This window comes from Lepisosteus oculatus, chromosome 16 (assembly GCF_040954835.1).
Source record: "Lepisosteus oculatus isolate fLepOcu1 chromosome 16, fLepOcu1.hap2, whole genome shotgun sequence".
Classification (NCBI taxonomy): Eukaryota; Metazoa; Chordata; class Actinopteri; order Semionotiformes; family Lepisosteidae; genus Lepisosteus; species Lepisosteus oculatus.
This window is the reverse complement of record NC_090711.1, coordinates 2861202-2924073: the sequence shown is the minus strand read 5'-3', so window position 1 is coordinate 2924073 and position 62872 is coordinate 2861202. Positions and strand designations below refer to the sequence as shown.

Here is a 62872-nt window from a genome sequence, read left to right as displayed (position 1 = left end):
TTTTCAGCATCTGTTCTGACTGCTTTACAGTCATGTCTGCCCTAAATTAAAGTCCCGTTCATCTTAATTCGGATTTAGATGAGCCGGCAGGCAGAGAATGAATGGCAGGGAGATATGAACTTCGTACAGAAAAGTACATTGCGGTTTGCGATTCATGATGCCTCGGTCGACCACCCGGGTGTATAGTGTAATAGTTTCAGCAGACGACTTTGCGCTCGTGGGCTTCAGCGGCCAGATGTGGACCAGCTGTTTGCAGGCGGTCACGTGCCCTTTGCCTCCAGGCCCTGCGTGTTCTGTAGTCCACCTGCCGCGCGTCCGTAAGGCCCGATTACACACCGCACGGTCGTCTTACAGGTACCGCTGCCGAGCCCTAACAGCAAACACCTGGCGAGGGCAGGCAGGCCTTTCTCAAATCTGTGGAATCAGCTACAAGCAAACCGGTATATTTCCGTTTCTGAATATGCAGATCTACGTCTTAATTTACGCATGAGCAAAATCTTAAGGCCCTCTGTAATTCACAAGGAGTCAGGTTTTCGTTTTCTGTTTTGGAATTGGTTATTAACTCAACTTTCCATAAACCGTAACAGGAACATTAAGACTGGAAGCTGCGTTATGGTGTCCATTAAACGACACGTCGCAACGTGTACGTGTGTACGATATGATAAACAGAGGACTAGTTTGGTGCGAGGAAGTGACGTCTCGTAAATATCAGTGTTAAACGTGCGTGAGCAAAGCAAAGTGCCGTTCTCCTAACCTGTCACTAGGGGACGCCCTCTCCCTTCTGTTCCTCTGATGTCGCATTGCGGGGACGGGACGCGATTGGACGCCTCTTTCAGCACCTACACTTTCGGACAGTGTCCGAAGCGACATCACAGAAATGCCCAAAGCTTTGTCCTTCCCTTGACTCTGATGTAGTGTCGCCTAAGCCTTTCCGGTTTCAAACGTTCTGTAGGAAAAGCGCCACAACTTTTAAGTGGTCCCGAAGACCACTGATGCGACACCTGCAGAAAGGAGAGTTTCCTTCATGCACAGATGGTGACAGGGCAGGGCAGGACAGTCTCGGTTTGTGTATATCTATTGGCACAAGCGCTTGGCTAAGGAGAATCCCTAACTCGAACAGTGCAGCTGCAAAAAAGTCTTGCTGGATTTGATAACGGCGGCGTCAGGGACTGTTCTGCGATGCGTCATGAATAATAGGCGTTTGCGCCTGTCATTGTTAACGCCGTTATTTTATCTTGAAGAGCAAAACACTTGTTCTGGTGGTGCACAGTTTTGGCAGGAAAATTCGATTAATATTGCTTTCGTTTTGTTTTGACCATAAAAAGAATGATAACCTGTTTTAAGATAAGAATGCAATGCGCACCGGTTGCCTTAAAATAGACAAAAGTATTGTGCATTAACACGCATACCAAAATAGGAGGAACAGTGCAGAACATGTGTGATCTTGCGGTGAGGTGTCCTTTTATCCCTCAGCCCTGAACCCCGCGTGTCGGCGACCAGATCTGGTTGATAGGGACTCTTATCCGCGAGTGGGCAAGATGTCGGGACATTTTTAGTATGTGCTTTCAATCTTTTAATCAGGAGGCTCCCAATTCAGATACTGCTACAGTCGCGTTAAAAAGCGCCAGCGCTGGATTTAAATATTCTTAGCGAGGAGATTGTTCAACAGAAAATCTAAAAAAAAAAAAAGAAAGGTCTATAAAAATTCATTTCGTATTCATACGGAGTCTCGTTCGTGAAAGGCCACAGATATTGTTCCCAATTCAATGGCACATAATTAACTTGATCTGTGACGTGATTATTTAATCATTGAAAAATGACACCGGTGGCAAAGAAAAAAAACCCCACCATAATAATAATAATAATGTTTCACGAATGCATTGTGAAAGATGATCTGGCGTTTCGCGCCGCCATCCATTAAATAGCTGATAAGATCTGAATCGCCGCTCCTGAAAATCCATTTTATTCGGGGCTATTAATAAGCGGACAGCGCGTCTCCGGCGAGCGCGTTCATTCCCAGGCGTGCAGAATCTGGGGGGGTACTGGGGTGTAAATATTTGCCATAGGTGAACGAAAAGAGCTTAACATTCCTCTTTTCTTTCAGGGTATTTCTCTTGAATTATTTGAAGTACATTGCCGTTGAAATGTAGAGGCCGGGTAGCTGTGTTTTTAGTGAGGACTGCACGTGTTGTCTTTCGTTCGACGATTCTCTAATCCTTGATCTGGGCCATACCTGGGGTTTGTATTTCAGATCTGGAAGTTCGTGCATCCTGTTCTGTTTACCTCTTCTCGCTGGGATCCGTTCGTTAAACACGCGGCGTGATGAGCCTGTACGTTAAAGAAAATGATTTACACGAATGACAGGTCAGGAAATTGAGCCTCGTCGAAAATGAATGGGCCTATTTACGAAGTCGGTTTCAGATCGAATTTCCTGCCGTTGAAGTTCACGGCGCTTCGGGTTGGTAATTCTGGGTTTGTCATTGAAGAAGCGCTCGTGTGATTTCCAGCGGCTCGGCACTGCAAGATACTGAGCGCTGGTTTTAATCGCCTTTCAAGACCGTGAACAAGACCCGCCGAGAAACTGGAACAAGTCGGTAAACTAATTCTGTAAGAGGCAATAGACAACGTGAATCCAGTCGACTTAATTGCTGTTGATCACCATATAAACTCAAATGGCGTTTGGTGATCTGTGCAATTAATCTTTTTAGGATATTCTCAGCGATTGGTGTCTCTTTATAGCTCGTAGTCCCGTTTTTCTGTAAACAGGGAATCTGTGTAAAAACATCGTTTTAATTTAAACTGAAAAAAACACAACGAGCTGTTTCAGTTATTTATTCTTCAATATATTATTTTTTTCCACGATAAATGTTTAGATTTTTTTTATTTTTGTGATATACATTCCATCTTTTGAGACCACAATAACACCACACATACGTTTTTAATAACATTTCCACAGGACCCGTTGAATTGCACAGAATGAAAAATGTCTTTATGCTTGCTTGCTTCTTTTTTAAAAACAAAACTCCACCTCTTTTAACCATTTGCGATCCAAAACATTTGAATTCGGAAACCGAAAGGTTTCCAGACCGTATTCGTAGAGGGAAAAATAAAATGCATTTATATTTTTTTTAAAGAAAAACAAACAAAACAAAAACGGTCTGGAAAGAGTACTTTCCAGGGAAAATAAGGAAATATTGTCCCAGTCTCCCTCCGGTCTGTCCCTACTGAGCGTGCGGTGTAAGGAGATCATTTATGCTGTTCAGCGCGAATCCCGAGTATGGAGACTCGTCCGTCTCTGCGCACCTGGACTGCAGTCACTTTCAGAGAGGAATTTCAGAATCGGGGCTTGTGCTTGAGTCTCATCCTAGATTATTATTCAGTTTACAGAAGACGGAGACGGGAAGGGAGGGGGGTTAATTAGGTCTATTCATTAGGCCGTAAAGCGACGTCGTCTTTGTAGAGAGAATTTTGTGAGTTTCCAGTTTCTGTACTTCTATCGAAATTGACTCTTTTCGGGCGTTCAGGCAACCTCAGAAATCGCCTGTTATTATCTGAATGCTAAAGCTATTTTTGTTTGTTTGTTTGTTTTTATAGCTAAAGAATACGCGTTCTCAATTGTGAATTATTTAAGGTTGTGCCGGGAATCGATTGTGTATTCAAGATATTAAATTCCACCGTTTTGGATTCTGCGATTCGCTGTGAGGTTTTAGATTAATGCCGGAGAATAGAGGGTGCTTCATTTTAAAGGATTTGAAACCTTCGTCGTCTACTTTGCAGCTCGCATTTCACTACACTGTGGTGCAGTTGATCATCTTATTTGCATAAATAATTTGCCTCGATGCGCAGCTTTAAAATAAATGAGTTTTTGTCTCTCTCTCCCCCTCTCCTCGTGTTTACAGCGGATGCCGCGACTGCTGTGGCACCGCGAGTGTATTTATTTGCCCGCCCATATCGGATATCTTGCGGTGCGCCCGGAGCGTATCGGCCCGAGGTTATCGCCGGGACGGAAGACGCCAGGCACGAGGCAACATAACTTCCGCCCTTCCTGCGTTTCCCTCCCGCCCACCCCCCCCAAAAAAATCTGTTCGACGCGGACACAGAAACTCTGGTTCTGTTCGTGTCCCGTCCCGTCGGTGAGTCCACATTGTTTGGTACACCCGCGCAGAATCGCCCGTCGGGGGACGTCGGCGTTCCTGCGGGGAAAAGGAGGGACTTCTCGAGATTAAACACCTAAGGATGAAAGAAAGGGGAAAACCGAACTCGTGTGGCGAAGACGACGCGACACCCATTTTTCCGTTTCGGTATGCAAGTCGGAATGAGCGAAATGCTGCGTGTTTTATTTTGTTGTTGTTGTTGTTGTTGTTGATTTGCTCTGTAAACCTACACTCTTGAGAGTGAGAGAGAGATATGTGTCGTTTTTTTTTTTTTCGTTTGCCTTTTGCCTGCCCAGACTCCTCGACACGTTTGGTTGCGGGTGAGTGTCGGTATCAGTGAGTGAATTTGTGCGGAGGTGTGTGTGTGTGTGCGTGCGTGTCCAGTCTTATTTTATTTTGTTGTTGTTGTTGTTGTTGTTTTTTAGTCTTCGATGTTGTATCTGAAAGCCTCGATGAGGCCCTCCAGGGAGTGGATGAAACCGGAAATGCTGCATATGCCTCCTATTACAAATATGGCGACGTCGAAGAACACGTGGTGCCACAGCAGCTTCCGCCAGAGCAGCTTGAGGTGGAAGAGGCTGGGCAGCAGGAAGCACAGGCCGGCGCCGGTCAGGCTGCCCGTCAGGCCCATGAGCAGGGCGAAGTGGGGCACGTAGATGGCCATCAGCAGGGTGAAGACCACCAGGGCGCAGCGCAGGCCGAGGCCCCAGGACTTCAGCCGCCCATCGCCCCCGTAGCAGTCGGGGAACACGGCCCGCGCCCCGTCCTGGAACAGGGACTTCTCCAGCACCTCCACGGCCGCGAAGAAGGGCAGCGGGTAGGACAGCAGCGCCTTGGCCACCAGGAAGATGTTGACCACCGCCCGGATGGTGGAGGGCAGGTTGTCTGTGATGACCTCCTTGGTGGTGTCTGCCCAGGTGAGGTAGGCCACCAGGGCGAAGAGCCCCTTCAGGATGCAGGCGGCGATGTGGGTCCAGTTCATCATGCAGTGGAACTCGCTGGGCTTGTGCATGTTGCCCTCCAGGGAGGGCAGGAAGATCTGCGAGGTGTAGCTGAAGACGATGATGCCGATGGAGATGGGGAACTTCTTGACGTCGATGTAGAACTTGACCTTGTCCCAGGCCCAGTCGCGCGCCCGGGACAGGCAGTAGGCGATGACCAGGATGTTGATGACGAAGTGGGCCAGGGTGCACAGCAGGCTGAACTTGGACACGGCCTTCAGGTTTTTGAGGAAGGCGCAGGGCAGCAGCGCCGCCGTGGCGATGATGGACCAGGACTTCTGGGACACCGGCAGGTTCGGGAAGCTGTTGTACATCAGGTTGCCACTCACCACCACGTACAGGATGCACGTCATCACCAGCTCGATGATCTGCGCCACGTTCACGACCCGCCCGCCCAGCGTGGGGAAGCGTGGGGCGCAGCAGGCGTTGGCGATGTCCACGTAGGAGTCCCTGACGCGCACCAGCTCCCCGTCCTCGTTCTCCTCGTACAGGCAGGCGATGAGGATCTTGCCGGTGTAGCAGCACACCACGGCGGCGAAGATGATGAGGAAGAGGCCGAGGTACCCGCCGTGGAGGATGGCGTAGGGCAGCCCCAGGACGAACATCCCCTGCGGACGGAAAACACAGCCGCTGTGGAAAGCGCCGCGCCCACGAGAGGAGCCCCGCAGCCCGCGAGCCCGGCAGCGGCGACGATTTTATTCGCGTGATTTTGTATTTTTAGATTTGAGGATCTAGGAAATTGCATGAAACAAACCGAAGCGCGCCCCGAAATCGGAGCCAGCGGGGTACAGTTCGCTGTTCCGGCTGTTTAGGGAGCATTGGAAAGGAACAACGTCACGTAAGCACACCGTTCCCACAGATGTTCAATCCGCTCAAAAGCTCCCGTTTACCCCGCACCCAGAGCATTTCCGAGATCAAAATACTGACGAGGCACACGCGCTCCCTTGTCCAGACCGCACATCTCTGGCGCGAGAGAAACTCTTAAATAACTAAATCTCTCGATTTTTTTTTTGTAAGTCTTCCTTCCTTTCCGTGGACTGGAATATACAGGCGGCCTCTTGTAAAACATTTCACAAAGTTTCCCCCCACACCTAGCGCCAGGCCGAAAGCTTGGATTTCTAAACGTTCCCCACGACACTCTTCTGTGCAGTTCGAGTGGGGAGCTGCGTCAGCACCACGCCCGGGCTGCAAAGGAACAGGTGCCGGGTTTCTTCCCCGCTGGAAAGAGAAGAAAATAAAACACAACGTTTCGGCGTGGGAGCCTTTTCTTCTCTTTCCAGCAGGGAAGAAACCCGTACTCGCTCCACTATTCTGTCCGTGCGTGTGAAACATGAATGACGCATTCGAGCCTGTCGAGGGAGAGTTAGTGAATGAAGTCTGACGGGATGGAAGAGCGCTTGCTGTATTCCCCTTGACTTTGAACACACCCGCCTGCCCTCCTCGGCCTTTCTGGCACTCCGGGGTGGGGGGGGGGGGTTGGGGGCTGGGGTGACGTGACGTAACATTTGCCTCCACGCGGATCCGTGACAGTTATTTTAATTGTGCGTGATGGAATGGGGCTCTGGATGAGGAAAGGGTATTTGTGCGTGTGTGTGTGCGTGGGGCCGTGTCGGAAAGAGCCCACTGACTGTCAAGAGCTACAGGACCTAGTCTGTTCAACTGCGTGTGTTGGGATACTTCGCCGCGCCCGGCCCGGTTGGAAACATACTGTTCCACCCACCAGGTGCGCACCCAGGCGCGGCAGACGTGTGCTCTGTGGCCTCTGCGGGCCGAGACACGCATGGTCTCTAGCTAGACCACAACCTGCTTCCACACAGCGATCAGCTGTAGGGAATGGAGAGAAATTATTAAAAGCCCAGACCCGTCAATCCAAAGCTTTTAGACGCTCGGTGTGCGGTATACCCGGGATTTTCGTTAAATCGTTTTCCCGTTGCGGCGTGAAACGCTGTGTTTTGCTTAAACGATTTGCAGTTTTTGAATTCAGGGAAATTTAACGACCTTTATTTTTCTTAAAGGTATGAAATATATAGACTATATTGCATGGCAAAATGTCCATTAAATATCGTTATTGCAGAGCAGTTCGGAGTGAATTGTCCTGCGTGACCTTGCAGAGGGACGCCGACGAGATCGTTAGTGTTTCTTCTCAAGAATCGTTTTGTGTATTTAAAAAAAATACATATTTATATTTTTTTCTGTACGTTTCCCTTTTTGAAAGGGTATTTACCTATTTAAAAAGTCGTCCACGATTTTGTTACATTACATTTCAATAGTATAAATGGAAATGCACGTATCAGAATTATTATAGCAGTTGAATAATTACATAATTACTGAGACGCTCCTGAAGAACTGTAGGCACCGATAGCGTTGAAATGTACCAACAGTGATGTATACTACCGTTGAAATATACTGTTGGCGCCGCATTGATCTCGGGAGAGCGCGCGGGCTGGGTGTTAAGATTATAACAAGTGCAGGAAACAAAAAAAATAATATTTTAAGCAGCGAGACGAGTCGTTTTATGTGAAGGAAGGGGAAGAACGGATCGCGCCGTCAGCTCCCGAGCAGAAGAAGGATTCCGTCACGAAATCCACCGTGTATCGGCGCAGGGTCGCGCTGGGCTCCGGCACCGCCGGCTCTGCGGTCTCCAGGGATACGACATCTGCCGGCGCTGCGCACATTTCGTTAGGAATGTCAGAGCACCGTCCCCCCAGCATCGCGACCGACCCTGCCCTCGCAAAACAAGGCGGCATTCGTTAAGAAAACCAACACACACACACACACAGACGAAACAAGCCCGCCACCGACCCGTTTCTAATGTCGCAACGGCGTTTTTTAAAAGGGAGTCGAAGATACGTTGTGTTTTGTCGTGGTGTCAGGATTTCGCCCCACGTCGGTTCACTTCAGTACGCCCCCCGCCAACTCTCCGAAACGGAGCACGGCTGTTACGTGCCCTTAGCCTCTCCGCTTCTTCCCTGACACCGCGCTGGGGTAAGCGACTACCTGCGCGGTAACCCCCAGCGCCCCCGAAAAGCCGACGTCGTCCCAGTGGGCGCTGGAGGTGTCCCCCGGTTCCGACCCAGAGAGGGAGGGGGGGGGGTGGGGACCGCGACCCGTTCTGCGCCTTTACCTGGATGGCGTTGGTGACGTTCCAGCCCGCCTCCCACGCCGTGATCTTCGGCTTGTCCTGGGCCGCCAGCTCGGCGCACAACCCCCCGTCTTTCGAGGCCGAGGGCGGCGGGCCCGTGCCGTCCCTCTGGTAGTGGCTGTCCCCTTCCGCCGCCGGCTCCCCGCCCGCCTCCCCGCCGGCCTCGTCCGTCTTGAGGATGTCCATCTGCAGCCCCTGCCGGTGCTCGTAGTCCAGGTCGTCGCAGGCGACGAACCCCAGAGCCTCCTCGTCCGTGGCCGCCTGAAACCCCATCCGGGCGAACATGCCGCTCACCTTCGCCTGCGACTTGTTGGTCACCGAGGTGGCGGCGTTGGAAAGCTTGTTGGAGATCTTACTTCGGATTAAGGTTGCCATCGTTCCCTTTTCTCAACTTGACTAAACCTCTGTTTTGTTTTTTTTTTGTTGTTGTTGTTGTCAATATGCGTTTACGGTCTTTGGAAGTTTTGTCACACGGAATCGGCGGCTGTCCTGGGTGGGATCTTGAGGAGAAAAGCAGAAGGAAAAACGCAAGTCGCGCAGAAACTCCAGGAGAGCCCGGGCGGTGAGTGAGATCGATCGGCTGTTATCTCCAGTTCCTGTTCAAAGTGCGCCGGCTGCTCCGGAGAATCGCCGGGTTCATGTCACCTTCAGACCCCGGCTCTCGGTCCCCGCATCCCCTGTCCTGGCCTCCGAGATGAACCCCAACGCCACAAGCACACAGGCGAGCAAACGAACTGATCGATCGATTGAAAACTGTTTTTTTTTTGGGGGGGGGCGGTGGTTTGGGGGGGAGAAGCCTGGCGTAGGCAAAGCTTTGGAACGATCAATCGGGTCCCGCTGGGATCTTTTTTCTTTTCTTTAACGGTCTCTCTCGGTTTTTATTTTTGTCAATTTTGTTTGTTTTTTAAAAAAAAAACAAACAAACCCCCTCGTCCCTCTCGCTCTCGGATGCAGCGCTCGCCCACAGTGACTGTGCCTCGGCCGTCAGCGATGCCAATGCGCAGCCGAGGCGCCGGGGGGCGGCGAGGGGGAGAGACGTGTCATCCGCAGCTCGCCAATACACGGCGGCCCCGGCTTCCCAGCCAAACGCGTCTCGTCTCCGCGGTGCGCGTAGCTCCGAGCGCGGAGTGGAGGGGAGAGATTTGCTGCATTTCTGGGGGAGGCGCTTGGTGTACCCCCCATCAAAGTCACCACCAACACACCTTGTCCTAACACCCAATGACATTCCGATGCCTCCAGTGTTCCTGGCGTTACCTGTCTATATAAAGAGAGGAAGGGGCGTTGGATCAGCTTTTTGGACCGGGTTCAATGCCTTTTCATGCCCGTTGTACCCACCAGGCTGGCGCGTTTTAAAACTGTTTGACCGAACTGCTGTTTTTGTTTTTTTAAATAAAAACCAGACTTTTTTTTTTAATTTTTCATAATTTTATTAAGGGGTGAATTCATAATAAGACATTTGCCGAGTTAGTCATATCCATTTTTTCCCCCCGTTCTTAAAAGATCCGAGCAGTGTTGGAGAACGTGCTAGTCGCGCGTTTTTACTCGTTTTAGTTGATGCCGGGAGATGACAGAAATGGAAACTTGCTTTTGCGATCACCGAAGATGATAAAACAAACAAACCGTTGTATGCTGTTTCTCCGGTTTGCGAGAGGACACTAGGAGTTGAACTACTTTTTTTTTTCTTCAGAATGAGCCTGTTGTTGTTGTGTTTTTTTTTAAAGAAAGGGGTTTAAAACGTCACTGCCTTGTTAGTCTTTTTCCCACTCGCCTCGGAAATGCATCGCTGCCGCCAGAAAAACAGAAAAAAAATGTTTCCTTCACACTAGTCTGTATGAAAAGAATAATTTCTACTTTTCTGTGGAAAAATAGTAAAATACTGTACGCGGTGCCCATGTACTAAACACTGAACAATTTTACGCCAGACTTTGTGTTTCTGAACACTACACTGCACAAAGAAAACGATAGAAATTCCTGACACTTAAAACACTATCAAGTCTGCGCCGATTTTTTTTATATATATTGAATAATGGTAACACAAACTTTGTTTTATAACCCAATTTGATGCGAGCCCAGTGCAGAGCCTGTATGTTCAGCACTCAAAATATCCTCGCACGCGTGCGAAGCAGACGCGCGCGCCGGCATCAATTATCTGCAATTAACTCGGGCGCGACGGAGGCTCTCTGCAGCCTCTCTCTGCCCTGCACGAATCTGGGCGTTTTTTTTATTTTTGCCGATGTCGAAGGCACATGGGGAAATTGGAAGGGGGGCAGTTACTTTTTGAAACCTGTAAAAAAAAAAAAATGCGGGCAACCATAATACTGTCAATCTGTCACACCTGAAGAAGGCTCCACGGCCGAAACCTTGTGTTTTCTTTCTTCTTTTTTTTTCAGCATGGAATAAACCTCTTACTTGTTCCTATTTAACAATTTGCCAAGCAAAAAGCGAACGACGAGTTACTAAAAATAATAATAATAATAATAAACGGGGAGAGGAGAACTAAATCGTATATTACGCACATACTCATGTTTCTGATACAGATATTAATTTTATTTTTCCGTGGAATTTTAAAAACTGTTTTTTTAATTGTTTGGGGGTTTATTCTTGTTTTTTTACGAGTATTAAAACGAATCGACCATCAGTTTTTTTAAAAAAATGCAATCTTATAGCCATCGCCTCTCCAGCTCCTGATTCCATTTAGAATGGAGCAGAGTAGCGGGCTGGATTTCTTTTTTAGACCGGTGTTGACACTAACAGTCACAGACAGCGACTGTTTTAAGGAATCGGGCAGGCCTACGTGTGTGGGAACGAGCACTATCATCGGGAACAAGAACCGTTGATTGATTTTAGTTGATTTTTCGTTGCATTAACCGCTCCTCACACACGCGTTACTGGCAAAAAATAAATAACAAATAGTGCTTCGGGAATAATTTTGTGTTAGCGACGGGCATATTTTAAATGACAAAAATAGAAACGCTTGTAGGATATCTTACAAATGGCCACAAATCAGTTCTTCATCTACAGTGCTGCTTCTCATAATGAAGGGAAGTACATCTGCAGCTTCGTTTTTATTCTTGAATAGGCTACATCTGAATGCGCGTCAGTTGTTTTAGGTTTTGGTTAAAAAAATCAACTAAAATGTTGCTTTTACTGTATTAAAAAAAAACATTTTTCTGGTACGGTTTCGGCAAGGCCGCGTCTGGAGAGCGTTCTTTCGATTCGGTTTAAAAAATGCAAAGGATTTGGTTTGAGGATTTGGGCTTGAGTTCCCTCCGACAGAGGAGTTCTGTGCCGGCGAGCGGTAACAGGCAGCTACGCGATTGCAGAGCAACTACGACATGAGCGCGTTACAAGCGCCGGTCCTCCGGCTGCGTGTTCTGTCTGTGACGGGGGAGTTTCTGCTTAATGCAACTGTTCCAGCACAACGTTTTCCGTCCCCATGAACTACAGGGCGCAGACGGGATCGCCTGGGGTAGCCCCCTTCCTCTTTTCCACGAAGTATGGTGACCCCAGCCCCTGTGTGATAAAATATATTTAGTAGTAGCCATTATTACGATTATTAACAATGTTTGCAATTATTTACATTAACTCGGTGTTTACAGTTTTACAGCATTAATACGTAATGCAAATGTTCGATATAGGTTTGATTATTTTATATATATATACAGCGTGCGTGCTCCTATTCTTTCACAGGTATCCCCCCAGCAGTAAACACGGAAGTCCTGGCTCGTCCGCCGGCGTGAAAGGAGCTCGTGTCTGCAGGAATGCGCCTGGGCACGGGGCGCCGCGAGGGAGGTGGAAAAAGCGAGCCCGTGCCCCCAGCCTCGCTGCGGCCATCGGATCAGTGGAGCGATTGTGTCTTTTAAATGATTTTCTTCTGGCCCGCATATATTGATTTATTTGATAGGCGACACCAGCCGTTAAACATATACATATACAACTCCAGAGCGTCGGTAATTACTCATTAAAACAATGGACTCTCGTTTTCTCGTTGGCGACAAAATTCCTGCTCGGAATCCGGTCCTGTCCTCTTACGAAAGCTTCGCACTGAGACGTGAAAGCAATTATATACAAACGTCTCTCGCTCTTGGCAGAAGCCGGTTTAAAGCGGTCCAGAATGAAGCCGTTTCTGAGGTTAATTGCAGACATTTTCGGACAACAATTAATTAAGCCCTATTTAATTGCGATGACGTAGATTTAATTGTAAATCTTCTGATAACTACGACAGGGAAGCTACAGGACTGTCACAGGTTTTTGTTTCCAGGGTTTTGTGTTTTAATTCTCAGTGTGCATCTATACTCCACTGTGATGTGCGTGCTGGGATGGGGCAGGCTTGTCACCGGTCAGTGATGACCAAAACGCGGGTCGAGAAATGTTCTCTATTCCACACGAACGCGCGGGACGCGTCCTCGCGTTTATTTACCATCCTCTGCTGGGGGAGAGAATTCTAGTTAACGAATTGTTCTTTATCCTCCACCTCACAGCTGAACTGTGAAAACGGAGAGGGTTCTGGCCGAGTTTATCCGCAGTGCTCCACGCGTGCTCCACATCCGTCTTAGGAGATTCCTCTGAAAATGGCACGTGTCAGAATATTTTTATTCGCCGGTCGAGTTTGAAAATATGAATAATTGGAATTTGCCCCAGGTGAAGCTGATATCGTGACCGATCCAAGTCCTCTAATTTCTGCGTGTGTTCCTATGTTTGCACCTCCATCTAAATATGATTTTTTTTTTTATATCGGCATTTTTGGACTCATTACATGATCCCCAGAACAAGCGCAGTGTTATTAATTCAGAGGGCCGGGACGAAACGAGAGAGGGTGGGAAATGCATCCATCGATTTCAAAAGGCTTTATGGGGACAACAATCCCCCCCACCAAAAAAAAAAACCCAACATTCTTCGGTGGTGAAATCCTGTTTTGGGGTCTTCGGGGGGGTGGAAACCCACAGCGGCGCGAGGAGGAAAGGGTGGCAGATCAAAGTCACGAGCAGCGATGACGTGGCGAGAAACCTCGGAGAAGAAAATGAAGGAGACTCAATTCTCCCGTGACAGTGCACCGCGGGGCTCTAGAGAGAGAGAGACGGGGCAGGGGTGGCGTCAAAGCTATGTAGAGGTGATCACATTTTTTTTATTTATTTCCAGAATCAAGCCCTTTCGCTGCGCGTTGAGGATTTTCTGGACAGGCGGGCCACACATTTATTTTTCTTTCTTCAGTCCATTTTCGCTCCACTTTAAATCCCCTGCCAGCCCAGCCAAATGTTGTCAACACGCAGATGTGTCGCGGGCAAAATAAAAAAACAACAACAACAACAACATTTTGCACGGTACATCTGTGTGTGGAGACGCGAAGGGAAGTCTTAATAAGATAGAATAATTCAGTCTTCCTCCCCTCAGTAATTGGACACATACGCGCAGGAATTCTGCATATAAAGAGAGAGGTAATAAAAGCTAAACACCAAGACTGCACATTTCGTCTTAAAGGATTATAAAAGAGATTTTCCCGGCCGTATTTATGCATCAGGAGACCGCGGTGTCAATCCCTCCCTTGCCATTTCTAAATTAGTAACAGCTTCTACCCTCAACCCGGGTCCTTAATTCTAAAACAAGTATAAAACAAAGGCGTCATCGACGCCAAGACCTGCTGGGTTTTCCTTCACACGAACGGGCCGTGGATTAGACTCCGGCCGTCTCCCCAGAGCCGGTCCCCGCAGGGCTGCGCGGAAAGGGTTAACCACTGTGAGCCTTATCAGCGCTGCCCAGGCCCCGGTGATCTGGGCTCAGGATTGTTCGACTTAATAGCCTGTAAAAACTCAATCATGAGAAGAAGAGCTGATAGCAGAAAGTGTGTGTGTGTGTGTGAGGAGGGGGGTGGGCGCTCAGGTATGAGCTCTGCTCCATGAGGTCATTTATTTGCTGAATTTATCCGTTCATTCATTTTGAGGAGTGACTGTAGAATGAGGTTAGGCCAGGGCGGCTTAATAAGACCCAGTCTAAACGGGGGGAGTTGAACAGCGCACAGGTAGAGAGGTGGGGCTCCCTGATTGCTGGGGGGTGTTAGAGGAATGGGGTCACCGTTACCGCTACCGCGCGCCGCTCATCCCGGTGCTGAAATTCCGTCTGTTTTCCCAGCGGATGGGGCATCTCCGCGAGACCCTGTCTCTGTGCAGAAGGGTCGTGAGTGGATGTTCACATTTCAATTCCCTCGTTTAAAGAAATCAGGCACCATCCGTTCCATGCTTAAATATATGCACTTGTATGCTTATTTGTTTTTTGTTTCTAAATCCCTGTTTATCGGTTTTTAGCTTATTTTTTATTGTCTTACTCTCCCCTTCTCCCCCCCTGCGTTGTACACCCCGAAAATCTGCGGATCTCGCGGACACGCGGCGTGTCACAATCCGTGAGGGGATCCAGTCCCTTCCCAAAGCGTAAAATGACGTCTTCTTATACAGCGAACGGCGAAGCACGAATCTATAAATGCCGGAAATAATTGCTCTATTATTCGGTGCCCTATTTTCAAGTGGAGCTCGAGGTGGGAAGGGAGAAAATGGAACGAGAGTCTGTGACACGAGCCCCTGAGACGCGGCAGTTCGCGGAAGTGTGTGTTTATGCGGGACACGTGAACTTCGCGTTGACCAGGTTAATAGCTCTGGGTCCGAGTCCGCGGGAGTGAAGGTTCTCGGAGGTCCCCGGGGGGGCCTCACGAGCCAGGACTTAATAGCCTCGTGCGCCCCGGAGCCAGGCGGGCGCGCCTGCAGGGCGTGTGTGCGGGGGCGCGCTCACTGTATACAAAAATCTTTTTTTTTTAGTTTATTAGGTTTATATAATAGGTTTATAGGTTTATTTTTTTTTTAGCAGACACAGGTGTCATTGCATGCGTCTGCAAAAGCCGAAAAATGATCAGTAGTGAGGTTTGTTTTTCTGATCATCATCATTTTCCCCTTAAAGCACTCCACGGCTCTGCGGTTTAAAGTTTGGTGCCAGGTAAATCGTTCTGTTTACATGTCCAATTTGGCGAGCAGAAGGATAGAAAATGGGTTTATTTCCCTGCATTGATGTGAAAGCCCTCGACCCTCCTGAAGGACTCTTATCCCCTGGGTTGCTGGGATGCAGCAGATGACCAATCCGTCGTTTCTCAAGGGCTCTCGGTGGTCCTGCCAGCCCCAGTCTTTCCTCTGTTCCTGCCTCTGTTTCCACCTCCACTGGAGTGGGAGGGGCCCTGGGGGTCGTGGCCCACCTCTGGTCCAGCTGCTCGGACTGCACAGCTGTGGCTGCCCCGCTGGGCGACTCTACTGCCCCGCTGGGTGACTCTACTGCCCTGCTCTCAATCTACTGCCCCGCTGGGTGACTCTACTGCCCCGCTGGGCGACTCTACTGCCCTGCTGGGTGACTCTACTGCCCCGCTGGGTGACTCTACTGTCCTGCTCTCAATCTACTGCCCCGCTGGGTGACTCTACTGCCCCGCTGGGCGACTCTACTGCCCTGCTGGGTGACTCTACTGCCCCGCTGGGTGACTCTACTGTCCTGCTCTCAATCTACTGCCCCGCTGGGTGACTCTACTGCCCCGCTGGGCGACTCTACTGCCCCGCTGGGCGACTCTACTGCCCTGCTGGGTGACTCTACTGCCCTGCTCTCAATCTACTGCCCCACTGGGTGACTCTACTGCCCCGCTGGGTGACTCTACTGCCCTGCTCTCGATCTACTGCCCCACTGGGTGACTCTACTGCCCTGCTCTCAATCTACTGCCCCGCTGGGTGACTCTACTGCCCTGCTCTCGATCTACTGCCCCACTGGGCGACTCTACTGCCCTGCTCTCAATCTACTGCCCCACTGAGCAATTGCACTGCCCCATTCGGTGACTCTACGGCCCTGCTCTCAATCTACTGCTCAACTGGGCAACTCTACGGCCCTGCTCTCTATCAACTGCCCCACTGGGCGACCCTGCTGCCCTGCTTGGCGACTCTACTGCCCTGCTCTCAATCTACAGCCCCGCTTGGGAATTCTACTGCTTTGTTCTTGTCCATCGCGATTGTCCACAGAGCAGCAAAACCAAGACAGACAGAGCAGTGTTAAACGACCACAGAGATAATGATTATTGACATGTTCTCAGGAAGCTCATCAGTTTAGGCTTCGATGAGCTGTGCTGCAGGTGACGGGCGCCGTGTCTGTGTTGGATGGTAGCGGCGCCCTGTCCTTGGCTCAGATTGATCTCTCCTATTCTGGGGTTCCTTGTCTTGGGAATCATCAATCAGTGGGATACTGGAGCCACACGTGGGTTTTTTTAACGTTTGACCAAGGCGGTGTGTCTCATGTGGAGTCATAAGGAGCGCTTTCAGCATCAAGGGAAGCCCATCTATCCCTGGTCAGAGAGTTCATCTTGATGGTACTTCTAGACCATCATAGAGTGATGAAGAAGGGGTGTATTTAAAAATAATATCACAAAATGAAAAAAAAACCAGGAATTGTGAAATTGAATATAATTTAATAAACAGATCAATGATTTTGCAAAAACTGTACTACATGCAGGGTTTGATCGTATTTGAATGAAACCAGCTATCATTCATTCCAGCAAACGATGGCACCTGTATTTGGCCCATCTAGCCTGTTCTGTAGTTAGTGGCCTTTTGATCTCAGGATCTCATCCAGCTTTTTGTTCACAGACACCAGGGCATCAGCGTCATCAATGTGGCTTGCTCCACCCTCCCACTCCCCGTGTGTAAAGCTCTGAAAGCACCTCCACACCTTTTCTGCTTGTGCTTCTGGTTCAGGCTTCACAGTTTATTTTGAAGACGGCCCCTGGGCTGACATCGTCAGTCATTTTGAATGTCCGTGTGTGATTCCAGTGTAGTCCTGTCTGTTCTAAACCAGGAAGGTTCAGTTCTTTCAGCCTGTTAGTGGTGTAAATGATGAATTCTGTCCTGATCAGGTCTGTGTGTGTGTGTCTGTCTCTCTGTGTCTCTGTGTGTGTCTGTATGTGTGTGTCTCTGTGTGTCTCTGTCTCTCTGTGTGTGTCTGTGTGTGTTTGTGTGTGTGTCTGTATGTGTCTGTCTCTCTATGCCTCTCTGTGTCTCTGTATGTGTCTGTCTCTCTGTGTCTCTGTGTGTGTCTGTCTCTCTGTGTCTCTCTCTCTCTCCTCTTACAGAAGTGGGGCTTCTTCTCTCTCTCTGACTATTCCTTGAAGACGGTACTGTGTCGTGTGTGAGAGAGAGAAAGGGAAGGTGTGAACAGCCAGGCTGACTCACAGAGGCGGAACTGATGGTTTTCCAGACTCCTTGCTCTGTGTTTCTGACACATCAGAGAGGTCAGCGCGTGGTCAGCAGGCTGCTGCTGGGAGGGTTGTCTTTGCAAGGGTGACCGATTGCCCATGCATGCTGGCGTTGTTGCGTGGTGTTTACTCTGGTATACCCCGATTTAGGCTCAGACACTGGTAATTGTCTTTACATTTGCTTGACTTATAGTATAATCATGGGTGAACTTTCAGAAAGGAAATCTTATAGTCTTGACAGGCAGGACACAGCACCTGACTAACAGTCTGCCCCTTATAGACTGTATTGACTGTGAGTCACACACTGGGCAAATACTACTTCAATTCAAAGAGTGAGGGTGTAATAGAGCACTAAGACAAATCACAAAATATAAAAACAGAAAGCAGAATGATTAGTAATGGTAATCAAAGTCCCTACACTGTACTCCAGCTTGTTCTCTTAGTGCCTCTGTATTGCAATCAGTGTGCAGATTGCTTTTTGACCTTGTATGAAGCTAGTGTTAAGCTCATAGCGTGCAGTGCATTCTGTGGTTCTGTGAGTAAGCAGTCCTTCAGGCTGACACGTATCGATGCTGGAAGGTACAGCAGCATTAGGACGCGTCACCTGGCTCCCTCCTTCTTTTCTCATGCGTCTCCCCCTGTCTCTGCCTCCCTCCCTGGCATCAGGCCGGCCCCCCCCGGCCCCCCCCGGCCCCCACAGTCTGTTCGGTGCGTCTCCCAATTACACACTCCGCTGGGCTGGCAGGAGGAGCGCCGGGGAATTCATTAGCCTTGAGCGGCGCGGACAGGGGAGGAGCTGAGTCCAGTGTGGAGCGGGGACCCACCAGGCCAGCCAGCCCTGCGCGCCGGGCGGCCCTCTGACCGCGCGCCTCAAGCTCCTTTTCGTTTTCGGCACGGGCGACGCGTCTGTGGGAATAAACAGTCAGGGCTCGGCGCACCCTCAGGAGCCGGGTTGTTGACCTGCACTGTGAAGTGCGTCATGGGAGAGCCGTCCACGTGTTGTTGCGAGAATGGAGGCCCTGTCGGCAGCCCCAGCTGCAGTCCCCCCTGTATGGGTGCCGTCCCCCCCCCTCCCTCTGCAGACGCCACGTGCTGGCTTGGCGCCGCCACGTCTTGCGCTCTCGAACCCGGGCCCAGCCGTGTGCGGGGAGGTGGCAAGCGCCGCAAAACGAGGCGGCGGAAATTTGGGGCACGGGGCAGGCGCTCGGGGGGGTGCAAGAGAGGGGCGCCACTCCAGCGGAAGCGTGCTCCCTCCTCCGCCGCCGCACGGCCGCTCGTGGGCAGGAGGAGAGCGTCGCCGGGCGGGGGCAGAGGGGGAGGGCGGGCGCGAGCTGCTGTGTGTTCTCCGATGATGGAATCAGGGTCCGACAGGCCAGCACCGCTGGTGCAACGCGTACGTAACACCCCCCCCCGCTCTTCCCTCGGATAGCACAGCACCCGTGTGCGGCGAATTCAGGATCCCAGGACCCCTCCCCGTCTCCTGCCAAAGATGGGGGGGGGGGGATTCCTCTCCCTCCTCTTCCTCTCGCCTGCCCCGCCTGCCTCCGAAGAGAGAAGTGTGCCTCCTCTCCTCTCCTCTGACCTCTGACTGAGCATCTGACAGCCCAGTGAGGCAGAAAATAACACATAACACACTCCAGTTAATCAGGGAAGCTGAAAAGACGCGCAGAGCCTCAGAGGGGCCACAGGAGGGGAATTAGCCAATCACACGCCCCCCCCCCCCCCCCCCTGGCTGCAGGCTCTCTCCAAAGCCATTAGCATTAGAATCACAATCACAGGTACATTATTCTGCTGATTAGCAGGCAGAGCGAGGACTGGGGAGCCTGTAGTCAATGAAGGGCCTGGAAACGTAGTACTGAGGCTCACTGCCTGCGTACAAGCTGAAATGTTTGCTCAAATGAGATGTTTCATCCTCGTTACAAAGGCCGGAGTTATCTGGAGCAAAGCGCTGATCTGAGCTGACTGTTTCTTCAGCTGACAGATTTGATTTATCTAGCGTTGCTGCTGCTGGTGGATTCAAGTGGCACAGCCGCTTCTACCACCGGTATCGAGAAGAATATCGATGCAGCGGTTTCGACCGCCGGTCTCCATCGGCAGGGACTCGCAGCAAGTGCAGTGACGTCGTGCACGCCCGCGCTGGGCGTCGCGCTGTGACGTCCTTCAGCACCCTGGGGCAGCGTGACCCCCCCGGACCCCGCGGCCCGCTCAGCACTCGGACTTTCGTAGTCTCGAGCTGAGCCGCTTTTGACTCATTGCCCTTGTCACGGAGTCACTGGGTCCTGTTTCTTTCTCTCCCTGGAGCTGAATTAGGAGTTTAAGCCTGCGAGAATAGGCGGTCGGGGTGGGCAGTTCTTTTTCTTTTAAAAAAACAACAACAAAACAAACAACGTCTATACGCGAGGATATCAAAACAAACATTGTAACTCTGCCTTTTCTCTGACCCCTCTCGCTCCGGACACAATGGAGCCCGGAGAGGCGCGCGCTGCTCGGGGCGCAGATGCGGTTTCCGGGCCCTGCCAGCCCGGCGCGAGCGCGACCCCCCCCAGAGAGAGTTCCAGGTGGTTTGTAATAAACGCTTAAAAGCCTTTTCATTTATCCTAATGCGGCTGTTTAATGGCTCATTATTTGGCCCCGGGGGGAGGTTTAAAGTGGTTTGTGTTAGCCGTGTTAATGAATGTGGCGAGGTACGGTCGCTCTCCGCGGCGGTGCGCGCTGCTCTCTCCTGAATAGACGTCTTTTATGTGGACTGCAGCTTTGAGCCCACGAATGAAAGGAATGTTAAGGAAGAGTACACATGCTCTGGTTGTGTGTGTGTGTGCGTTTCCCGTTTTAAACGCCCGCTCCTCGGCGTTCTGTTCTGTACGGGGGTTGACACCGCGCGGTTTTAAAAGCAGGCAAAGGCTGTCTGATGGACTGACTGACTGACTGACGTGGTCTCCTGACTGGATGTGTGTGTGTGTTTGTGTGTGACAGGAAGCTCGCCTATCTCCGCGCGCACGTGTCTCCCTGTGTTTGATCTGCGGCTCTCTGTCGCGCGCCGATAAGAGGCGGCCTGCGCTCGCGGTCCCCAGACCCCACTCCCCGTTAACCCGAAGTGACTCCAAGCACTTCATCACCGCCCCCCCCTTCCCCCCCCCGCGGTGCGCACATTAACATTGTAATTGCCTTTTTGTTTTGTTTTGGTCGCCGTCTCAAAGCCGGGGGGCAGCGCCGAGCCCACGCGGACACCTCCCCCGGGTCTCGCGGCCGGCGGAGAGATCTGTTTTCGAATCGCATTCGTCGATAATGAATACGAAATTGAAATAATGATCGAGCCTTCGCTTTTATTTAACCTCCCCGAAATCAATGAGACCAGGTTCAGGCGGGTAGCTGCGGTACTGCAGAGAGCCGTGCCTGTCCTGTCTCTTTTTCTGTTTGAAACGGAATCCATACCGTAGAGTAAACACTCGTCACCTCAGACAATGAAGAGGGCAGGGTAATGCCTGTTTCATTCCACTTTAAAAGGTCAAATTAGGCTTCCTGCGCCGCCAATTTCGGATCAGAGTGCGGCTGGAAAAAATATATTTTTAAAATGTTAAAGGTTTATTTTCTTTATAGGGAAGGTGGCGACTGGGACTGTTTGCTGGTTGACGCATCAGTGTGTGATCCCCAGTCCGATCTCCGGCCCTGCCTTGACTTGACACCGGCGGTGTTTATCGCTCGACAGGGCGACGACAGGGCGATTTCAAAGCTTATCGGCGAAGTCGTTAAAATAATCTACATCCTACATCTTCCGTTCTAACACGGGCATTGTGTCTTGAGCTAGACAGACGCGCAACCCGTGTCTAGGTCCCCACGCTTGAATAATATTACATCAGAAAAAAAAAACACCTATTCGGACACGTCAAACGGGTTGGCGCAGTAGTGAAGATGGGAGAGGAGAGTGTCCCAGTCCAGGAGGCGGTGTGAGTGAGCCCACCTGCCAGGGGAAACTGCGCTGTGCGGCCGGTATCGAGACCGGTCCCGTTTCATGTCCCGGCTTCCCCGGCTACCCCTGGACTCACAAGACTGTCTGTCCGTGTGAGGACAAGGGCTACGTACAGACTAGAGACAGGCCACAAAAAACCGCGGAGAACATGTCTGATTTTACCCCCAAAAATAATTGGGGTTTTGTTTTCAGAACTTGAAAGTCTCTTTTCTGCCTTAAACCGTCAAATTCAGTTCGACCGGGCAGCAAGCGACAGCTCTCCTATTAAAAGGTAGCATCCGTCCAGCAATGAAAATAAGAGTCAGAATACAGAGAGCACAAACCCGGCATTCAAGTATGTGAAAATACTAAATATCCTTTACGACTGCTCTACAGCGTGGACTAGACGGTCACTCTATCTGTTTTCCCAGTGGGTTCTTTCTGTGGTTTTCAAACTTGCTAAAATTGCACACTTCTTCCGGAGAAACTGCGGCAGGGCCGGGGTTTCTGTCTTGTAAGGGTTTCAGTGAGCAGTTTTGAGAAGGGGGGTTGGTTTCGGGAGAGCCAACGGGGGTCCCCGAAGGTGGAGGTTCGGTTCGGCTTGAAGTTCGGGCGCTCGGACCCGGCCGACAGGGCCCCGCAGCAGACTCGCTGGGGAGCCGCGGGCGGGCGAGGACAGCGGTGTGATCGAGGCGGAGAGCGGCCCCGAGGGTCTCATCGCGAGCGAGGAAGCGAGGGCAGTTCCTCCTGCTACACGGCTCCGTTTTGTACTCGTTAATATTTGATGCGCTTGTGAGAACTGCTGTTGCTTGATCCCACTGCGCGCAGAGCCCGGCGGAGCAGCTGGGAGAGCTGGTGTGTGTGTGTGTGTGCGTGCAGGTGTTTACTACAGTACATGTGCGTTGTGAATGTCGACGAGGAGGTGTCCATGCTAGAAAGCTACGTTTTTTTATAAATCGAAAGTCGGAGGGCTACCTTGTTTTAAAATCCGAAACTGTCGGAATTGTAGGTATCGGGTGCGGTGGAGCAGAGGGCAGTCAAGAGGGGCCTCACTGGTTCAGAGATCCAAACGTGGGTGATAGACAGCAGGCTGTGGGGCTGATTCAATTCATAAGCAGAAATAAAAAAGCAGTCAAGGTGGGTCTAATGACCTCCTCCAGTCCGCGGTCTTTCTCACGTCCTCAATTGCAAAGTCACTATTATGAAAAAGAAAAGCTTACTAAAACGAGGCTGCTCTTGGGTACTGTGGTCTCTTCGGAGCGTCTCAGTGGGTTAAGTGCTATTGGAGCCAGCAGGATTGGAGTCCATTGTGGCTTCGCTGGATTGGGGTTGGGGTAGGTAATGAGTAATGCGCTTCTCCTTCAGTGGAAGAGCTCGTCAGCCCGCGACAGAGCCTCTGTACAGGCCTCCCTCTGCTCTCTCAGGAAGCCACGGCCTGCCGTTGTTCATGGCTTGCCTGCTCCCTGCGAAGGCCGGAGTCACCTCTCACAGCGGCAGAAACCCATTCCCCTGTTGGCACTCTGAGCTCAGGACCTTATTATAAGTCAGGGACAGGGTCTCTGGCACTAGACATTCGTCAGATCCCATCACTTCCAATAACCGCCCCACCATCCGAACGGTCTGTCTTCGGACTGCGGGAGGGAACCCACGTGATCCCAGGGAGAACATGCAAGCTCCACGCGGACGGCACCCCGGGTCCGTACATGAACCAGGGCCGCGGCGCCGAGCGGCCCGCTCGAGGAGTTGCTTTTCTTCTCCGTGGTCGGCGTTCAGATGTCTCGAGACCCCAATTATAGGTCACCCCGCTTTCTGTCCACAACGTTCAATCGCGAATTGAAAGTCCATGTCCCACGTCCAGTGAGCAGCTCCTGGAGCCTCAGTGCAGCAGTGCAGCAGCAGTACCCCTCTCCACCCCCCGGCAGCCGTGACTGCAGACAAGCACATCAATACATCATCGCCTGCTCTCTCGGCCTCCCCCGGGCGCGGCCTGTGATGATTGCTTTCTGATTTCACACTTGTACCACTTTCACAGCTAGCAGGCGCCAGTGTGGGAGGGAAGGAGAGCCTCCAGGCAGAGCTGCTACAGCACCGTGTGCGCTGGGGACCGGGGGACCATAACTACTGTGCCCTTTTAAACGCAGGTCTCTGCGGTTCAGTCTGAAGGTTGAGCGCACAGGTTTATTATTGTAATGTTAATGCGAATGGAAAGAGCAGCAACAGTAGCTTTTTGGAGCGCAAGCACATGTTAAACTGAGGACGGGAGGCAGGTCTTTAGCCAGTGAGAGGGAACAAGCTGCCCAGCCGTGTGGTTGAAGCCGATACTCCGGCCCTTCTCGAGAAACGCCGGACGTCTGGACGAGATCCTGGGGTTTACTTAAAGACTAACTCCCAACCAGGCTGGATGGGCCAAAAGACCTCCTCTCGTTTGTAATATTTTTTGTGCTCTTACACAAGTGCTACTTAAAAAAAAAAAGCCTTTTTTTCCCCCTCTGTTACTTTATCTTTAATGTTCATGTTTTTTTTTAAATAGTAGCTTTACAGACTAACATGAGTCCTAAATGACAAAAAAAATACATTTGACAAAATTTGAAAAACTAAACAGTTTCCAGTAGCACGATACATTAGGGGTTACAGATTGAATTTAGGAATTCTTTGTCAGCATGGATTATGTTAGTGTTTACAGAGTGTCAATAATCCACTGCTAAGTGAGCTGTACTCATGATCAGTGAGTGACATGTCCTCAACAACAGTTATCTCATATAAATGCTTAACGAACACATATGTTGGCTCCAGTAGGGCATTTCCCCTTTTTTCCACTTGCCCAATTTCCAATCACTGCTCCCCTGGATCTGCTGTGTGGTGGGGCTGCTGAGCACCTCAGTGGGGGTGACTCTGGGCCCCTGCTCTGTGTGAAGCGCTCTGGGCTTCTTTGGGATGAAAAGCACAGTGTGAATGCAAGGGATTAGGATTATTATACAGTTGTGAAACGTGTTTCTTCCACAGCCCCCGGACCAGAGGGTGAGCTTGTTTCTCTGTGTTTTTCTTGGGCGTTTCTGTGTGTATGAGAGTAGACAGCTGAGTGCCATCCTGTGCTAAAAGGGAGAAATCTCTTGTTCCTGCTCACTGTGATTATAACCGATTCTGACTACCTCCCACAACCTCCCTGCACTGTCTTCAGGGAAACCCATTAGCACAGAATAACGAGAAGAGATAACCCACACTGGAGATGCTGACACTGTATCTGTGGCGCTGTGTAATAAATAACACTGATTTAGGGTGAAGTAGCTATGTGCAAAATATTAGAATAGATGTTTAATTCATGGCAAATTCTAGATATTTCTTTCTGTGCAGGAAATCAGACTTCACCCCATTTATCACTGTCTGTGTATCAATAACAGGATCCAAACGGTATATGAATGGATATTTTCGGATATCTCCAGCAGGGTGAGAAAACCACATTTTAGTGGACAGGCACACCCGAGAGGTCTAACAGGTAATTGAACAAGTCTGACCTGTGACCTTGACTGAGAAGATCCCCTGACAAGCCCAGTCAGCTGTTCAGCTCCTGGATGTTGAGACCCTCAGATCCATTGGCTAAATTAGCTAGATCCACAGAAAGGGATCTCCAGCTTGTTTGCAATCCTTTTACGCTGCAAGCGAGAGTGCTGAGCCACAGGATGAAGATGAAGAAGGGATTGAGAGGAAGCAGGGGCAAAGAGACCAGGACACTGCAAAGCGAGCTCTCAGAACGCGAGGCAAGAGGTGGGCACGGCAGTCTTCACTCCGCTCAGATCCGGAGCGGGCTCTTATCTGTGGGGGGAGGTGGAGGCAGCGAAAATCACTGCCATTAGTTTTTGTCTTCCTGGAGAGCCGCCATCGTCCCTCGCCCTCATTTGTCTTCTGCCATTATCTGTGATCATGGGAGTGATGGGGAATCAGTCCTCAGCATCTCCTTCACAGCCGCTGCCCGCCATCCCCATGAAGAGGGTGTGGCCGCACGGGGAAGGGGGGTTGGGGGGTGCGTAGGTCAGCGCTCTTTGATCCAGAGGTGTGCAAACATGTACTGCGATCCTTTCTACTGGTGCACGGGGCAGGATATCCCACCTCAAACCCCTGCTGTTCGCCCTCGTCTCTGCCTCAGGATTCCTCTTCTGCCGAGAGCTGTGTACAGGAGCAACATGTGATTGCACGTATGGTTTGCCGCAAACTGGAGCTGAGTAGCTTCATTGGAGGGGGTTCAGAGCTGTGCCGGGTGTTTTCAGAGGGGTGGTGGGGGGTTCAGATGGCGTTCAGTTGATCAGGGAGTCAGCAGCCCAGCAGGTTGTGTCGGTGTCAGGTCTATGCGTCTGTGTACCTGTCCCCAGATAGAATGTACCTGATGGGACATCTGTCTCCTGCTTTCAGAACAACGCTCTTTCCCTGCACCTCTCTCTCTCCTCCTGCCTTCTCTCTCTCTTTCTATCCCTCTGTCTCTCTCTCCTCCTGTCCCCCTCTCTTTCCTCCTGTCCCTCTCTCTCTGCTCCGGTCCCTCTCTCTCTCCCAGTACAGTAGCAGTTGCTCTGCCCTGCTGCATGTCTCGGCCTCACCTCGTCGCCGCTGTGCCTTTGTTCCGGGTTGTAAGTGCAGCTGGAAGGGTGATTGCTATCATTTTCACACGCTGCTCTCCCGCACAATAGTTTGATGGCTCTGCTCTCCCCCTCCCTGTGCACAGACCCTCTTTGTGGTTTGTTTCAGAGACGTCCGCTGTCATTAAGCTCTTTTGTAGACCCCCTCCTTGCCCCTCTCTGACTCTCTGCTCTGCTCTGACTCTACCTTTACCCCAGCGCCTTGGCTGATTGAAGATAATTACCTACTAAAAGCTCCATTTTTGTCCCCCGCCACAGCTACAATTGATTAAACGAGTGATAGGAGTGCCAATTTTAAACACATAGCCTCTGTCCATCAGTGTCTGTATAATGAACAGCTGCTCAGAGTTCTGAAGTGCAAGCTAGCAATGTCTGATGTGTGTTGCACTGTGTGCTTCTGTATCTGCTTTGCTATTTATTTTATTATTTCCAGGTAAGCGGAACTGCGGGCTTCACTTAAAGTGTGAATGCTTTCACACTTGGATGCAAAGTTAAAAGCAGAAAAAAGGCACCAACATCCCAGCCCTCCAGTATGTGGATTCTTAGATGGTTTTTCTTTCTGACTGGATTCCCAGGGGTTCTCTCATAACTGTTTCAGACCTTGAAATCCTAATGTAGTTTTAAAAAAATGCATCATCAATGCAATTAGAGGCTGATCTGCTTCAAGGGGGCTGTAGATTTACTGTTAGAGTGGAATCAATCTGTTTCCAATCCAGTCCAATGCAGGACTTCAATACACATAAAAGACACCTTAGCAATTGTATCATGCTCATTATCCTTTGCTGTGTTCAGCTTTGATTCCAATTATTAGTCCCTCTACAGTAGATGGTCCTGATCCCAAAGAGAAACAAGACTTTCTGGTTTTCATAGAGCCCTAAGGTATTTACTTAATCCAGTTTGTGGCTGAGGCAGTCGAGGTTAGCGTGATCTTTAGTCGGGGATAAAAAGACCGAGGTGAGGGACGGTGAAGGCAGTAGTTTCCGCAGTAGTGCTCTTGCATTGTGGGTTGTGGGTACTGATGGGGTTGTGCGAATGATCTGGGTGATTGTTTTTTTCTCTCTGCTGCCCCGCAGCTGTCTCTGAAAGGAAACTCCTTCTATAACATCTAGTGACTGAGGATGAGTCATGGAAAATATACGATGCTCCGCAGCAGCAATCCCAGCCAGCTCTCGTTAACCATTGCAGCCCTGCACGTACAGGAACTCTGTTCTTGTCCGGATCGGAAGGCAACATTTGCCTTTTCAGTATCTGGTGCAGATTGACTGTCAGAGCAGGGCTGGGGTGTTTGCATCAGTTGCGGCTCATTGTGGACAGTGTGCTGATGGTGGGGGTCGGAGGAGGAGGAGGGGTGCAGACAGAATCCAGCCAAGGGAGAGTAAACGAGTCTCAGCCACAGACGCTGGGGTACAGGCCCTCAGGCCCAGCGCTGATGCACACCAGACTGTCTGTGCAAATGGCACGCAGAGGCCTGAGCAAACACGCTGAGGCAGAGTGAGGAAAGGTCCTGCAGTCTCCACAGGCTGACAAACCTCCTGCTCCCCAAATTAAACTCCCCCCTCCTCCACGGGAGGCCTCAGGAAAGGTCATGCGCTTGGATACAGTTCATATTAGTCTCAGCGAGTTCTGATTCTACAGATCCTCGGCCTTCGTCTGTTTCCTTTTTATCCATCACAGTTAAATTCTTTTTCTCTATCGCCCTCCCTGCCTTTCCCTCTGTATCGCTCTCCCGGTCCAGCGGCGAGGACACTGTCACAGCACGGGGCTCAGTCTCAGGCGCTGTGAGTATCTGCCTGGTGAAAGGTCACTGAGCGCCGGGAGCCCCCAGCCGAGCACAGCTCTCTCCTCACGGGGGGGCTGTGGCCAGCGTGAGCACAGCTGGCTGAGCACATCTGGCTCCATCTGGAGCAGCACAGGCAGTGCAGGGTACTGCGGCTCAGCGCCCCCTGGCCAAGGGGTAAAACAGACGGGCAGGGGTTGTGAGGCACACGCACAGAGACCGCTCCATGTCAGGTGTTTTTGGAATGGCCAGTTTTATCCAGTTCATATTCGTCATGCTGGCAAAAAAGATGGTGAAGACTCGGGATGGTGGTTGACTGCCCTGAGGAACTGTGAGCACAGCACGGTGTTTGTGGCCTCAGCTGAGAAGCCCTGCAGCAGAGCTCTTCCAGAGCACTCTAGTCTAGAGCAAGCTGTCGCCTGGCTATCAGGTGCCTTGCTGTTATGCTATTCTGTCTTGTCTGCAGACAAAAGAAAACAATTATCCCCCTCCCCATCTCTCGCACCCAAATAAACACAGCTGAAGCATCTGCCTGAAATCTTTTTTGTCTTAGCGGTTTTTTATTCTGTTTTTACAACACAATTGATTGCAATACATGTGTGCACCACATGTGCGTTCATAGAAGCAGAGGAGAAGTTCGGTCTTGGTCCGCGTAGAGAAGTTTTGTGACAAAGCAGTCAAAGAGAGCAAAAGACACATTCATATTGGGGACCAATTGCGACTTCTGTCTTCCCACTGTTTCCAAGCCTCTCAAGGGGACGGACGTTAGTTGTAGGTGTTTCTCTTTTTTCCGCCAGGGCGGGGGGGAGGAGAGAGCAGCTCTTCATCCCCGTCATGCGGTAGCTCAGGCTGCAGCTCACCCTGGCCGCTCCCACACGCTGTGAGTTTACAGGGAGGGAAGGGCTGTGGAGGGGGGCGCTGACCGCACACCTGGTGCGCAGGCCTGGCAGGACTCGCTGGAGCGGGCACACCTCACCGGGCCATCCCGTCCAGGTCTGCCCGCTCTCCAGCCTTCGGGCTTCGGGCGCCGGGCCCACACGCCGACACGACCGGGAGCAAAAGCGCTCTCTGTGCTGAGGGCGACAGCAGCGACCAAGCAGGGACCCACAGACACTGAGCGGATCGGGGGCATTGCCCACAACCGCCACACGCCCTCCTACCTTTGGGCAAGGGCTCCCCACAGGCACGCGCAATGTGGACGTCTGCCTGAAGGAGGCGCCAGGCACTGGCACTGCGCTCAAGGGGGCGGAGAGACTTCACACAGTTCGGCACCTGTCACCCATCAGCCCTGCACTCAAAACTGTTTGCTTTGATCTGAAACCTGAACCCACGGCCAGTAGGGCCTCCGGAGAGGCTGAAAGCTTTTCCACGCGGCAGGTGTAGAACCGCAGAGGTGGCTCGTGGTGTATCACTGACATGCAGAAGCAATTGTCCAGGCAGGGGACTGAAAGACAGGCTCTCCTGTGGCTGTGAGGGCGAGGGAAGGCAGCCAGGCAGGGGAGAGAGTGCATCCCGGTTTGCACAGCTCACCAGGGATAAATATAGACAAAGGGAACGAACAGACCTCAAGCAGAAAGAAAGTGACGTCAATTTTCATGCATGGCCGGCCCTATTTCGCCAGCTGCTGTTTCTGTGCAGGCGCGCACGGTGTGTGTGTGTGTGTGTGTGTGTGTGTGTGTGTGTGTGTGTGCTCGTGTGTGGGGGGTGCGTCTCTTCCTGAGCCATGCAGAGTAGCCACACGGATGGGAGCCCACGCACACACAAGCTAGGATATTCAAAAACACACACCGAGACCAACAGGGCCACACTACCCTGCACACTGCTCCAGGCTCAGGTACATCCAGGGACAATCCTTGACACACGCACTGTCAGGCACACAGGCTGTTTGTCAGAAGCGCAGAGACACACAGGGACAGTGAAGCCCCACACCTGCACACCCAGGCATCTATACAGACCTATATAGTCTGTTCCCAGAAATCTCCGCTGGCGGTGGGCGCCCAGCAGTGAAATTCGGGAAGGATCCGTCTCTCCATTGTGTTACGCCCTGAGCTGGGAAGGCAGCAGATCTGTAAAATGAAAACTGAAAAGGAAACTGGGGCTCTAGAAAAAGGGAAAAAAATGCAGAAGGAGAGCATACTCTAAACGTTTCTCTTTTCAGAGATAATTTAGGTTCCGGCTAATGCATATGATTACTGAAATTGCTTCAAATTGGTTGCCATGGTTATCTATTTAGCTTTGGGCTGGAGTGGGCCGGATGATTTTGGAGAACGGGAAGAGGGGAGAGGGGAGGGGAGGAGGACGCCGAGCTGCAGGGCTGTGACCTGCTAATAGTGAAGCACTGACTACGGGCCATATTCCAAGATAGTTGCCATGGCCACCATAATTGCACGGCAGAAATGAGGACACAACTTGTCTGCCTGGGCGAGCTGGGAGGAAACCCTGCACAGGAGACGGACTTAAAAGCTGGGCTGCCGCCTGGTGGTGGAGAGATGAAGTGCAGCCTCCGGCGAGCGCACGGCGTCCGTGCAGAAGTCTTGCTTGAGCTGCTCTTGACAATTTTCCGTTTTGAAAAAAAAAAGAAGAAAGAGAACACAACGTTTCGGCCGTGGAGCCTTCTTCAGGTGTGACACCTGAAGGACACCTGAAGAAGGCTCCACGGCCGAAACGTTGTGTTCTCTTTCTTCTCTTTTCAGCATGGAATAAACCTCTTACTTGTTCCTTTGCAGCCTACGCATGCTGACGCAGCTCCCCGCCTGAATTTTCCGTTTTGCAAGGCACGGACTCAGAGGGCTGCCTTGATCTGTGTTGATTTCCCCCGTTTGGTTGTTTTTCTCAAAGGTAGAGAGGTAACAGCGAAAGCCTAAAAGCAGCGCCGTGTTGGTGCCGGGGATCTGGGGGGCTCGTTCGAGGCCATGTGTGGCGTCGCGCTGCAGGCGCGGAGATCTCTCCTCCCCCGGCCTCCGAGGTCCCTGTGCGGGAAGGAGAGGGGCCTGCCAGCCCCGCGACATGCGGACAGTGCAGGGACGTCCTGCCAGCCTGCGGCTCTGTGCTTTGCCTCAGTCTCCTGGCTGGCACCCGGAGGGGCTGCTCTGCTCCGCTCTCGGTGTGCGGGGGCATTCAGACCCCAGGAGCGGGGCTGCTGTGAGCTGTCGTTGTTCTAGCCAGACAAGGGGGTGAAGACCAGCCCTCTCTTGTAAGAGCACGGGAAGGATTACAAAGGAGAGCGGGCTGTTTGGCTGACGGTCGGGAAACGAGTCTGAATTACGCCTGGGGCCAGACTGTCCTCTTCCACACACCCCCCCCACCCAAAGTCCAGCTCTCTTTCTCCCTCTCTCTCATTGTGCTGTAGGGTCCATCTTTCACTACTACGACGCCGGCTCCCCTGTGGTGCCCCTGCCACTGGGCAAGCATGGACCGGATGGGCAGGGTGCGAGTGTGGCTGGCTGGCATGGGTCCCACCCCTCCGTTTTCTAAACCGCTCTGTCCAACGCCAGAGCCCGTCCCAGCATGCACTGGGTGCAAGGCAGGCTACGCCCCGGACGAGACCCCAGTCCACCGCCGGCCAGGCGCACACACCGGCACCGGGACTGACGTTCCCTGAATTCTAACAACGGGGGCCCGGTTACAGCAATGCCCGAGGTACTTTCTTGAATTTCTCCCCTTCGCGTCGTGCGGCCAGTCCGAATCTCTCGGTTTCCCCGTGAATTCAGTATTGTCCACTAGGACCTGTGACCTGTGTCTGGACGGGAGCCCACCGCGGGCCCTTATGCTCATTTTTAAAGATTTTCTGTGATGGTTGTTACAGTGATGACAAGGGCACAACAAACGTCAGGTGAGATGTAACCCCACCGAGTCTTTTGTCACGATGACGCTCGTCTTTGCGATGTTGTGTATTTTTGCTTCCGCGTGGCAGGTACCGTCATCACGGGGAAATCGCTGCCCAGGTGATTTAGCGCGGCTTCCTGTGCGATCGGCTTCGTGCTTTTTGATTGTCGGGAGACAAACAGAGTCGGAATACAGCCGGCTGCGTGTTTGTCTGAGATACCGCTCGTCCTCCTTTCTGCTCGGTGTCTGAATTGCAGATGAGCCCGGCTGAGGCCTGTTTCGCATCAGATAGCATTTTGTTCATTACACGCCTCGTTAATTTAAATGCTAATTGATTTTTGATGTGTCTTTTGGCCGCTGCGTGTTGGTTTTTTTTTTTGCTTGTCCTCTCTTCCTGCCTTGAGGGCCGAGCTCTGGCCGACTGTTTTTATCTCGGCGGCAGGGTTATACTTTGAAATTGAAATGAGTTTGGACTGGGGTGCGAGCGTGCCTCCCCCCGCCGGGTGCACGCCGAGATGCATTCGGGTTTTGCCACGCGGAGCTCGTGGCCACTGACCGTCCGGCAAGCACAGGGCTCGCTGGACACGGTCAGGGCCCTGGACCGGACAGTGCATGGTTGCTAGGCAACAGCAGGCCCGGATAGCGGCAGATAAGTCCCAAGATTTCATTACCCCTCCAGGGGGGGGGGTAGAGGATAATAATTGAGACACGTGAGCACCCCTCCCTGCGAAGCTCCCCAGCTGGAGAGGGCGACTGGAGGAGGCTTCAGCGCACTGCCACGTTTCCTCCACAGGGGGGCCCCGCCGAGAGAGGTTGGTTTACCTGTCTGGCTCCTCCCCCTCCCCCAGTAGGAATCAGCAAAGCTCCCCCTTGTGGCTGTCGGGGTGCCGTTCCCCTGCTCCTGCCTGTTCGGCCCACCTGACCTCGGGCCATCCCTGTCTTGAGGACCCTGTCTTTGTTGTAGGGTGCTTGGGTCTGGGGGTCCTGGGCAGAGGTCCAGCCTCCCGAAGGGACTCCCTGGGTCAAGCGCGCTGATGGCCGCCGTGCTGGAGCCCAGGGAGGGGGCGGCTGGCTGGAGGGAGGCCAGAATGGGACTGATAGCTGACTGACAGAGACATGAGAGGACAGGCTTTCAGACAACCAGCAGCCCTGAGAGGAGAGGGGAGGGGAGGGGCAGTGCACAGGGCCTGCTCTCCAATAACCAGCCTCCTCCAGGGTGATCACTGTTACAGATATGCTGCATGACAGAGCTCTTCAAAGAGCCACGGCCCATGCTTTTGCTTTTGACCAGGTATATCATAATAATAATTACTGCTTACACTTATACAGTATAGCGCTTTTCTGGACACTGCACTCAAAGCGCTTTACAGGTAATGGGGATCCCCTCCACCACCACCCGTGTGCAGCCCCACCTGGATCATGTGACAGCAGCCAGAGTGCGCCAGTATGCTCCCCACACACCAGCTCTCAGTGGGGAAGAGAGCAGAGTAATGAAGCCAGTTCATAGATCGGCATAGATATACGCAAGACCAGATTTCTGCCAAATGAATCACTGGGATTTTGAGAATCCGACACTGGGCGCCTGGTTTGGGGAAAGTGAGCACTAATATGGAATTTGAACATCTGGCATGAAGGTGTAGACTTTCCGGTGGAGTGAGTCAGATGTGTTTTTTTAAAGAAAGGCAGTATTGGACATTTTCTCGGAGGTGCCGACACTTTTCTCAGCGGAGGTTTGAGATGAGTCCATTTGGGATGGAAGTGCCCGTTTCCAGAGAAGAGTGGAGGAGACGCACACGGGGTGTATCTCCCACTGCGGCCCGAATCGCAGCGGTGTTCCGGAGGGTCAGTGTCTGAGTCCAGCCTTGGCCATCCCTTGTGTCGGGGCTGATGAGTAACCACTCCACTGATGGCCCTGTGGCTCTCCCTGATGATGCTGTTCCTGAGGTGTCACGCGCAGCAGCAGGTGTCTGTGTAAAGTTCTCTCAGGAGTCGTGTAAAGGACGTACAGATTCCATCCTTATCTAAAAATAACGTTTGCACTGATTGATAACATGAATGTGCTAAACGCCTTGTTACCGCTGTGTGAGAATGTAAAGGATACGCAGTCTGCCCTCTGTAACGGACACGGGTAAACGATGGGATTGCAGATCTCAGAAGCTGTGCAAGGCTGGGCCTGGTCAGTACTGGAGCAGGAGTTTCAGGTCAGTACACAGGGACACTGGAAGTGCTGTTGGTGGAGCTTTTCCCCTGGGGCAGCATTTACAGACCGTTGCCCCAGCATGGTGACTGAGGACGTTGTGCTTTAGGAGATTAAACATCCTGTGACGCTGTTGGTAGGAGTAGGGAGCTTTCTTAAACTCCCCCTCTTTATTCCAACACGATGTTCTGCACAGTGGGGCTGCTGTGTGTCACCCCAGGTGGGGACTAGACTTCAGGACTGAATGAGGCGGGTCCCTTCGTCTTTGTAAAGTACTTTGCAATCCATCTGAATGATACGTTGTTGCCAATACCAGTATTGGTAGTACAAGCTGCAGTACCTAATTTCCTTCACCAGAGGGTGGATCAGTACAGCTCTGTTTCTTGAAAATTAAAATAAACTCCATGCAGTACATGTATAATAATAAATACATCAAGTCATATCATTCCCTTATCTATCTGTATAAGGAAATTGTGACTGAAAGGCTTACCATACTGCAATTTATAAAAACATTATTGTTAACAATTAAAGTCTTACAAATGAGCAGTAGAAAATATAACTATACAGGCCTACAGATACTACATTTCTACTTGTGTAGAATAACACAACCAGATATGACTGTGGGGAAACCATGTGGAAATAAACACAGTAACCTGATATGTAGAGGAGCAATGCTGCAAATTTCATGAAGCACACATTCTTGTAAGGATAGGACAATAAGGCCTAGGCATTATTGGAGACAGACAGGTGAAGGTATAGCAGTGTCAGAGAGAGAGACAGACAGACAGGTGAAGGTATAGCAGTGTCAGAGAGAGAGAGAGAGAGACAGACAGGTGAAGGTATAGCAGTGTCAGAGAGAGAGAGACAGACAGGTGAAGGTATAGCAGTGTCAGAGAGAGAGAGACAGACAGGTGAAGGTATAGCAGTGTCAGAGAAAGAGAGAGACAGACAGGTGAAGGTATAGCAGTGTCAGAGAGAGAGAGAGAGAGACAGACAGGTGAAGGTATAGCAGTGTCAGAGAGAGAGAGAGAGAGAGAGAGAGACAGACAGGTGAAGGTATAGCAGTGTCAGAGAGAGAGAGAGACAGACAGGTGAAAGTGCAACACTCTCAGAAACAGCAATATTTTATATTTGTGAATGTCTTGGGTGATGCTAGGCTCCACTGACCCAGGCATTCGGCTGCCCTGTAGGGCTGTGTGACAGGTGACCTAGTTTGGGTCATTAACAGCAGCAGACGAGTATTTCTGCAGTGCTTTGTCCCTGATCAGTCAACTGTATCACAGCCTCTGTGGCAGGCTAATAAACAGGGGCTTCTGAAAAGGACATTGAGCACTAGACAACAGCTCTGAGAGGCTTCTTGTCCAGGCCCTGCTATCTGAGATGTCCAGAACGTTTGCTGCTTTTCAGATAAGCTTTTCCACAACTCATTCTGATAACTGATGTACAAAGGCATTGTGCTTTACAGTGGACATTGTTGTTGTTTTTTTCTGTGTATGCGCTCCTTTCAGTTAAGCTTCATGCGACACTGTATAAGAGTGTTGGTGGTGCTCTTGCATCCTTTTTCTTGTTCTGCTTTTTATTATTAATTTTATGAATGTATTATTATTTGAACCCACAACCTTCCAGTTTTAAGCCCAGGGCCCTAACCTCTCTTCCACAGTGCTGCTTCCTACTGTACCATTGATGCCTTACTGTTTTTAACCATGATGTTTTAATGTGAACATGTTTACGTTTGTCCCCGTGTAAGAAGTGTCTGCAGTGGTGCAGGACTATGTGCCGGTACTGCATGCGTGTACGAGACACAGCACACAATGTACCGAATCGGTACATTGAATAGACCTCTATCATACAGAGTCATTACTGCTCTGGAGGAGTGTCTACCAGTAAACAGAAGAGAAACAATAACAAAAGCTCTGCTAAACAAATCATTCGCTTTACTGAAAACTGCAAAAGGTTCTGTACAATGTAAAACTTGAGAACAACGTGAGCCTTATTACATACTCATTACAAGTAATCCCATTTGTTTTTAGCTGTATTCAATAGCATACATCAACTGTTTCACTTATAAATAATGAACTTTGAGGTTTTTATTTAAATAGTCTATTGTTATCCTTCAAAACACCACAGTAAGAACCACATTTAAAGAAGACAAAGATCGAAGTCCAGCTTCCTTTGTCCTTTTTTGGATCTTTTAAAGAAAGTCCCTTCAAACTCCGAACTCCGTTAGTGCCTGCGTGCTTTTGTTCCTCTGGCTTCAGCTGCTGTCTGCGGGGGATCGTCATGAACTGTTCAGGAACCCCAGGCAGGGGCTGCCAGCCTGCCTACATCACAGACCCCCCCCCCCCCGAAGAGCAGGCAGCTGGGCTTTCCGGGTCAGGTCTGAGCCCTAGCTCACCGCACATGACCCCGGAGGTCCACTGAATGTCCACTGGCTCCCAGTCTGCTAAACTGCCTGCTGCCTACTGGCTTGCCAGTGGCTTTGACTAGGCAGTGTCTCACACACACACACGCACGAGTTACTTCCTTCACAAAAAAGGGTGGCGGCACATTCTGTTCCCTTGTGTTCCCACTGTCGTTTTGTAGGACTCGGGGCGTCTAAATGCACGGGGGGAAATCGGCTGACTGTGTTGCACACTGCCGTAAGATGGCACGGGCGGCGTTGCTCGCTCGGGACCGAGATCGAAGCGCAGCGCTGGCCTAGGCCAACTGGAACAAGGCCTGTAGTGCGTGCGAAGCAGCCTCTCGGCTGTGGTCCGGCAACGTCCTGGTTGGAATGTCTCTGCGTCCGGACTGAGGGCTTGAGGGGTCCCAGTGCGGGGTGCATCATGTTCCCGGCTGAGCCCCGCCTTCTCTCTTCGAGGGCGGCTGGCACCTGGGGCTGCGTGCGCCCCTGGAGTCGGTCTACGTGGAATGGTGCTCTTCTCCAGCCTGGGACCTGGGATGCTCCACTGCTTGCAGTTCAGGCAGCCTCTGTGAGAGTCCCTGCAGGAGCGGACCGAGGGCTGCTCCTCTCTCTTCTGGATGCCTCCCTTCAACGTGTTTCAGCAGTATCCAGGACCCAGGTTATAGTCCTCTCGTCCATTCACATGCCCCCCTTTAGTTCAGAGGCCCTTGGAGGAGCCTTGCTTTTGCCTGATGACCCATTCTCCACTCGGGTTGGTGTTGTACAGGTCTAGGAGGTAGGCCTCTGGATCCAAACAGTGCTCACCTGTGTAGAATAAAAAGACACAGATCTTAAACGCTGGGGATTTAAAATCTTCTCTCTCTTTCCCCCACTTAAGGTACTGCAGCCTTGGCATGCAGTTACATGGCTGTTCTGCTTTGCCCATTTAAGATTTCTGTTTTTGGTTCATTAAAAGAAAAAAAAAATTGCTTTGCAACAGGCAAAACATAAATGCTGCAGTTCTTGTGCAATTTGATATACGATCCTGTTTTCCGTCCCGTGATCTTGCTGACTTAAGTTTTTTAATCTGAGGGGTCCCCCCTTAACTGATCAAAAGAGAAGAAATAGTCCAGAATATTTCTGCGTTCAGTATTCCTGGTTTTCAGCTTCACAGAATTCTCGGCAATCGGACTGTCTCTTATTCCAGGCACGTTACAGTTTCCCAGCTCAAAAATCGAAGTGTGGACACTGTGGACTTACCAATATTGCCGCCCACTTCATAGATGGCACAATCAGGGTAGACAATGGAGCCATTTCTGGAGAGAAAAGAAAAAAAACCACACAGTGCTATTTTCTCCTTTATCAGTGACTTTCACGCGGGCCTAAACTCCCCTCGAGCAGTAAGGTGAAGTAGGGTCATCTCAAACTTGGCCAACCAGTAACCACTGTATTCAGTCCATGCCAGCTCTTTTGTCCCAGTGCTGCAGGGAGTTTGCTAGAGCTGCTCTAAGCGTTGCTTAACGGGCATGTGGCCCCACCTGGGGGCAGGAGCAGGTGTGACTGACTGCTGGGGGCAGGAAGAGAAAGGAAGCCAAGTTCTGGTGGTAATGTGAAGCCACAAGTAGGGGAGTGACCGCTCTCACACTGGCAGGACAGCACTGACCATGAACCCTTTGGCTCCTGGTGCAAACAAGGCTTGGGTTTTCAGCAGCGCGGGTCCGCTGGGGAGGTTTACTGGAGGAAGTGGAGGGTCTGTCCCTGAATGAGGGGCCGTGTGCCGCCGCCGGGGGCCACGTACCGCCGCAGAAGGTTCCTGCCCTTGTCGGAGCTGCGCAGGTCGTGGTGGAACTGGGCCAGCAGGTCAGCCGCGCGGGAGTCGACATTCAGGGACACCTCCATGGAGCTGCTGAACGCCTCCCCCACCTGGATCTTGACCGTCCGGCTGGGCTGCAAGAGAGAGGGCACTCGGGTTCAGACAGGAGCCCGGTACCCAGAGAACAGCAGCTTCTAACCTGAGAGCTTGGATCACCCTGCCACAGTAGATGAAGCAAGGGGCGCCGTCAGTCATGGAGGCGTGCCTGTTTCAAATTAGGATCAGGAGACCACTTGCCTGGTGGCTAACTGTTCAAAACATGCACAAGGTGCCCTTTTCGGAAAAACAAATCAGCTTTCCCTTATATTTTGTCCGCCTTAGAAAAACTTTGCCGAAGCATGGACAAGAAAGAAGGAAGTAGGAGCTGAGACGTCCAGGATGTGCCTATGAAGAAGACCAGAGGGCTGGCCAGCGCTCCGGGCGGAACAGACCCTACCTCGGTGGAGTTCTTGTCCGGTTTGTCCCGGCTGTCTGCGTGGATCTTCCTCAGCAGGCTCCTGATGCGCTTGTCGTAGAACTGGTAGCGCCTGCTGCTGTTCTCGTTCAGCTTCCTCACCTGGCTCATCAGGAAGTTGGGGATCTGAGGAGAAAAGCCAAGGGTTAGCCCAGATGTTTGCCCAGATGCTGTGCTACTGTATATATCTTTCGTCATCCTGGTTTGGATTTGATGTTAAAGGTTTTGATTACCTGATGGAAATTTTTAAGTAGGGGTGGGTGGAAGACGTTTATTATCAACCAATACAGTAATATATGCATTTCCTTCACTGTGCATTTGTCACTTTATGAATGAAATGTTTTTTTTTTATTGTTATGGAGATAAAATCTGAAAAAGGCTGTAGTATAGACTTCTAAGCAGCTTTCCAAGAGGTCTTGCTTAGTCAGAGCCTGTGCTGTGGACTGTCCAAGGGGGAGTGGCCTGTGCTGTATAGTGTCTAGGGGGGAGGGGCCTGTGGTGTGTACTGTCCAGAAGGGAGGGGCCTGTGCTGTGCGCTGTCAGGGGGAGGAGCCTGTGCTGTGTGCTGTCCGAGGGGGTCTGTGCTCTGTACTGTCCAGAAAGGAGGGGCCTGCGCTATGTGCTGTCAGGGGGAGGGGCCTGTGCTGTGTACTGTCCAGGGGGGAGGGGCCTGTGCTGTCTACTGTCCAGGGGGGAGGGGCCTGCGCGGTGTACTGTACCGTCCAGAGCAGGTCCTGGTAGCAGATGAGCAGCCTCATGACATCAGCCGCGCGCTCGGCCTGCCCCTTTTCTTCGGCCTCCGCCAGCTTGTTGGGCACAGCCTTGTGCATGAACAGGTTGGGCGCCATGATGGTGGACACGGCCCACAGGTTCATGCGGTTTCTCCACTCGCGCGACACCACCTTGCTCAGGAACTCCAGCAGTGCCTGCAGGGCGGGGCAGAGGGGCCCGAGACAGGAGAGGCAGGACCAGGTACAGCTGCAGTTAGGGCTTTCGCTCTGAATTAGCACATTCACTTTAACACATGCACATTTCTGAAAACGAAAGAGACCACTGGAGGTGAGGAGTGCAGCTCTGTTCCTCCATTAGTACAGTCCTCATCCTTAACAGATCAGATTGAGATCTGGGCAAAGAGTCTTAGAAAGGTCTAAAACAGATGGAAACTTTTGCACAGTTAAGATCGGAGGCAGGAGAAAAATGAGACCAGTTCCTCAATTGTGCAGGCAAGATTTGATTTGAACCCCTAAATAAATATGGAGGGAGAAGAATGTTCTGATTTCTCTTGAATTGATCTTGAGAATAATCTTCGTTACTCTCTCCGTCTCTTAAAGAAATTCCCGACATATCGCTCGGAGTGGAATTAAATCGTATCTCCGAGACCGTGCGTTCCAGTGCAAGCTTCGTTTCGGCACGCCTGACCCACTCACCTTCAGGGTGCTCCTGTTGGGCTCTGGCAGCAGCACGATGAGCAGATTGAGGACGTGGAGCTTCTGTTTCAGGTCCGGGATATCTGCGGATCACAGGGACGGACCGTCACAGACAGGCAGAGCCCGGCAGTCTGGACTTGACACTCTCTCGGTCACAGACACACGCGCACTCAACAACCCCTGCAGTCAAGTCACAGACGACGTAGCCATGAGCTCCCTGAAGCTCCTACAAACGCCTCTTTTTTCGAGGTGTGATGTTACTCGGCCCCCCTACAATGGCGATAGGCGTTGCATGACTCCCCCCAAAAAGGAAGGTGCTATATCTTGGCAATGAAAGCACCTCGGACTCTACTTTCAACCGCACAGACGGAACACTAGCCAATGCAGTGGGCTTTACTGTTTGTGCTGTTTGTAGGGGTGCCAACTTCACGGAGCTATAGAAATGAACCCTTTTCCTGTCAAATAGTTATGGTGATACTCTTGGTGTGCTTGGCATGAGCCCTGACCACACCAGGTTGAGTTATAGGTCTCAAAGAGCAGTGCCTTCTTGAATGGATCAAAATATTTTTTGAAACTGAGCTTCCTGCAACTTCCCCATCTTGTCAAGGCTGTGTTTTTCTGACACAGTAATAGAAATACCAGGACTTTTACTTTTATTTGTGTGCTTTAAATACTGTAGGGGTGTGTAAATGGCAACGACTTGGTTTGGCGGCAGCACGGCACAGGAGAGACGAGCCTCTTACTCTGGACAGCGATAAAGGTGTTGAGGTGCTCTGCGGTCAGCAGGGGGGCAGGCAGCTCACGGATGAACCTTTTGAGCAAGGCCGCGGCGTCGTTGGGGCTGACCTCCTCCCAGCTGAACTCCTGGGAGTAGAAGGTGCTCTCCAGCTTCTTCTGCAGGGCCTGGCCACAAGGGGGCGACAGAGAGGAGTCAAAACAGAGTAGCACCAGGAGGCAGTGGGGTGGGAGCTGTTCAGGCACTTTTTAAGTGCAGCCCTGGCTATTTTAAAGCCTTCTTCATCTTGAACAATCCACCAAGACTATAAACGCGTCTCTTAAATAAACTAGCAAGGCAAAGCTAATTGCGATCTGTTTGTCTAAAGTGCATAGTCTGTATATGAATCTGATTATTTTAAATGACCTTCACGTCTTCAGGACTGTAAAAAAGTGAAATATTTTGGAAAAGATATACTAGCATCCTTATAAAAGGCTACCTTGGTAAATCTGCCAAGGTACTTTGCTCATTTACCATACTTTTACTGTAGTTTTTCTGCTTGCTCAGATTTACTATGCTGTACTTCACTGGGCCATGGAAATGCCACAGTATGCTACAGTAAACGTTGCTGTATCGGGACATTCCCATGGCCCAGTGTAATAAATCACACAGTGGAGGATGTGAAAGGGTATTTTACGATGTTAAAACCACTGTAAATGTGCAGAACTAGGAAGAGTTTAACCAAGTTAAACTCTTACGGCAGGGGTGCCGTTTTAGAAATCCACTCTGTTTTTTTCCTAAATCGGAAAAGTGAAGCCTGCCAGACAGTGTGTGGTGGGTCGCGTTCCTTACCCTACCTTTATCCGGGTCTGGGACCCCGGCACTCGCAGAATTCCTTCCGAATCCAGACCCTTCCTCTCCAGGAAGGACAGCAGCTGTGAAAGTGGGGGTGGGGAGGGGGGCAGAGGAAGGAAGAGGATCCAGGTCAGTCCTGCTGAGCTCCGATCCCTCAGTGACGCGTGTGTCAGATCACACATTTCACACCCACCCCCTCCCCCGAACCGCCCTAAAACAATCTTTCCACAAGACAATTAAGGACCGTAGTGTTCAGCACAACAGGGCGTGACAATCCCAGACTGGAACGTTTAACAACTGAGTCACATTTTTATCTATCTGGGAAACCCGATAACCCTCCACCTACAGCACTGACATGTATTTATTTGGCTCAGGCTTTTCAAACAGACGAGCGAGGTTTTTCACACCCGGATACAGCTCAGTTACTGTGCTGGAGGTACCTTTCTCAGAGGGGGCATGGCAGCGATGCACCTGGGATTTGAACCCTCAACTGTACGACTATGGGGTCCAGAACAGTGTGAAAACGCGCTTTAAAAAGCCAGGGTTGAAGACCAGACCACAGCAACTTGTGGATTTCACTGCGACGCACTCACTGCTTGATTAATCTAATTATAAATAAGTGGCCATGCTGCTGTCAGATTGGTGCTTAAGATAAGCCGCCCGTGAGCCCTGTAACAGTAAGGCTCCTGTTTCATAAGACCGGCACTAGTATGTAAAGAAACCTTGCGGTGTGGAAATGAAAGCGACTCACCTCCTGGAGGATGAGGGGGATGGAGATATTCAGCTTGATCCTCAGGTCATTCTCCAGCAGCGTGGCAAGGGGTACCCCAAACAGGCAGCTCTCTGCAGGGACACACACAGCGGGTCAGCGCGTCCTGCAAGCATGCAGGCCCGTCCTCTGGGATTCTACCCCGAGGAAACGCAACCCTTTTCCTACAGTTTTACCATGGTTTAGCTGTAGTTGTACACTGGCGCATGTAGCCTCCAGAAGCTGGAGTGTGTCTTCCCTTTGCTGTACCACAGAGGGCCATGGTAAAACCAAGGTACACTGCAGTAAACATCTGTCAAGCTCTGCATCCAGTGCAATAAAGCACAGTGAACGTTTTTTTTTAAACCACAGCAAAACTATAGGGTTAAGCTACAGCAGAAGTGCACAGATACTGCGGTTAACTCCAGTTCATTAAGTGAACCTTGACTGGAGTCAGTCGTGGTCAGAACAAACCCAGCAGACACGCATCTCTTGAGGACCATCATTGGAAACCTTTGCCTCAAGCCATAAACCACCTATGGATTCGTCTCCATGTGGCGCCATCCTGTGCCAAAGAGGAGGACCCCTCTGGAGGTCAGTGTTGCGTACCTGGAATCTTCCTCTTCCCGGTCTTGTGCCTCTTGAGGTCGAGCTCCAGCAGGTCGCAGAGCGCGGTCATGTCGATGAGGGCCAGCTGGCGCACCTTCTTCATGTCCTGGGGCGAGAGGTCCTGGATGTGGGTCACCCCGAGCCGGCAGCGCGGGCAGACGACTTTCTGCTGAGACGGAGGTGGGGACAGGTCAGGGCTGAGGCTGGGCTGGGCCGGTCCCGGCTCCTGGCCCGTTTCCGCGCTTCAACAGAAGCCTGCGCCTGAAAAACTGCAGGCTGGATAACCGGAGGGATTTTAAGGAAAGGGCGTGTGCGCCGCTTACAGGCAGAGTGCCATCGTCTTTCTTCTGCAGGTTGCTGTTCCAGGGCAGCTTGGCCTGTTTCAGCATGATGACCGCCTGCTCGCAGTAGGCGACGTCCGTGATGAAGATCTCGTCTCTCGCTGCTCTGCGCTGTGACTCCATCCTGACACCTGACCGCACACACACACAGACACAGGCCTTCGTCACCAAAGCCCTGGTCAGGCTTCTGCAACTACTGTCTTAGTAACTCCTCCAATATCATTTCTCTCTCAAAACGTATCAAACTCATTATATCTTCCCCTGGTCTTTGTTAAACACAGTGGCTTTTTCATGGCATACACAATTTCAAACGTTTTAGGCAGGCTAAGCGTAAAGCTTTTGTAAGAGAACAGAATATCGCTAGCAGTTCCCTTGGTTAAAAGAATCTACAGACTTATTTTCTGTTAACATTAATGGAGCAGAAATAGAGTCAGTTCATACCTGCGGGAGGGGTTTTGACCAGACTCTCCATGTTCTCCTCGGGGGTCAGAAGTTCTGAGAGGGATTCCTGGGTTTCTGGAAGGGATTTCTGCGGAGGAAGAATGAAACAGTCAGTCCCCTCGGTCCTGAAGGGAGCTTTCGATGAGCCAGGATTTATACAGGGCTGCCAAAAGCAAAAAAGGAGTTTTGTACCTGAAATTAAAGGGAAATACCACCCTGTTTCAGATTACCAAAAAAACAGTAGTGTCTGCGTCTTGTATATTTATTGAGACCCACTGAGATAAACATAGAAACGCAGAATCCAACACAGCCTTTGTTGTTATATCAGAATACACAGGACAAATAAAAGATCTACCCTAAACAGACCATCGACGACCTTTGATTCCTTCTAATACTGTTTGTTTTTTGATCTTCAGGCAAGTGGAGGAATCAAGTCTCTTTGTGAGGCTCTCTTAGAAGCCTCTTAAACTCTGGAAAGGGGAGGGACTAGACTGGGGAGGTCTCACCTGTGCAGGTAACCACATCCCTTCCCTAGTTCTGGGAACTAGATGGCTCATGCCAGATCGTGATCATTCATGTTAAATACCGACAGTCAGATGCTTTACACTTCAGTGATTTAATTATTTAATCCAGTGGTTCTGAAATTCATTTTGATTTGAATTTGATGCCCTGACTGTAGGAAAACGCAATGCTTTCCTACCAGGCGGCGTGCTTTCACAATAAAGATTTGCATAACAGGTTCAATGGGTGTTTTGTGCGCATCGTGAAAAAAATGGAAAAAAAAATGAAACGAAAATGAAAATGAAAATTACGCTGGAGGAGGTCCTGCCAGTAGACCTGCTGTCCTCATGCCTGTGACACACAGCTCAGACACAGCTGCTGTTGTCCTCTAGAAGTGAACAGGGAATCGGTGAAGTCCTGCATTGTGTAACCGGCTCAGAGGAAGGATTACCGCCGGATTAATTACTTTTCGAAAACGCTTTATCTTCGGCTGGGGTCTGCACATACCAGTGGTGCTCGGAAGCCACAGCCCAGTAGCTTTATGAAGTCGCCCGGTAAATCACCACCGCCTTCAGTCGTACCTGGTACCACCCACCCGTTTTCAAAACGCTTCATAGCAATTCAGGGGTGCAGGGAAGCTGGAGCCTAACTCGGCAAGCAACAGGCACAAGGCAGGGTTCACCCTGGACCCTGTGTCAGTCCATCACAGGGCAGACAGACACACGCACACCAGGGCCAGTTTTCCCAGAAGCCAATTAACCCCCCAGCATGACTTTGGACTGTGGGAGGAAACCGGAGCACCCTGAGGAGAGCCATAAGAACATGGGGAGAACATGCAAACTCCACACAGACAGCTCCCCAGGACTGGAATTGAATCCAGGAACCCAGCACAGTAAGGCGGCAGGGCTAACCAGTGAGCCACCCTGGTACCTGATAGAGGTAATTTAAAATTTTTCAGGCAGGGCTGCCCAGCTTTACAAATAATACGTGTCCCCCCTTCCTTTCACACTTCTTCGCCCCAGGAGAGATTCTCTGTTGCGATGCCTACTTTCAGATGGCATGGTGATCATGGGCACATAATCGTACTGCGATCAGGACTTGGAAACCTTGTGATCAAAACCCGAGGTGTAGATTTTCCGCCGTGAGAACACATTGGGAAATTCGGGCACGGCGACGTCACTTTCAGAACAATCATCCTTTCCATCTAACGTTACAGATCAGTGGCGTTCAGAGACGGTGATGAAGGCAGGCCGATGGGAATATTTGAGAAATACAAAAGCAATGCATCATCCAATTGTTTTGTAACTTGTGCCTAGCTACTGTCATCATTGTGTAATTTAAGATCTACCAGTTTAAAGGTTTTCCCCATCCTTACTCACTCAGTTCAACCAGCTAAAGCTAAAAAGAGAAGAGTTTCCCGCTATGAGGGTGTTAGGGTGACTCAGTGCCATCTGACATCTGTAACTGTTGTTTCATTTCTTGCATTTGCTGGATAAAGTAATTATTTCTTTTATTAAAGCATGAAAGTGTGAAGGCTTCATTTGCTGTACTGATCTGTCTGCGCTTCCCAGGGTGAAGTTATTCAGGGCCAGCCAATGTGAATTGCAGACTTAAAAAAAAAAACAAAGTTGATTTGAATATATATACACTATATTTCAGTTCAGCTATTTTCCCACTGTGCATGCCATCTAAAGGTTCAAACCAACGTAGGGAACAATATGTCCCTGATTTCTTCCTGAACTCATGGCAGAAGCCTTTATCCCATGCTGCTGTCTGTGCTCGTGTCTTAATAATAATAATAATAATAATAATAATAATAATAATAATAATTGCTTACACTTATATGGTGCATTTTTGGACACTCCACTCAAAGCGCTTTACAGGTAATAGGGATCCCCTCCACCACCACCAGTGTGCAGCCCCACCTGGATGATGCCAGAACGCTCCCCACACACCAGCTCTCAGTGGGGAGGAGAGCAGAGTAATGTAGCCAATTCATAGAGGGGGATTATTAGGAGGCCATGATTGGTAAGGGCCAATGGGAAATTTGGCCAGGACGCCGGGGTTACACCCCTACTCTTTTCGAGAAACGCCCTGGGATTTTTAATGACCACAGAGAGTCAGGACCTCGGTTTTACGTCTCATCCGAAATTCCCTGTCACTATACTGGAGCATCAGGACCCACATGGACTGCAGGGTGAGCAACCCCTGCTGGCCCCACTAACACCTCCTCCAGCAGTACCCTTAGTTTTTCCCAGGAGGTCTCCCATCCAGGTACTGACCAGGCTCACACCTGCTGAGCTTCAGTGGGCGGCCAGCTGTGACTTGCAGGGTGACATGGCTGCAGGGCCCTCAGGTGTGCAGTGGGCCACAGGCTGAAAGCTGTAGATGTATTTCTGTTGCTGGGACTGTGTTTCTACAGGTCCCATGAGAAGAACAGGTTAGTGTCTCATCGTTTCCCAGCAGAAGGTGAGTCCTTTAGAGTTTCCTCAAACATCCCGGTCCCTCATCCCCGGCTTCTCCCCCCTCCTTGGGCTGTCTCCCCAGAGACGGGGGCGTGGCCTCACCTGAGAGATGGGCGTGGCGAACACGTCCCTGACGTCGCGCGGGGGCTGCTTGCTCCTCTTGCGCAGCGAGCAGGTGTAGGTGTCGAGGCGGCGCTGCACGGCGGCGGCCTGCGTGCGGGTCAGGGTGGACAGCAGCACCGCCTGGTCCACGCCCTCGCTGTCCGCGCTGTCCGCGCTGATCAGGGTGGACAGCCCCGCATCCTGCAGCCACTCCTTCTCCTGCTCCCCCTCTGCGGCACACGGACACACCCTGCTAGTCCCACAGGCCGTTCAACAGTTTTAGCAAGGCAAACGGGTTCTTAGTCCTTTTTTTAAAAAATTGATTTCTTGACCATTTTCCCCTAAATCATCTCTGAGATCTCCGTGCCAGCAAAGAGGAAACACACCTGGGATCACAATAAATCAAGCAGGCCCTCACTGAACACCAGACGAGTCTGCTGAAGAAAACACTCCCTTTTACTGCAGCAGCAGTTTTGCATTTCAGGACAGTGACACATGGTGGAATTTGAGTCTTATAACTTCTGTGTCACGCAGTATCTCCTCACACACGTACCAGACGGTCAGCCCAGTCCACTCCACAATACTGCCCCCCCGCGTTGCGTTTCGAAATACCGTGCATCCCTGCACTCGCCCCCACCCCCCCCGCCCGCCGCAGCACGGGGCCGTACCCTCGGTCTGCCGGGAGTCACGCGTGGCGCTGTCCTGCTCGGTGTCGCTGCCGCCCTCCCGGATATTCTCCACCTCTGTCCAGAAGTCGCTGAGGGACAGCTTGTCGGGGCGCCCCTGGGGCTGCGTGCGGTCTGTGGCGGCCTGGTCCCGAGGGCTGGCCCAGGGCTCTTGGCTCATCTCGGAGCAGCTGGGATCCCTGAGGGGGGAGAGGGAGAGGGAGTGGGAGGGAGCGGGACAGGCCCGGAGAAGGAATGAGAAGTGGCTGGGGCACCACTCTTGCACTGCATGGGATCTTCAAGGGCAACGGGGCGCTTTGCGTGTTGCCAAGGCCCACATTGGACCCAGGGGCAGAAGGTCACTTAACACTTTCCCCCCCCGAGGCAAGTTGTGATTTTCTTACGCAAGCAATAATCCCTCAGGGAGCATCTGGAGGCACCGAATAAACGCACAGGGTCAACTCAGAGAGCGGCCGCAGAGCCTGTCTCACTCCTGTCTCCTGCTGTTCTCACGCTTCAAGCGGTATCTTACAGGAATCTCTCAAGCAGCAGTTGAGTGAGGCCTCTGGACTGACTAGGTAAGAGCTTATAATAGCTCTTAGGCATTGGAAAGGGCTCTTGTGTTGAACCTGTTCTGTAAAAGCAACCTGTCAAAACATGTCCCCCCCCCAGTTCCTGATGAAGCCCTGCTCGCACTGCGTCACACACACAAACGCCAACACATCCCGCAGCGAGATCTATAAATAGACCAGGAGTGGGACAGACTGGTGTATGGTTGGTGGGTGGAGGTTTTCGGACAATTATTTTTTCGTCCCGTCACAAGAGCAAAGGGATTCTTGTCTATTTACGACGTCTTTCATGGTCTGGAAGGGACACAGAGAGGAATGTGGGCGAGAGGGATTTCCGACTTTTTGCTGGATCGGTAGAACATTAACACAGAGTCACTGAGTTTGAATGTACAGCCCGAGAGAGAGGAAAAAGAGTAGGTACTATTACACTTGAAGGTCTCGAAAATATTCTTGAAAAGGGTACGCTCTTTTGTGTTAAAATACAGCAGTACGCAGCTGCTGGAGAGACTAGTGAGACAACAGAAAAATCACAATGTCTGCCATAGCCCGGTCCTGACTTCTAGATGCGAAACTCTTAATGACACAATGGCTGTGGGTTTGGAATTGGACCCCCATGTTGCAGTACTAGCGTGCCAGAACAACAAAAATAGAAATTCGTTTCTGCAAAAAATAGTTTTACTACTTTAAAGCCATCCTCACCCCCACAACATACAGAATGTGACTGAAGACCTGTTCATGTTGGATAAAACTGAATATACTGCACATGTAACTGACATTAGAACAGCTCAGTCAGAGATGTGCTCCATCTCCAGCGAATTTTTAAACATTATCTCAGAGAAAATCACTCGATTGAGTGGTCCGTATTTGCTAGAGTGCCTTTTGCAACAGTTTGCCACAGAAGCGCTTAACAGATTTATACAGCAGTTGGCAATGTTGCACAGCAGAAGGTGACCATGTGAGCAGGGAGGAGAGGAACACAAAAACTCCCAGTGAGAGAAGATACGTTTCTGGTGGTTCCAGGCCTCCAGGAAATGGATATTAGGTAATGAACAATCTCTCAAAGAGACTTGTTTTCCTGTTTTGTGTCCTTTTGGCTCCATTTCCTTTTATTTTTTCTCCCTCATTTTTTCCCAACTTTATGTAGCATTTACATTGTTAGCTATCGTGTCACTATTGACACAGTGCAAAGCCACTACAGGTCAAGAGTGTTAGCGTGGCTTCGAATAGGAAAATTGTTTTAAAAAATTCCCTGGAAATACCCAGGATGACCAGCAGAGGTCACGTCTGTTGTTTTTAACTGGTTTGGTGTAAAATCTGTCAGTCGCCTCCGGGCCACTACAGGGAGGCAAGAAATCCTCAATACACAGGTAGCTCCAGTTTTCAGTCAGAATCGTCTTGTTAGAGAACTGCATCATAGAAAACTATGAACTGTAACATGACACTATACCAAGAGGATTCAAAAACTCAACGCATGAATATCAGACACAAAAGCGTTAGCTGTGTCTTTAATTCCCTTCAATTACATCTTTCTCAAAGCCTACAAAAAGAAATAATTAACTGAATCCCTATAGAGGTCCTTTCTCGTCTTTCACGGTCCCCAAGATCAAATGTAAACGTGCTTCAGTTTCCAGTCAGCTAGCTAATGATATCCGAGTTGCGTTTTTGCTCTGTCTGGTCTGTGTAACACTTTGTGAGACCAGATTAACTCTCCCTTGCTCTCTCGGTCTGCGCAACGCTAAAACAGAGGTCCTAGGGCAGTCCTAGGACACACACCAACAGATGTGGGTGCATGTGTTTATATCTTTCTAATAGCTACTGGCTCTGTCAAAGAGCATACAGTATAAAATAGTAAAAAGCCGTAGTTTTACTGTTCTGTGCTGTATGTTTCAAGGTTAATCGCTAGAGAATTATTTTTCCACTGACTGGGTAAAAAGTATTCTGCACAGGCTCTTGCAATGAAGTTGAACTGTGAGAGGTTACAAGCCGTGTGTGGTAACTGCTAGTGGTGTCTCGTGCGTGTCGAGCTGACAGGATATGAAGAAGAAGTAAAGGAATGCGGCTACACAGCATTCTCCACACCCGCAGAGCAGCACTCTGATCTCTCTTTCTCCCCTTCCATCCTCTTTCTGACACAGTCGACTGCTGCGGCAGTCAGATCACATCACTAGCAGGGGTGAAGGAGATGTAGTACGTCTACACGGAGCAGTCTAGCCAGTGTTGACCCAACGGGAGCCCCCCGTTCTATTCACAAATCCTGCAGGGTGCCACCAGGTCAGACAGCCCCCAGTCCCACTAAGGCATTCCAGACCGCAAGTAAGAACCGCTGGGTCAGAAGCTAATGCTGGAAAGTGTCAGGGTCAGATTCGGGCTGGAGCACATCTGGATTATGAAAAAAAAAAAACTGGAGGTTGAAACAACGGAGAGCCCGCAGGTTCTGGAACAAAAAGCAGGAGTAAAAACTCAACGGCTCAACAGCTCTCGTTTTGACAACGAGCCCTGATCATGGGAGGCCACTGAGAGCTTTCATCTAGTTTTCAACACTATGCTAGACACAGGGGGACCCAAGAATCATTTTCCCAGTCCTGGCCCTGTTTCTGCTGGTTTTAAATCCTGCTGGACATTCAGTTATTTAACTGAGCCCTGAACTGAACTAAGAATCTGATTACTTTTATGATTTTAGCTGTTTCCAACTCCTTAAAAACTCCTTTCAGGTTACTTCAGTTCTATAGCTGAGTGTCATAGCTATAAATTCAAGTTGGCAAATTAGTATTTACTGTAAATAAGTTGTTCAATTTAATAATCAAAAGCTCAGTTGACAACAAAGACCACGAGCCAGGTGAGGTGCTGGATTGGGTCATCCTGGCCTAAGGGTTTTGTCTCATCTCTCAGTTCCTTAACTGAAGCCTTAATCAAATTAATGATTCGATTAATTAGACCTTCTTCGTTGTTTTCAGCTCTTAAAATTTGTTTTTTAGAGAACATATTAGAGGTACCTTTAAATATCCCACTGTGTTAAAAACTGTAAAAAAAAAAAACAATTAAAAAGCACTAATGAAGCAGCATGTCATTCGTTTAAGTAAACATTCAATTAATTATTGAATGCGCAGCTGGAGACCAGTGAGAACAGGAGCCCTCTGGGACTGAGGGTGAAACACAAATACCTTGTGTGTTCTTCACACCCAGCCGAGGTTAAAGACAGCATATAAACCCCCAGTGATGCCAGACGGGAGAGGCGCACACCAGGTACCTGAGGTTCAACTGGTTGGAGGACCTCAAGCGCAGGTTGGACAGCAGAAAGCTTGGCTGCACATTGGATCTCGTGATGACCGCCTGCCTGAACAGCCGGCTGGGAGGCGGCTTGGCCATGAGCTCCTCTCTGCCACTCGTGGCGTTTGTCTCCGAGGGAGGAAACTGGGAAGGCGCACGAGCCATAGAAAGGGTCCTCTTGGATCATATCGGCAGGCAGATCCTCGCAGCCCTGGCTCCTACCTCAGGCGTGGTGGAGAGAATCACCGGCGCCACACATACCACTCTTGTTGCTCACTGTCCCTCCTGTCACATCCCATCCAGAGGCATGCCCGCGTGATGTAACCTCTGAGAGCCAGGCCAGATCAATGATGACAAAATCCCACTGCTTACACCACGGCCCTTTCGCGAATACGGTTCACACAAAAAAGCTGAACCTCCACATGTGGCGCCCCAGAAAGAACATCGGCGGTATATTCTAACAAGTCAAACTAAAGATTAGATGTCCACGGATATAGGTTTTACACTACAACACAGTATTCTTCCTGCATTTTAGTGCTAAAAAAAGGGCTAAAAAAGTTCCGTCAACGTGATTTTTTGGTAAACGGTGAAAAAAAATCCCAACATTTTCACAAGCACCACACTTTTGGCTGAAAATTCCTCGCCAGTGTGATGGCAGCAGCTTTCATGAGATTTTCCATTTCCTCTCTGCGTTTGCAGGGTAGGGTTACGTCTGTTTTGGGTCCAGATCCAGGCGATTTCTCTGTAAAGCGTCAGTGTCTCCTATAAACAACCAGCACGGCTCGGTCAGATGCAAAGGGTAATTCATCAGGACTGAAACACACATTTACAACATCCTCCTGCTTCAGCTGTGAGTTGGCTTGTTTTCCGTGAGCTGTTGTGGAGTCTGTAAGGGCTGCAGCCAGGGAGGGACGTTCTGCAGGCTAAACTGGCTTTTCTTCATTCCCCGAAAAACAGAGTTTCACGCGGTCTTCTGAGCACTAGGCATTCCTCTCATGCCTCCCACCAAAACAAGGTGTTCTTCCAGCTCTCCTCCGAGCACACTCCACGAGCAAGGAAACTGGAGGGCTATGTCCGAGTGGCAGGGTAGAGGAGACCTGGCCGTTATGCAGCACGATCGAGACAAGCCAGAAATACTTTGTGCGGCCTTACAGTATCCAACACCATTTCAACATGAACATGCACTCTGGAGAGGCTCCAAAGACCCCCTCTTGAGCTGCACCACAGGACTAACAGGTGGAGGCGATCACCGATCATGCCAGATTGCCAGGTCCTCATAGATCAGGATCGATTTAAAGGAAGAACCTGCGGTGTCTAAAACCTCCTGTTTGTATTGGAAACTCTCTCACCCTCGTGCTCACACAGATAGGTCTTGGTCGTTCAACACTTCTAGTATTTTCTGACCTCTGATTGGAAGCACTGGTCTCTCTACAGAGCAGCTCTAACTGCCTCTGCCTGTGGCACAGTACCTGCCTCTTTAACGAGGAAACGCACAGAAATAACAGCCACCCGCGCTGTTTCCTTCAGTGTTTAAAATAGCAGAAGGAATGTGAGTCCTAATACACAAGAACAGCTGCAGGGCTTCCTTGTTTGTTTGTGTTTAAAGTCCCTCCGGGAGAAGATAAACACTTACTTTTGAGCTACTTTTCAAAAGCGTACCAAAATGAAGAAGAAAGCACAACTAAAAAACATAATGTGTCTTTTGTTCTTCTTCGCAGAGCTGGCGTGTGACTGTGCGTGCGCGATTTAGAAGGGATGCATTCTTTCCTCCTGTCTGCCTGTCGCCGAGCTGGACTTTCCGCATGTCCGAGACGTGAGGTACCTCAGTGAAAAGCACGCCGTAAAAAGAGGGTAATCATGGCTTAAACTCGGCACACTGCCACCATCTGGTCGCTCACGTACGCTGCATGTATGAGAGCAGCATGCGACGATCACCAACAGGCTGGGGCCCATCAAACACGGGACTTCTCAACTCAACCCAGCACAGCACATGGGCGTAAACGGCTAGATCCGTCCACCCATTTTCCAATCGGTTCTTCCGAACCAGGGTTGCCGGTGAGCCAGAGCCTATCCCAGCAGGCAACGAGCACAAGGCAGGGCAGGGTACACCCTGGACAGGATGCCAGTCTTTCGCAGGGCACAGAAGGCCCCACAGCCGAAGCCTTGTGTTTCTTTTCTTCTCTTTTCAGCATGAAATAAACCTTTACTTGTAACTCTGCCGCTTATGCATGCTGACGCAGCTACCGACTGGAACTCAATTAACACTGGTTTAATTTAGAATTATATATAAATAATTGGCTATTGTTCAATGAGTAAACGTAAATGAGGAGCTCCATATATTTGACCACCTCATTGTGTACTGAGGGGTCCACAGGTTAGAATAACAAACCGCTATGCAGTGCAATGTCTGGGTTTCACACATCAAGCGTCAAGCCTGGCATCCCAGAATCCCCTGCAGATGAAAACTCGACAGGCCACTGATCAGGCCAAGCCAGCTGATAACTGAGCCCGCAGAACCCAATTAAAGGGTTCTAGTCTTTGTGCAGAGATACGGAGCATTATTCCGAAAACAAGGGCTTGTAGGGAGTCAGCTGCCTAACGAATGCGAATACTTCAAAAAGTTCCACCACTCAGTCATCCTTGGGTGGAAACAGAAACATAGAGTCTTTTAGAGACCATTGTTAGTGAAGAATTCAGGAGTGATGCAAGTCCCTCCCCCTCCGTGACCTCAGTGTTTCTCAGGAATTTCCTTCCTATTGAAACTTCAGCCAGCACGACTCACTTTTTTTGCCTTTCTCTAAAATGAATTGCTCTTATATTTAATAACAACTCCTAATCCATGTATTCAGAAATGCCGTAATACTATTATCATAAGCACACCATCCACCATGGAATTCCTATGGAGTAAACACAGGCCACAAAATTACTCCACTATGTAGAATTTTACAAAAAGCTCCTTAAGCCTCGTAGATTGCAATAGCAAGGCAATCTAGGATTTCCAGAGCCCTTTTTTTCAAAGGGCCTACAACTCATTTCTAATGCCAGCGGAAGTTATGGTTCTGCGTTTTGGGCAACTCTAACAACATTCCCCAAAAATGAATGACAAAAAAAAAACAGAAATTATACTGCACATGTCCAGCATTCTGGCACCCCAGGCAATCATGTCCACAGAAACTTTGCCTTTGTACAGAACAGAACAGAAACAGCACAGCATGGTGTCTGAACTGAACAGGGCTGCAGATCTTAATGGAGACTAACCTCTTTTTCGGGAGCCGAAGAGCCCTACTTATCAGCTGCACTCCTGCAAGCGCTCAGGCACCACTTGACCAGGAGCACTGGAAAAACGCACCCACCCCCTCCTCGGGAGAGCAAGCATGGAGCTCTCGGGCCGCGCGCCTACCTGGTCTCGGGGCGCCCGCAGGCCCTGCGGGACGCCCGTACTCGTGCTCCCGACGCGCTCTTGCCCCACGGCATCCTCGGCGTCGAGCGCCACGCAGGAAACAGCAGCTGCCCGCTCCCGGCGAGCTCTTCTCCCTGTAATCCTCTTTCAGCTCGTAAACACATCAGAGCAAGGACGGTCCCGCTGGCGCGTCACTGAGCCGCATCCTGAGGCAGGAAGGAGCTGGCCGGGAGCCGCGCGTCTGCCCCGACCCCACTTCCCCCCCGGGACAGCGGCACAACAGCAGCAGCAGCAGCAGCCGGCACGGCCCCGCCGCATTCGGACGAGCAGCCTTGAAACAATGCGCTGGCTGCAAAGCCGCTCGGGGCAGCCGGCTGAGACGCATCCTGTACTCGGCAGTCTGGCCTTGTGCTTTGTCCTGGGCCCCGGCGCAAGTGCCCCGGGATTTATACCATGGGCCGGGCATGGAATACTCTCTCCCCCTCTCGTGCCCAGCTGCACTGACCGCGTTGGTGACGGGCGATGGCGTCACCAACGCGGGGGTTTCTGTTGCCCAGGGACTGAAACCAGACAGGGCACAGGCCCACGGCCGGGTATGGTGCCGCAGCGCTCAAACCCAAGGCCGCTTCTGAGGGGCTGCCCGTTTTAGTGGGACGGGGGGCTCCGCGCTCATCGGCACGCCTCTACCAGCAAGCACAGATCCATGACCGTCCGCCGACACCGGGGCGTGACCGCCAGGGCGCCCAGCCCGCCCCAGTGCCACACGCGCAGGGCACCAGACAGCCAGGTGGGCCAGGAAAGCGCATCCCTGCTGCTGCTCTTCTCGAGATGCTGAAATGTTCAGGGCCTGCTGTGTTACGCCATCACCCAAATCCATCACAGGCATGACCGCAAGCCTGGCTGCTATCGCACAGCATGTTGGGAATTGTGTTTGTCATCCCAGGCAAATTATTTTAAAGTATCGTAGTGTACTGCACAGGGTAACCTTCAGCTAATATTCACTCGGTTGCTCATCTTCCTCTGAACTCCACTCTTCCGTCCGTTTTCAGTAAAGGCTTTGTCCTAGTAGGATCGCAGTGAGCCGGAGGAAGGCAGGCACGGGGAACGTATCAGGACCGCGCCCTGGAGGGGGTGCCAGTCCCTGGCAAGGCACTCTCACACACCTGGGGCAATTTAGATACACCAGTTAAACTGGGGCTGCATGTCTTAGGATTCTGGGAAGGAAGCTGGACACACAAACTCCCCACAGAAGGTCCCCGAGTCCGGTCATGCTTCGCCCTAATGAAGTGCTACAGTGCTAACAAAGTGCAGGATTACCAGTTTTAAGAGTATAAGAGACGTTGGGGAAAACAGCCCAATTTTTAAACAACTGATCATTGTGGGATGAGATCACAGATTTCATCACAAAACCGCTGACCTGATATCAAACTGATAAAATGAGACGTACGGTTTTAACTTGACATTGTCCATAGTGTCTGTCTCTCTACCAAGCTCCTGGCCCAGCTCTCCACTTCTCAACCAAACCTACTGGATTAATAGTGTCCCGCCACAGCAAATAGACTGCGTTATTCTAATGTCATATACAGGTATGAAAGAGGGATCGTCACTGAAGATTAATGTGATATTCGACCCCTGGCTGAAGATGCCTTTAAAACCTGAAGGATAGTATCATGGCTGAGGATCAACCCCTTATAATTTTTTCCAACCACGGCGGAGGCAGTTCTGTCAGTCACATGCTGCCGACTGTGAACAAACCCTCCACTTCCCCTGCAGGTCTGAGCCTCTTCCTGCTCAAGCTCCTCTCATTTGCTTGCACTTGCCCACCAACGCAAAACCTCAGGCCTTTCCGACAGGCGTCTGCAGACACGTGCCACTTTTACACCGGACGGCTAAAATACGTTTCCTGTTTGGGACGCAGAGACGCAGACCGTTGATATAAAACATCTGTAGCGCGCTTGCAGTGCAGCTGGTAAACGACACGCAGTCTTCCACATGCCGAAACGTTGCAATTTCTTTCTTCCTTTTTCAGCAGGGAATAAACCTTTACTTGTTCCTTTGCAGCCTACGCATGTTGACGCAGCTCCCCCGCGAACTAAGACAAGCAAGGCTACCCGGGCTGGCCAGTTCTGGGACAGGAGGTTTCTTTGACAAATCAAGTGGCTGCTGTAAGTGGTGTCAGTGTTCCAGTAGGTGGCGCTATGCCCACCGGACCAGAATTTCTAAACCAGAGCCCCAGTTTTTAAGATCCCAAAAGTAGGGGTTGCAAGAGTAGGGGGTTTTCACTGAGATGCTGCGGTTGAACTCCACCTGAGCTGGAGTTCCCTGTTATTGATTCAACTCGTGACTCACTTCCCTCCTCCTCCTCCTCCTGACCTGCTGTGTGGTGGGAGTGCGGACACAGGACCTCCACTGTGCAACGCTGTGCAGGACGCATGCTGCTGCACTCCAGTGGTGAATGCAGTAAAGCACTTGGGGTTAAAAAGCACTCGACATAAATCACTTATGATTGGTAATAGTAATAAAATTAAATATCTACATAAACTAGCACGCTGCTTACATGAGCAATGGTAATAAAGTTCAATGGCTACATAAACTGGCATGCTGCATCAGTATAAATAATAACTCATCTTTTTAAAGTAATAATAACTGTTTCTGGAAAGAGCACTGCACATAAAAACCCAGGGATGTAAAAATTTATACTAAAGCAATTAATTTGTTCACGTTCGCTCACAGGGCTCTAGGGCTATATGACAGTAGTTAGCAGGATTTAATACAGGAAGATCTATGGAGAGGGTAGAATGGTGGTGCAGTTATTAGCATCACAGCCCTGGGGCCCTGCATGGAGGTGGGGTGGGGGGGTCTGTCTGCATGGAGTTTGCATGTTCTCCCTCTGTTCACATGGGTTTCCTCCCACAGCTCATAAAAAAAACTGGAAGGATAATTGATTACCGTGAAAGTCATTTACATGCCCTTGTGTGAGTGTGTGCGTGTCTGTGTGTCTGCCCAGCGATGGACGGGTGTCCTGTCCAGGGTGTGTGTGTGTCTGTGTGTCCTGTGATGGACTGGTGTCCTGTCCAGTGTGTGTGTGTCTGTGTGTCTGCCCAGCGATGGACGGGTGTCCTCTCTTGCGCCTGTTGCTTACTTGGATAGAGTCCGGTTGCCCTGCGACCCTGAATTGGATAAAATGGTTAGAAAATGGATGGATTTGTCGTGTCCTGTGGTTAATTTGCTGTTAATAAAGTGCCAAAGCATAAATTCAGCTTTTTTCATTCTGAAAGATATACAATACTTAATTCATGATGGGCTTTACAAATCAGCTCTTCACTTTCTCTGATTCTTTTCAGGAACAATCAATGGCTGAAAAGTATTTTGGGTTTATCATGCAATCGTTAATCTTCAATATTCATCTTGGCAAAAGTGCATTGTTTATGGCAACTTCCATGCTAATTTATTTGGGAATTTTTTGTGCTTTTCAAAAGTGTCCCATTGAACATGGAATCAGGTGGTCACCACAGTTAAAATTCACTGATGAATCACGTGGAGCCAGTGGGGAACACTAACAAGTAAGTAATAGTGCCTTTACACACTAATACGATAAAGTCCAACACAGACCAATTAGCTGGGAAAAGACAGGTCACGAGGAGTCCAAGGCACCTTCTCCACAGAGCGTGCAGTATGCTGTAATCTCTCCCAGTTGCCTCAGGATCGAGTCCTGTCAATCCGATCACTCTCGGTGCTCTCGGAGCAAAAGAGACGTGCAGTTAAGAACGTGGATTAAAGCTCAGGCGAATGGCAGGTTGGCCGAGCTAAAACGACAGAGCCCTAAGGTCCACCCGCCTCACCCAAACATCCCCCTGGCTCCTCCGAGATTTAGCAGAACAAAGCAGGGCTTTCACCACCTTCTGCCTCATCTCTGCCCTCCTCACCCTCGCTCAGCAGTCAGGTTTAGCGCCCTGAGACCGAGGAAAGGACGAGCAAAGCCGGCACGTGACAGTCGTTTCCTCGGGAGGCACGGCATGCTTCTCACAGATCCGCGGATCCTGGGCTTCTCCCTCCTTGGCCTGCTTTCCCGCCCTCTCCCTCTTTTTCCCAGTCCCTGCTTTGATCCTCAAGTGCATAACGATTACCGTCCTCCAACCTGGACTTTCTAGCACGAATAGCTCACCATTTTTTCCAAAGAAACGGGGACAACAGATAACCGCGCAGAACACGCACCCCAGTGCTCGAGGGAGGCAACAGGCTGGAGGAATGACGCAAACGGTCCCTTCTTTAACACTGTTCATAAGCCCCACAGCTGTCCCCCAGTGAAGCCGGCCACCTGCCCCACCCGATCCTCTCCCCCTGGGTGGGGGGGCTCAGGGCTGGTAAACCCTTGCTGACCATATGGGGGCAGCGGATTAGTCCAAGCGGATCTGCCTCCCCACTGTTGCCGCCTGCAAAGTGCCATACCGCGAATCCTGGAGGATGGGGATTCCGTAGGGAATCTCCAGTGCGGCAGAACTAACGTGCTTCTTCCCGCAGTGAGGAGGAGGAGGTGCAGGGATGTTAGCCGACACGGCATCGAGACGTCCACTTGTTTGTTTGTTTGTTTTTCAGAACAAGTGAGGAGTTTAAAGCCACTTTTGACAGGTGATCAACTGCGGATCGCGACGCGTGTTTGCAAAGTAGCATCTATTTCAGCGCGGACCACGATAAAAAAACGGCTTGCAATAAGGATTCCATGTTAGTTACTGAAACACTGCCCAGCCCCGACAGTACCACCCTGATGGATTTTGCCGTGTGACTGAACCCAGTTTCATCAGCGCAGGATGGTGTCCATGACGAGGCTCCAGTGCCTGTCGTGTGTTTATGACTGACGTGCTGATGGTCTACATGTGCTTGTCGAACCGTATGTCTCAACACTGCATAAACTAGACATAATGTGTGTATAGAAATGTAACAGATTGCTTTTGTGCACTGTGGTCTTGGAAGTTTTCAGATGAAATCAAGCAGTTCTGAATCAAATGTCACCTACCATGAGAAACAGGAGACGGCATTTCTCGTGGTTAAGAAAAGGAGGATTTAAATCCCCTTATTTTAAACTGTTTGCTGAATCCAAATAACCTCAGACAGCCCTCAAACATCGTATCAGGGATCAGCGGATTACTGAAATCGGCGTGCGCTGGAGGTGAATGTTAGAAAAGTTAGCTTTGCAATTAATGCATTATGGGACGGTCTGGCCTCCTGTTCAGTGATGTCTGCTGGATTTCAAGTGCTCAGGGGCTGACCAATGATCACAGCATGGCCCTTATTTCTGCCTATTATAGATAGAAGAGCATGTATCTCTATGGACCTGGTGTAGGAACAGGGCGACACAGTCTAATTATCAGTCACATTAAACTCTAAGTTGGACCATTTTTGAAACATTACAGTGTAATTATTACCCGACTATTAGTCTCAGCTGCGTGTGGCTTGAAATCCAAAAGAGCTGCTGAAAGTTACTTTGCTCACTGGAAATTGTTTCAAAGACTAAAACAACTAGCATCAAATACATACAGTATGTAGTAACAATTTATTAATATCAGTATTAGTGAAACAGGAACTGTGAAGCACTGAACAGTGCCAACTTTACGCAAAGGGCTGACTGATATATATCCACTGGACAGGATTCGACATCTAAATATGTTATAACTTCCATGGATACTCACGTTGAAGAACGTTTTACTGAATACACCGGCTTATGGTTCAGTCTACAAAATAAAATATTTGTATAAAAACATCAGTTCGCGGCAAGTTAGAGATTCGAAAGAACCGAGTTTGACAAAGCGAACAAAAGCGAAAAAGGGAAGGTGAGGTTAGCGCGGGCAGAGGGCCAGAGGATTTAAAGCGAATTAAATCGTGGAAGCCGTGAGCCTGATGTCCCTTCATGTCCCTCTCCTGTCACTGTTCCCTGAGCTGATTATCCCTGAAGGAGCTGAAGATCTGCTTCTGATCATCCCGCGGCTGTGGCAGAGATAAACACACAGTCCCCCGCCCCCCCCAGCATCAACAATCCCACAATCCCGCCTGTCCATCGCTGCCTGGGGGGCGGGGCAGTGCCACTGGACACCAGCGCTGGCCCGCTGGCCAACATGGCCCTCACTGCCAGCTCCATCCATCACCCACGTGCTTGGGGTGAAGCAACATCCATCTGGGACGATCCTTCACTCTCCTTGCTCAATAACCTCCGGTCAGTCCCGTCAGAACGCAGGTACCGACTTCCCCAGCTCCAAACCCAAGAGATTCAAGTCCTCCTTCACACCTGCAGCCAAACCGTTACTTGATACTTGACCTTCTGCGTCAATATGCATGGATCTCGCTGTTCCTGTCGTTTTGTTTTTCTTCTGTCCGTCTGTACACCAACACTGCTGCAGTAAAACACCCATCCACCCCCCCCCACCACCAGGGATAATAAAGACTCTCTCTCTAAGACACAAACTGGGGATTGTTTTTCGGACTGGCCAACATCTTGCATTCGAAACAACACCCGGATAAGCAGGTGATATTGTATCTGCAGGCAATAAAGGACATCCTCCCGGTTTGAGATAAAACTGCTCCCTGCACCTCCTCCTTCCATTTCCCCTTCCACGTGAATTTGCGCCCCTGTAATCCCACCGGCCTGTGCGGTCCACGCGTGGGGCGCGTGAATACAGTCGCGCAGAGGGGGAACAGTGATTTGGGCTCCCGGCTTGTTCAGTCGCAATGACACACCCGGCTGTGCCAACGGAGGGGCACGCACGCCAAGCGAGTATCTTTGGATAAGAGCGCCCGGCAGCTAAACAGATCACGATAGACCGACGTTCTCCAGAATCCGTCCCGCTCTTAAACATTTCACGAGCGTCAGTATTGCCATTCCATTATTGTCGCTTTAAAAACATTTTTTATCAGCTACGAGCTACGAAATTGCAACAGCAGGTGTTTTCCAAGCCTTAGAAATTATTCTTATTCTTATTAATATTTTCGGGCTTCTGCTATTGAAATGACTTACAGCTTTTATCCGAATAAAGGGTATTGACAAAGACTTTCTTAATAATCGGCATCATTATCTCGTCCGCTTGCACACACTTCGCTTCTCACGTCGAGGTTTCACGGGGCAGCCGCCGCCGCCGCCGCAGTAAGAGGGACACTATTATCGATAAAGATCATGTTCAGGACAAAGCAGGTGCCGCCTACGTCTTTAAGAACCGGTCACAGTCAATAATCAAGAAGCAAAAAAAAAAACAGGCGACCATAGCAACAAGTCCTTAGCAACCCAAAACTCTCGTTCATCTGCTGGACACCTTATTTACAAAATGCACAAACAAAGGAAATAACAACCCCCCCCCCCCCCACCACCACCACACACACACACCCTGAATCCGGCCTTAGTCTGGATCATAACATAACGAATAAATGTTTTTGTGTTGTCTCGGCAAGCGTTACTGAGGGACATCGGGAACGGCGAGAGCGCTGCGGGACCGGACGGAGCCGCCGGCAGGATGCCCTGTTCGCGTTGAGCAGGAGGTGGAGATGAAGAAGAGAAAGCAGAAGAAGGAGGAGGAGGAGGAGGAGAGGCAGAAAAGCAAAGCACTTACCCCGGAAACGTGCCTGCGGCCAAGGCATGCGGGCGGCGCGCGAGCGGTCTGCACCTCCGTCTCCCCCCTCCGCGAGCGCTGCACGGTCAGTGCGCTCGTGCGACAGGTGCTGCCGCGGTACTTGCCCGCTGCGTGACGTCACGGCCGTCACGGGCGCCTCGCTGGGCACCCGCACGTGCTTGGGGGGAGTGGTGGGGGGGGGGGGTGTGGCGAGACGCCGCGAGCGGATCGATACCAGCCGCCGCCCATAAACGGGACCGACCCGGTTCCGCTCAGACAAAGACCGACAGAGACGCGATTAGAGTACACCCTCAGTGGACAGGCAGAGGAGAGAGCACCTCTGGGTCAAAGAGCTAACGCCAAACCAGTGACCCGGAAGAAATAATCGATGATTATCACCTTTTAGAATATCAACAAAGACACACCAGGCATGACCCTGGGCAGGGATCGTTTCAGGCGCCGGCCCGGGTCAGTGGCTTTTCCACCCGGCCGGTCTGTCAGAGGGCTCGCTCCCGATACCCCTGGCCCCCGCCGCCAGC

At 50.7% G+C, this 62872-nt stretch overlaps 2 protein-coding genes across 5 annotated transcripts; both read right to left on the bottom strand.

Annotated features, from left to right (window-relative positions):
- Positions 1–4334: 4334 nt before the first annotated feature.
- slc32a1 (solute carrier family 32 member 1) lies at positions 4335–9434 on the bottom strand. Its single transcript, XM_006643428.3, has 2 exons — positions 8280–9434; positions 4335–5763 (listed from the first exon to the last, which is right to left on the bottom strand). Exons 1-2 carry the CDS (start codon positions 8670–8672, stop codon positions 4576–4578), a joined length of 1581 nt encoding a protein of 526 aa, XP_006643491.1. The 5' UTR covers positions 8673–9434; the 3' UTR covers positions 4335–4575.
- A 26404-nt stretch (positions 9435–35838) lies between these two features.
- On the bottom strand, positions 35839–62489 carry LOC102687791 (rho GTPase-activating protein 40). Of its 4 annotated transcripts, none has more exons than XM_069179380.1 (15): positions 62334–62489; positions 47509–47705; positions 46841–47070; positions 43773–43860; positions 43314–43462; positions 42991–43159; positions 42385–42476; positions 41636–41713; positions 40807–40966; positions 40064–40146; positions 39356–39562; positions 38619–38762; positions 38108–38256; positions 37570–37625; positions 35839–37134 (listed from the first exon to the last, which is right to left on the bottom strand). In XM_069179380.1, exons 2-15 carry the CDS (start codon positions 47684–47686, stop codon positions 37028–37030), a joined length of 1890 nt encoding a protein of 629 aa, XP_069035481.1. In that variant the 5' UTR covers positions 47687–47705; positions 62334–62489; the 3' UTR covers positions 35839–37027. The 4 variants fall into 4 exon arrangements, with proteins under 4 accessions (XP_069035481.1, XP_069035480.1, XP_069035478.1 ...); XM_069179379.1 differs by lacking the exon at positions 62334–62489 and adding an exon at positions 54742–54994; XM_069179377.1 differs by lacking the exon at positions 62334–62489 and adding an exon at positions 51322–53648.
- Positions 62490–62872: the final 383 nt, after the last annotated feature.

Excerpts from the sequence above, each read along its gene's own strand:
- slc32a1 (XM_006643428.3), bottom strand. The coding sequence starts at position 8,672 with ATGGCAACCTTAATCCGAAGTAAGATCTCCAACAAGCTTTCCAACGCC. Across the intron at positions 5,764-8,279 it reads ACGTCACCAACGCCATCCAG|GGGATGTTCGTCCTGGGGCT; the intron begins GTAAAGGCGCAG and ends TTCCGTCCGCAG.
- LOC102687791 (XM_069179377.1), bottom strand. The coding sequence starts at position 51,506 with ATGGCTCGTGCGCCTTCCCAGTTTCCTCCCTCGGAGACAAACGCCACG. Across the intron at positions 47,071-47,508 it reads TGACTCCCGGCAGACCGAGG|AGGGGGAGCAGGAGAAGGAG; the intron begins GTACGGCCCCGT and ends CGTGTGCCGCAG. Across the intron at positions 41,714-42,384 it reads TCCCCCTCATCCTCCAGGAG|CTGCTGTCCTTCCTGGAGAG; the intron begins GTGAGTCGCTTT and ends CCACTTTCACAG.